A 60,948-nucleotide genomic window follows, 5' to 3' on the forward strand; every position below is an offset into this window, starting at 1 on the left:
TTATTCGAAGTGCCTACATATGATTTCAGTTAACTGCTTTCATAAATAAGAAAGTTGGCATTGCGCATGCGCAAAACAACATTTTGAAAACGTCGTTAATTTTACTTATATTCGTAGTGTTTACATACAAAGTTTCATTTAAATTCGCAAAACCAAAAAATATCAGTATGCACGGAAACCTTGGACTAACCCCTTTCAAATGAGCCCCATATGGCCCAAATCGGTTCAGTGGTGTAGAAGGAGTACGTGTGATGGACGGACGGATGACAAAGTGCAGCCAATAGCGATTTTTCATATTGAGGAAAATAAGCTAAAAACAGGAAATTTATAAAATGAATAGTCACACTCATAATGCATTAGTTATATTTAAGATCTGTGCCTTGGAGCTTAAGGGTGGTGTCATCCGTATTGCAAAACTGAACTTCAAATTATCACTCATGTAGGCCTTTCGTTCTTTTCTTCGAATGAGTACCTACCGCTGTAGTGATATGAATCACTGTCTGGAACAGATGTTTAAGGATAGTACCTTGCATTCCTTGGAATATACATGCTTTATGTTGTGCCTAGCTGCCTAGGTTGTAGAGAAGTTGTCAATTTCTCCTTGCACCTTAACAATTTTACATATGTTTCCGAGTATATTTCAATATTACATGTATTTTATGACGCAAGGTCTGAAGATGGCCTAGGGCCGAAATCGATTACCTAAAGAAAACATATTACAATTATAAGTATACAGCAACATTCAAGTTTTATTATTCAATTGAGGACTCTGTTCTTCTCTTTTGTTCGTCAACACCCAGTTGTTCTTTCAGGCAATGTATTACTGGTGGATGTATTACTGCGGTTCATGCTCATTTTGTTGCTTTAAAAGCTGACACGTCTCGTGAAACCATGCAGAGTAGCTTTAATTCATTGACTTACAGTGGGTTTATACAAATTACAATCATTATCATGATCATTACGAAATAGCCAATAGAAAGAAAAGTTTATTGTGCGTCGGTAACCAACGAAACCGTACGTTTTTTTCTATTGGTCATTTCTTAATCATGTACCAATAATGATAATGATTGTATATAGAAACCCACTATTTTATATCTCGGAGCAGATTACTCATTTTATTTATTATCATAAATGTTACAATAGATATAATTATCATCATAAAAAAAAGGAAACTTCGCTACTCCGAAACCATTAACCAAATTGCAGACAGTTTGGTGTGCTACACCGACCTCCGCCTCCAAATCAATGACCTGGTATAAATTAATGAAGTGTATCATAGATTTAAAGCATGCGCATGATCATAATCCAATTTTTTTCTAATTCACGTGACTCTCGTAATACCGATAATAATACCTATAGAAGAAGTTTCATAATTAACAACACTATAAACCTAAGGCATTAAAATGTAGATTAAAACTAATGGGACCAGTACAAAAAATTTTAACATCCATCAGTAAATGACTGTGACTGTATCGTGATCTGCACTGCTTGTGACGTCATTTGGCCTCCATTTTTTTAGACTCATTACAGTCGTTCCTTGTGCCATTTTCCTATTACGTCCACCACAATCAGCTACAACAGCCTTTGAAAGTTTGGACTTGTGCACGGGTGCATTGCCGTGGAGCAACAAGACACCTTGCATCAGTTTTCCGCGACTCTTCACTTTAATAGCATCTCTCTACCTTTATTTATATACTCAATAAACACCACAAAAGGATGAAAATAGCAAAATGCCAGAAAGGAACAGTGTGCTAACCGAACTAATAATAATGGAATGGGCGAGGTAGTCAGAAAAACACTGTAGGTACAATAGGTATAAAAATTTAACAAATATAGCAAGCGAGCTCCTGTGTATGACTATAACTTTACATTGCGTATTATATGACTAAAGCTATGCTCATTTTGAATTTCGTGCAATTCGGTTCATAATTAACATTGCCAAATTACACTGCAAACTTTCATCGTAATCGGTCCATTCGTTTTCAAGATATCGAGCTAACGGACAGACGGACAGTCACCGCAAAAGTATGAACTCGCTAGGAGTTAGTTAATAAGCTATAGAGTAAGCAGGATTCAAGACTTTGCCATATGCGACCACATCCTTACTATATCCGTACCCTAATTGAAAAAGCCACAGAATATACCTTAGGTAGAGAAAGCACTAAAATCTACGTTATCGCTCAAATAGTCAAAAGGACTGACATGCACAAGACACAACGAAACCTAAAAGGAACATCAGACAAGATGATGCAACGGGTTCTAAATAATTGTTTAATGTTGCTTTCGAAATTCGATGAAGTGTTCAAGAAATTAGATAGGAAAACAAAGGAATTAACATAAATGAATGAAGACTGAACCATTTGAGATACGCAGACGATGAAGTAATAATGTCGGATAAATATAGCAGCACAAATAATCTTTATCTCCAACAACACGAATCACAAAAAGTAGATCAACAACTAAACATAAATAACAGGTGTGCCGTAATGACGTCAATAAGGAAGGGGGTATTTTTAGTTAGGATTAAATGGTGGCTAGCGCTGAGCTGACCTGGATGTCCAAACACTCCAAATGGGGTAAACTGCATCGTTGGAGATGACATGCTAAAGGGTTGTACCTCATACCTAATTGAGAAAGGCTGAACCAATCCAAGACAAGGTCACCCCCTAGCTCTTTGTGTTAGCAATGAGGCCTTAGTATTTTCATATTGGGGCGACACCATGACCTATTCAAGCAAATAAGATCGTCCAACGGTTTAGTCATCGGGAACTTTTTTGTCTATTTATTCCTATTCCTAAGCTTGAATTGGCTGTTGAAGTAACACTTCGGAACGCATTATATGGCTTGCTTGGTACCTATCCAATCAAAATATGACCTCGTAAACGTTGAATATTTCTATTAAAATTTAGCAGTAGGTATTAGCTTGTTACACACCAAGCATTTAGTGCGAATGAACTTGTAATGCTCGTTTAAAATATCACGTTTTTAAATCTAATTAACTATTAATTTATTCCTTAGGAATGCTTTGCGATCTCTGGCATTCAAGTGATTTTGAATAATTATGTAATACTTATTTATGTCTTACTTTTTGTTGCTTAGTTAATATAGTCGCTGTTTGATGCATTCAATTTGTTTTTTTTTTTGTTATTCTCGTCATTTTGGTGAATGTTCAGAAAGGCAATGCAGCACCTCAGTGATAGTAACGTAATTTGACAAGTTTTTTAAGTCCATTCGAGTATCCTTTCAATATATTGCGCTAGAAATAGTCTCATCCCTAACCTACTTTTACAAAGTGGCACGTCTACATGAAAACTTACAAAAAATTGTGTCTCAACAAGGTTTACTTTGAAATAACCCAGAGGGCGCATATGCCGATACCAAAAGCTCTAGATCTTTGGTTCTTACATAATCTTTTTTTTTCAGTCAGCATAAGACACACAACATGTAGGTAGGTATACCGTTTTGAATTTGTAACTTTTTTTGCGAACAACCCCACGATAGGTAATACCTGGGGCGTATTTCATAAAGTAACTTTGGAACTTTTCGCTTGTCACTTTGCATTTGCATAATTTTGAAGTGCAAATATTACATTATCTGTTTCATAAAATTGTTTTGCCAACGCAGCATTCTTCTTGCATTATGTCGCGCATATTTTGAATGTGTGCCAGGTGTCTATCTATTTGTAAATTCGATTCTAAACAGATTCATTTTTTCCCTCAAAGCAATAGTTCACGAGATAATTGAAGTCAAATGCGAACAGAAACGACCTTTTGCCATTTTTTCTTCGTTTTTTTGGTTATAACAATATGTTCTAGGAGTTTCCGGCCAGAGGACTATGATTTTCGGATTCAGCGGACTTTTTTACCTAGAATAATAATTGGTTTCGTTGAGTGAAATGACAACATCCGACCCAAACCGTAATTTGACTGGACTATAGCTATGCGAACTATCTTTATCTTTACTAGAAGCACCTATCGTTAAAATTTCAAAGAAATGTTTCGTTAAATAAGAAAGTTGGCATTGCGCAGTCTGCACATGCGCATTTTCTTTTGCATTATGTTCGCCTTTACTAGAAACATCTGTGTTTAAAATTTTAACAAAATATATTAATAAATAAGGAAGTTGATATTGCGCAGCCCGCGTATGTGCACATTAATCCGCCAGATTTTTTTTGGTTCATGTGCCAGAGCTATAAGCTACCAAATTTAAAAGAACGAAGTAAATATATTGAAAACTGTAGTGGTTAAAACCTCGGATGTACGCACGGACGGACGAACGCAGAAAGTGGCCATTATAGTACCTTCAAACAGGAGTTGGAAAATGCGCTAGAAATCTACGGGAAAATCCCTAACTTCTATAAACCGATATAATAACGTGACAAAGAAAACAAAAATCTCTGAAGTGACGCCCACAAACTAGCTTTGCTTTATGTTACTTATATATCTCTTTTTGTGCTTGATTTCTGCTATTAGATTTGGTACCCATTCCTTCTGGAATTTCTAATTCATAGATTTCGAGATGAAAATCCACACACTGTTCTAGTTCTACTTACACTTTTTAGCCCATTCTTTAAAAATTAATTTTATCTTTCATGGTATTCTAATTAAAGGTCTCAACCAAAGGAACTATTTTCTGCCAAATACCGCCCTTCTTTCTGACTCCTTAATAAAAGAGGGGGGGGGGGGTATCCTGCATGATACTCTAATAAAAGGCGTCAACGAAAAGTCCTCCTCGACCTCTTATCGTTACCTATAAATAATTCCTTATATCTCAAGAACAGATTGTCTGAGGGCGAGTGGAATGTCTGGAAGAAAGATATCTATTGGTCTAATCTAACCTTAAGAGCGAATATCTCAAAAACGGTTTGTCGGAAACAAGTAAAAATGAATTGTCTGGACGAGACATCTATTGGTGAAGTCGAAGCGAATAACTTCAAAACGAAGTGAGTGTCGGTCGGAAAGAGGTACTCATAAAGCGCAAGTGAAACGTCAAGACGGGACATATCCATTGGAGATGTCAAAACTTTCACTGCAAATATCCGCAGAATGGAGTGTCGGAGGAGGATACACTCAAAAGGCACAACTACCAGAGATGTGAATTGTGAATATCTCGAAAAAGTTAGAGTAAGGTACCTACAAAGGGAAAATGCAATATTTCGGAGAATTTCTTTAGGGGGTTGTTTATTCTTCTTGCATTATATAGCGTAGATTTTGATGTTTGTCAGGCGATCTTTAAATGTCTATATGTAAAGAGCCCCCTCCTCATTAATCATCTACTAAGAAAGAAACCATAAATAAGTATGTATAGCATGCTTTCGTTGAAAGATAAAACCAATTCACCCCCCTCCCGCCCCCACGTCGCCCACTGATCTCCAAAGTGGACCGCGGAGGTTATTGTAGAAACCAAGTCCGTTCGATGAGATCGATTTCGGTTCTGACTCAGTTTTTAGCTCGGCACAATTTGATTACGTGGGACACCAAGCGGGGTATTTAGTTCACTCCAGTTACGAAATGTACAACAAATCTAAATTAGATAAATGTGCGGTTGCAATGTAAATATGCCTGAGGATTAGCTAAAGCATCTTACGTGAAAATAAAACTTTTACGAAATTATACTAAAAAAAGACCTTTGGAGTAACTCAGTTGGCCATTCAACTTCTAAAACACCATAACTCACCATAATTAAGCAAAAACCACCTCCTCTAATTAAATCAACATCGTTATCCCGACGATACTCGAAATTACATCTACGCGGCCAGAACTGATAACCACCTGCATCGCTTATCTCTCACGTGACATTGTCGAGAAACCAATCAATTCTTGCCCGATAAGAACTGTTTATCAACATCTGACCAGATAAAACTTTCTCACGTAAAAATTTCAAATAAAAGTTCCCTAAGTGTCTCGTTTTACATTTATGATACAAACCAAATAAGTACAAGAAATAGAAGTAAATGAACTCAACACTTACGACTAAATTTACAATAAGAAACTTGACTTTAAAATGACAATTAAACAAAATTTTCCAATTCTGTGTCCATTTAAAATTTAAAAAATCACCAGGTTCTTAGGTAATAACTAGAATTATGTTACATACAGGATGTCCCGACTAACATTTTCGATATTCAGATAAAACAACACTACAAGGTAGTTCGCTTCCACCTTTGGCAATTGTTTCAACCGAGGGAACCGACAGCCCCATGTAGTTTACGCAAAAATACGTATAGTCTATTGTCTTTGAAATAGTGTCATTATTTGCAAGTGTCTCGGAAAACAAGCTCCTATTGCAGTTTAAATTCAGATTCCAAATTAAATGCTGATCGGCAACTACAATAATTCGTTGCCGTGGTCAACTTAGGACGTAAGACTGAATTTGAGAAGATTCTACGTGCCTCGGAATGGAAAGTAGGCCTGCCCTGCTTCACATGGAACACCACTATAGACCAAACGTGGCGGCTTCGGAGATTCCCATAGAAAAATAGGAAGAGTGGAGCAGAGACAAACACAAAACGAAGAAAGAAAACAGAAGAGTACTGGAGTTGGAGGAAGAGTCAGACAGAGACAAAAAGAGAGGCACGGGGAGGACAACAATAACAAAGGGATAAACAGGAAGGAAGGAAACGATAACAAAGCAGGGAGGCATCGGATACTAATGGAACGTGCGGGGGAGGAGCCATCACCAAGAACCAAGTTCCCTCTAATGCAGATATTCCAGTGAGTCCAGTGACGAAGCTGCGGCCATACCTTTTCGGGTCGGACACCACCCAGTGAGCCGCCGTCCCCTGTTAGTTCCTACCAGGAGCACATCTCCACGACAGTCAGTTGGCCTGCGTAGCTTAGATGAGCTTACGTTAGTAACTCTAACTTTGGCTACAAGGGTCCTGGGTTCGAATCCCAAGTAAGGCATGGCTGTTTGTGATTGTGTAATGGGTTGAGTGGGAAGAGTAGCAAATTGCTAACACTCTGCCCACTATAAAATAAAGGCAATAAAAAAAATAATAAATAAATAAAAATTCTGGGAGAGGCCGCTTGAATGGACTTGGTGTCTAACAAAAGCGCGTTTAGTGCTGCATTGTTCAGTTTAGAGCTTTATTCTAAACAAGGTCGGTACTAACATGCCCGTTTCATGTTTAGTTCGAATAGTTGGTTTTAGAGCCTCATACAATGATAAACGTATCAAAAGTCATTTTATTTGTCAATTGAATTCCTCTTGTAATAAATTTACAATTTCATTGCGCATTTTCGAAATGAATATATTTATACATATACCTAATATAATATATAACTTATTATAATATATAGGTAATTTATTTATGAATATAATACATATCGCGTATATATGAACCAAACAGTTTCCGGATCTAATTGACGTATAAGACGGAACCATCAGTTACCTTGTGAAATAATCCATGGAGAGGATGTTGCAAACACGTTAGGGATTCCCAAATTCCTATGGAATGATAAAAAAGGCGACAAAAAATTACAAAGAAATAATTTATTCGTGTAGTGAACAAAGAAGACTACTAAAGAAAAGATTTTTTTCTAATACTGGAATTTGTATGAAGTAAATTAAACTTCTACAGCCTTTCAGGTCAGTGCCTGCAATGCTTGTATGTAAACGACCCCGGATCAATTTTTTAAGACTATCCGACTTTGGGGTGCAAAAATTAGCACAATACCTGACAATGTAAGAAAGCAAGTGCATTAAATTGCAACTGGAATACACCGCTATTATTCGATCAACATGCGCCATTGGATACCAGGATGCAATAGAAATTGTTTGAACGTATGCAGTTTAACCTCTCTGTGACGAGTACGCACGGATTATTAAATAATCAAGTAAGTGTTTGCTATCATTAAAGTTTTGACGTTAATTGTAAATTAATTTACTTACGTTACGCATGTACATTGTGGTTGTCCTTCAGTTGAACGGTTTCGTACGATCCCTAACCAAATTTTATATGGTCCTTCTGTTGCCCGACGCGCAACCAATGATTTGGTCAGTTTGGTGGAGGGTTCCTTAAAAATTGTAGTCAATTTTTATCAATTTTTATAAGATATTAAGACTATTAAACGTAATTCACTAATTGTTTACGTTCATTGAACTTGCGTAGTTCTTTAACGGGATCTTTACGATAATGGAACAGTTGCAGTTAGTTTTCTTACAAACTTGCGGTTGGTGGTAGACTGCGAACGTATACTTACTCTGGTGCAGCAGTGTCTTCAGTTGCAGTTGCATTATTAGCACGATGTTCTGAAGAATAACCTCGCTCGATAAAAAATTAGGAACTAAATGACTACGATCGTTTTTTAAAGTTTGGTAAAAATGGGTGGGAAAGCTTACACATCAGTAGAATTTTTAAAGATAATTTGTAATCAATTTTTTTCCGCCACATCTTGATTACTGAAAGAAATTATAAATACGTGATCTTCAACCTTACTTTTATATACCTACAGGGCCGGCCCAAAATAAGTCTTGAGCGAACCAAAATGTGCTCAACCCATTCGTTTGTGCTGATTTGTGCGCAACTCTTAAGTGTGGTAGGTTAGAATTAACAGTGGTACGGAATTTTTAATTATGGGGTTGAAATAATGTCAATAACGAAAGATTCCGAATGCATGCTGAATGTGCTCGTCTCATTTTACTCACAGCGGCGTTACGAGATTTAGGTAGGCGTAGGCATCGTTTAAATATAAATATTAACCATGGGCAACTGACCCTAGGAATTTTTGCAGCAGGCAAATGACCGTATACCGTCTGTGAAGTCTATTCAGAAAGGCGCTCACCTTGGGTAAAGGTGCCAATCTTACGATTTTTTCGTTGTCGGTCCAAGAGTCGTCGTTGGAAATTCCACACATTTATTATAGGGTTTCATTTTTAAATTAAGAGCCAATTGAATCATTATTTTAGCGGACATTGGGAGTAGTGGAAATTTGCGCAGAAAATTTATTAACAGGTAAAATGTTAACAAGTTAAAATAATAATCGTAAACGATGTACAAAAAGAGCATTTGCACATTAACAGTGTTTGTCAGAAAAAAACTAGTTACTCTTTGACACCTGATTTTAGTTTGCTTTTATAATAGTATCTTCCGCAGAAGTGAAACGAGAATTCGGTCACATCACAAATAAACAATGTATGTCTGTGGATGCGTAGGTAATAAATTGTATCGTGCCTTTTAGTCTGCGAATGCACAGTCTATTTGTTCAAAAAGTGTACATAATAAATGATGACAGCCGTAGGGACGGACAGATGGACGAACGGCACACAGACAGGCGCACAAAGTGTCCACAATTTAGAACATTTTTTATTTTTATGGAAATGCGTACACGCAATCCATTTTGTGACATTTTTTCAATTTTCTCTTATAAGAAGCACCTTTTGTTAAAATTTGAATTTATGCATGCGCAACCTAACGATTGATAATTAGAATTCACATAATTTTCATAGTTGCCCCCTTTTACTAATTATTACATTATTTTATAATCTTAATCTATTCCTCTGTACTTACATCCAAACGAGCATACAGACTACCTGTTTATTTATTTAGTTTAATTTGAGTTGATATATTTTATTTATACGTAAACTTAAAACGTTACGTTACGGTCAAACGTTAAAAAGAAGCTAGCTCAGCCATTTTTGGTCGATTAAAAATTCTTATCTCGCAGATGGTAATTGTGGGATAGCGAGCATTACAGTTCTCCAAACAGACAAATTCTTTTTCTAAATTTTTTAATTATTAATGAAATCTAAGAGCAACACTCGAGTACGAAAATTAAAATAGAGGCAATCCCCATTTAATAACTTTTGTCTAAATACCTACTAGATACCTACTAATTCTGTAATTGCAGATTCTAAGCTACCTCCTCTCCGTAACGATGAACACAACTATAACAACACGTTGTTTCTTCCCATGGAGGCAATGTACTTTATCGTATCTCCAACTATATTGCTGAATACTTGAAGGTATGCACAGTTTATTGTCCAAACGCGAAATATTTCGTTTTTTCTCTTGAGGAAAACTTTAATTAAGGCAGTTCGATCCAGTTGATGAGCACTTGCAGATGTGTTCCACACTGACTCCCTGTACTGCGCAAACGCAAGCGCGCTTAAATTTGAATTTGCTTTAACGCGCTCGAATTAGTAAAGCCTTCCGTCATCACTGTGAATTCCAGTTACATTATAGCCCCAACTTGAAAGCAACCGTCATGATCCTTTACAGCATAATATGGAATAAACAACAAGAATTGTAACGTTATTACGTATTTATTATAATCAAAACCCTTCTACCATCATGGTGTACGGAAAATAAATTAACATATTCTACCAGATAAGTCACTATAAACCAAGCTGTAAACTATTGTGCTCCATTTTTTCCTATCTCGCGTTAACTTCTTAAAGCGTAGATAGACTAGCAAGTTACTTGAATCTCGCGGGAGAAACTTCCACATATATTTAAACTGTGCGCAATAAGTGTCGGAGTGTGGCGATAAACTGTCGGGCAAGTTAGGTGAGCCATTGCTGTCGCAAGTTCTCACAAAACTGTTTACACTAGCAGGACTTTTAGCTTCCGAAAATGCTATCAGTTTATGCAATAATGTGAAGCACAAAAGAAGTGTTGGGTGAGAGAATGGATTTCTAGAAGAGAAAAGTATGGGGCCTACCATAAATTAATTGATGAGCTGAGAATCTGAGAATCAATCCCACCAATTTAAAAATTGTATTCGTATGTTAGTGGTACACCTTCAGGAACTGTTATTACAAAATTAAAAAGCAGGATACTCATTTATGTGCCACAATATAATAAAACTCGCACGTTTACTCGTCAAAATATCGAAACGAAATGGAAAGTTTGCGAGAACTTGGCGAGCTGCACGTTTGCCTGTTTAGACTGGCAAGAAAAGTGTCGCAAGAATTCTTTCGCGAGTTCTGTCAAATGGACTCGCAATGCTATTTACACTTAAGACAGTAGTGTCCGACAGTAAATCGCGCGAGTTTTCTTTCTAGTCTAAAGGCGCCTTTAGCCTCCTCCCATTCCATGCCTTGATCTCGAAGTATTCTTGCTACTTAGGTACATATCCTATGTTGTCTTTATGCTTCCCCTTTTCTTCCTATTTTGAATTCTGGTGTTCCATATGTGTGGATTTTTGTGATTCGTTCAGCACCCAACTGTTTCTCTTCCGTAAGTCAATATTGGTCTCCAATGTTATTGCTTTAAGTAGATTTCATTAACTATTTCTAATTAACTGTTACAGTACTTACAGAAATAGTTTCTTTCTATCGCCTTTGGCATATTCTAGGAATTCATACCTATGTAGGTACTTGAAATGTAGATGTCAACAAAATTCATCTTGATAACACGACATTAACATAACATGAGGCGGCTCCGTTAACTTAGCACCACCATTTCAAATTTTTGACTAAAGACAGATTGCGCTAGAATCTCTATGGCTAGCGCCAGCTAGCGCCACTTTGAGTTCAGCTAGCGCCATTATAGATTTTGCAGAAAAGCCCTTGACTTTCGGGGGGTGCTATGTTAACGCCAGCACCACCATTGCGTCCGATCATTTCCAAAAGCAAACGCTGTGTTCGTCAGACCTAGCGCCAGCTACCGCCACAAATTTTAGAGCTAGCGCCACCCCCCAATAGGGAGGGGAGAAATTTTTCCTAGCACCACCATTTTGTCTTTTCATGTAAAATTTTGACGTTTTGTGTTCTGCTGACCTAGCGCCAGCTAGCGCCACTTTGAGTGCAGCTAGCGCCATTATAGATTTTACAAAAAAGCCCTTGACTTTCGGGGGGTGCTATATTAACGCTAGCACCACCATTGCGTCCGATCATTTCCAAAAGCAAGCGCTGTGTTCGTCAGAGCTAGCGCCACAAATTTTAGAGCTAGCGCCACCCGCCAATAGTGCGGGGGGCATTTTTTCCTAGCACCACCATTTTGTTTTTTCGGGTAAAATTTTGACGTTTTGTGTTCTGCTGACCTAGCGCCAGCTAGCGCCACAAATTTTAGAGCTGCCATCGCCCTCCAATAGTGTGGGGGGAGGGGGCACCACCATTTTGTCTTTTCGGGTAAAAATTTGATGTTTTCTGTTCTGTAGACCTAGCGCTCAAGTTATCCTAGAGCAATTATAAATCCTAGCGAGTTTATAATTTTGCGGTGTCTGTCCGTCTGTCCGTTAGCACGATATCTTGATAACGATAACGAATTGACCGTTTACGATGAAATTCTGTAGATGGATTCTTTATCAAATTTGTAGATCGGAGTTCGTGAAATGGCAATGTAGACCAAAAGATAAAGTAGGCACTTTTGACATCTCTCTGAGTTATGAACCGAATTGTATGAAATTCAATATGTGTATAGCTTTAGCCATATAAACAAACCGGATTGAAAACTTTCTTATTTATGGAAGCATTTAAAAGAAATTTGATACATAGCCACTTGGAATAAAAGCAAATTTAACGCCAGTTTCAAAATTTGGTTTTGTGCATGATGTGTGGTGCCAATTTTCTTTATGGAAGCAATTAAATGAAATTTCATACATACACACTTTAAATAAAAGCAAAACTAACACCAAGTTCAAAATTTGGTTTTGCACATGCTGTAGCCATACCCAGGAGCTCGTTTTCTATATTTATTTACACGTCGATGCGAAAAGGGCACTGTGAATGTTGATAGATTAGGCTCAATTTTTGAAATTGCGTGTTATATAGCTTAAGCTATACGAATATTGAATTTCATACAATTCGGTTCAAAACTCACGCAGATGTCAAAAGGGCCTTACTTATTTTTTGGGATACATTACCAATTCACGAACTTCGATCTACAAATTAAATTTGATAAAGAATTCAACTACAACATTTCATCGTAATCGGTCCATTCGTTATCGAACTATTGTGCTAACGGACAGACACCCCATCTGGGATGGTCAAACTCTTTACCTTTTTTAAACCCGAATGTGCAAATCTGTCCCTCTTAGCGTCGGAAATAATAATCAAATTATTTCAATTTGAAATCCTTTACTTTTTGGATTGATCGTTCTGTTTAAAGTAAAAAGTTCCAATAAAAATACTAAAATTTGTATATAAAGTAGCAAAATTGTAACCCTTCATTTCGAAGTAAACTGACGGGGAGGTATGCAGGTACAAACTTACTTAAATCCTTTATGAATGCGCAAAAGTTGTAAATTATTTGTCACATCAAGGGTTTACAGGCGCGTCAATTGTGTGAATGTTGGTAAATCTGTATTGTTAAAAAAACACCTTTAGATAGTAGTCGACGTGACGTACATAGGTATATAATTTATCGAGAGTAAATACACAAGAGCTTGATTTTTAATCGCATAATTTTATTTTTACACGAAAGTTTTGTTGCAACGGAAAAAACTCGAAACCAAAAGTGTGATAAAATCGCGACAGTTTTAGCTGGAGCGATTTTATTAATATTATGCTTTTGATCGAGAGTTTTTTCCAGGAGGCAACAAAATTTGAGTGAATTAAAAATAAAATTATCCTGACCAAGGTCGAGTGTATTTTAGGGAGATTAATAAAAGACAGTAAATTTTACAACCACTACATATTTTACGTATTCCTACATGCATTTTTATCGCTGTAAAAAGCTACCTAGCATTTAATCAGATAAAAAATCATCTGATTGGTTAGAATTTGAAACAATCACCTAGCTGTTTGGTCGTATATTAATGGAGTGTATTAATCATATAAAATACATATGCCTTATTTGCACCATAAAGATTAGTTAGCTACGGAAATTACACATAAGTATATAAGAACTGCTTCTTTGTTTTTTAGCAGAATTAACAAATATGCTGAATTTTCAAATTTTGCATTTTGCGCTGTGTTCTAAACGATTTAGCTCGCAATACTGTGGTAGTGAAATTAATACTGTGACTTACAAAAAGAATTGTTTAGTCAGTAGAGCACAAAACAGAAAAATTTCACAAGAAACAGTACCTAATATGGAAATTTTAAAATTAAAAATTCATAATATAGTACGGTGCAATTAGTCGACAAAACGGCTTAACCTAAACATCAAAAGTAAAAGTTTCCCATTAACTGCAAATTGTTCTATACAGTCCACATATTGTTTGGTAAAAAGTTACACCAGTTGGTAAATTAGTAGTTTTTGGTGTTTTTCTGAAATATTTAGAAAACTATGGGGTTTGGCGAGAAAAGTACCATATCCAAAATAATCTACATTAAATTGTGAATAAAAATGGTCTTGTGTATAATCTTGCTCAAGTCAACGATTCCAGAGTTACGGAGGGTGTAAAAGTAGGCATTTTTCGTATTTTTTCGATTCTCTGGAAAAATGAAATCATGTTTGAAGTAAAGAACACTGAAGATCTGGCTTGTTTTCGTTACCAGTGTTACTTGCAAGCTATTTCAAAGCATCCTATACATTCACTGTTCAAGTTGGCTGCGCTTCTCCCCACTTCAGCAGCTACCAGGTAGAACATTCATTTAGAACTTACCATTAGAAGAAGAACCCGATGAAGTGGGAATGCAAGATTGTCGAACACCTGAGAGCAATAACAACACATCCTGCAACTCCCCAGGAATTACTGTCCCTCATAGTGGAAGTCTCTTGAAAAAATGGCCCCCCTTGAGAAGGTGGTAAGGTTATCGTTCCTTCAAGGACTTATCAGTAACATACCACCGGTCACTAAAGCGCAATTTTTTTTAACCGGTTTTAACAAAAAAAATAGTTTCCTTAGTGATAATCTCATATTTTTTCCAAAAGAATCTAAAAAAAAGATGAAAAATTTCTACTGTTACACCCTCCGTAACTCTGGAATGGTTCAATTTAGCAAGATTATATATGAGACCATTTTTGTTCGCAATTTACTGTAGATTATTTATTTTATTTCGCGCTAAATAGTATAGTTTTTTAAATATTTAAGAAAAACTTATCACAACTACTAATTTTCCAACATTTACTTTTATTCCAAGTGGTTATGTATCAAATTTCATTTAAATCCTGCATAAATAAAAAAGTTTGCAATTCGGTTTATAAATGGTCGAAATGCGAAAAGAGCATTGTGAATGTTGATCGATTAGGCTCAATTTTTGGAATTGCGTTTTATATGGCTAAAGCTATACGCATATTGAATTTCATGCAATTCGGTTCATAACTCACGGAGATGTCAAAAGGGCCTTCCTTATTTTTGGGTTACATTGCCAGTTCACGAACTCCGATCTACAAATTTGATAAAGAATCTCGTAAAGAATCCACCTACAAAATTTTATCGTAATCGCTCCATTCGTTATCGAGATATCGTGCTAACGGATGGACAGACGGACAGACACCGCAAAATTATAAACTCGCTAGGAGCTCGTTAATAAATGATAATTTTCTTCCATGGGGATCGTGGTCCCCATTACACTGACTGGCCGCGTTACCTGCACGTTGTATGGCAATACTTAAATTTGTCGTAGGTAAGTGGTAGCTCTGGGTTCCCCAGTAATATTGGTAATGCGTTTTCCCAGGTATTCCACAAAATTTTCGAGCTTCTCTACACCAAGGTCCCAATGTCTCTACTGCGAAAGGTATAAAAATATGGTTCTGTTCTATAATAATTGAACTGTATTTCCTTATTTTAATACTTGCCGCAGATTCAGCTACCACACCACTCGTTTTACTAGAAAATTAATCCAAAATATTTCAGTGGTGCCAAGTCATAAAGCTAGGAAAAACTGTCCATGACTACTTGGGTGTGGCGCCTACTCTTAAGATTTTGACTCTATCTGGGAGATGTCAGCAAAACACAAAATAGCAAAATTGTACACGAAAAAACAAACCGGTGGTATTATAAAAAAAGGACCCCCACAATGTTGGGGATTGGGCGCCAGCTCTGCGCTACGTTTAAAGAACACAGCGCAGCGCTTGCTTTTGGTAGTCATCGAACACAATGGTGGTGTTAGAGGCTAATAAACCACGCCCAAAAGTTAAAGGTTTTTTGCAAAATTTATAATTGCGCTAGGTTAACTTGAGCGCTAGGTCTACAGAAACAGAAAACATCAAATTTTACCCGAAAAGACAAAATGGTGGTGCCCCCTCCCCCCACACTATGGAGGGTGATGACAGCTCTAATATTTGTGGCACTAGCTGGCGCTAGGTCAGCAAAACACAAAACGTCAAAATTTTACCCGAAAAAACAAAATGGTGGTGCAAGGAAAAATTGCCCCCTGCACTATTGGGGGGGTGGCGCTAGCTCCAAAATTTGTGGCGCTAGTTGGCGCTAGGTCTGACAAACACAGCGCTTGCTTTTGGAAGTGATCGGACGCAATGGTGGTGCTAGCGTTAACATAGCACCCCCCGAAAGTCAAGGGCTTTTCTGCAAAATCTATAATGGCGCTAGCTGAACTCAAAGTGGCGCTAGCTGAACTCAAAGTGGCGCTAGCTGGCGCTAGCCAGAGAGATTCTAGCGCAATCTGTCTTTAGTCAAAAATTTGAAATGGTGGTGCTAAGTTAACGGAGCCTAGGTACTAGCTACTTACAATAGGTAAGCAGGTAAACTAAATTATCTTCAATTATAACGTTTGCAGGTTATGTGTATTATTTACCCAACTTGACAGTTGTTTGCAAATTCAAATTTAAGCGCGCTTGCGTTTGCGCAGTACAGGGAGTGAGTGTGGAACACATCTGCAAGTTTGATGAGCCCAAGGTAACCAGTATGTATATCGCGCGGTGTGAATAAACTTGAAATCCGAACCAATTCAAAGGCAAAGGATCCAATAAAGAGTTGTTCCATCCTAGAAACCAAAGAAGTACAAATCTACTATCTTAAAAAAACCGCGGATGTGGAACATGTCCCAGTGCTGAGATCTCAAACCCTTAGACGGACGGATGGACTTTACGGAGCTATTAGCTATGTTTTTCATTAAATATATCCATACGCGTCTAATTTTTTAACTATATCGTTCGAATAAAATCGAATAAAAAAATGTTACGCCATGATCAAGTAGTCTCTGAAATTTCCCCTCAGAATATTTGTTTATAAGAAAATCTTGCGTCTTTCTTACAATATTAGTCCTTGAGTAATCGTTATGGGAAATTCGTCGCCGAAATAATCACCTTCACGATTTCAGAATATTCGCTCCTAATAAAATTCACCCCCATTCGCTGTCGTAGTATTCCCCGCCGAAATATTCGACCCCTTAAACTGTAGCCTGTAGGTTAATCTGCACCTGCAGTATTCGCATTGAAATATTCGTCCCTTTATTTTAAAAAAAAACTGATCCTTAACTCAATTTATTCCCAGTGTGTTCACCCTAAAATATTAGTGTTATATAGGTACATTTAAGATGACCCAACCACGAATATTTACTTGGAAGAGTCCCCTCCGAAGATTTCCCTGTAACCCTCGGGAAAATCATATCCAGAGTGTTCACCATATGGGTTAATCATCCCTAAAAGTTCGGTATTGGAATGCTACACCAAAATCGTACCCTTAAATATTCGCTTCTTAGCAAACTCGCCTCGCCAAAATTTCACCCTCCGAATAATCGATTCTAATCGATCGACACAAAGTAAACTGACTCCGAGAGCATTTTCCATGAAATGTTAGTTCTGAAAAATTGGCCATTGAAATATTCACCGGAAAATTCAACCAAGACAAAATCCTCACCTCGAAAACACTTTTTCAAAAATTTCAAAAAATACCCCTAAATGTAGGTACCTCAGAAAATTCTCTCACTTCAGAATATGAGCTTGTAGGAAAACTTGACTCCAGATAAGTTAACCCCTGGAATATTTTTTGGTAGATATTCGCTTCCCAAAAATTGATCTAACGAATGTGCTTGTCTGAAATTTGCGAGTCGACACCGACACTGTATTGTAAATATTATGATATACAGAATGAGCCAGGGTAGAACACTTGTCCACGTCTCAATTCTTACTAAGCGGGCGCAATTTGAACACTGCAGCCGTAGGAGTCTATAAATAGCCAAAACTAAACGTAGCTTCATTTATTTATATCGCTCCATGATAATCGTATTGCGGTCGATTGACGGGATCGGGCGGGCCAGTTCTAATACAAAAGGTGCAAATAAACATGAGTGAATTTAAAAAGCAAAGAAGAAGGAAACTTTGTGAATAAACCATTTTCACTCCTTTTGCAAATTTATTTGTAAAAAGGTAGCTTCTAATTTGACTTTGGCCAGCTGGTTGGCTGGCTGACTGCAAATGCGGGCCAATAGAAGAATGTTTGTAGAAAGACAGGCCCATGCAATTAGCAACTTAAGAGACGGGGCTACATGATGTGGGATTGACGACATCTGGGCGCCATCCCGTAGCGTGTTATCCTACCCTGGAGATTTTTCAGTTTTTTCCAATCTTCTTCTACAGTTTTAGTCCGATTGTTTTCAAATTGGTGTCGTCGGAAAGATCTTGTAAACGCGCACACTGCGTGACGGAATTTTATTTTTTCATAGGGGCGAAATTAACTTCTCCTGCGAATTTTGTCACGCGGTTTAAAGTTTCCTAAAGCTGGAACCGCGATCTCTCTTTCTTGCGTCGTTGAGTTCCGAGTAAACGAGACGTCTGAAGTGGGTACCGACAAATGAATATGGTAACCCACGACGAGATCTTAATAATGGTGGAGTCAAAACTTTAAACGCGAATTGTGGGTGAACGGGACGTCGGAAGTGTGTAACCGACAAAGAGAGTGTGGCAGCCTTTGAAAAGATCTTATTGATGGTGGAGTCAAAACTGGCTAATAGAATACTGATCTGCCATAAAAAAACGCTGTCCCTTCGATCTCACATGAGGACTGAAGGGCATAAGTCCAGTGGGGGCCGAATATGTCAAAGGTAAATTTTCCGTAGATGAATTTTCTGAGTGAATACTCCAAGGGAAAATTTACTAAGCGCGAATTTCCAAGTTGTAGAGGTGAATTTTACTGCGTAGAATATTCTGAGTACCTAACCTACGACTTTTTCAGAGATTTCGGAGGAAAAAACAACGCGTTAAGCCGCCAATGGAGGAAGTCCCATGAGCTTTCAAGCGATACCTGCGTGATAAAAGAGAGATGTTTTGAATTTTGTTTTGGACAGTCAATTGCTTAAGTTTGTCGCGTGGATTAGTTCGTAAATGGATATATTAGGATTGGAAAAAAACATTCCTTAATTATTCATGCCTTATTTCACGATTTTGTCACACTCTCTTGCTTTCTCCCTCATTCTTCAAGGCCTCCTAGTCGCTCCTTTGTTCGTCTCTTTATTCTCCCCACCTGGCCTAAGTTCTCGTTACATTTTCCGTGCCCCTTTCTCCTCTTCAGGCACCTTTTAGCCTCATTGAGTTTATGCACTTTCAGGATTCTTTTGCGTCTATGTCGACCTTCTTTCCTTAACGTCTATTGTCCTTGAATACAATTCAGCACAAAAAACAAAGTCAGAAAAAATGCAGCGCTTTACACATGACAGCTTCTTCGACTGTATTGTTCCACGTTATTAAATTTTATTTTATCTAAATTACGAACACCAATTTTTAAAAATGGAAATGAAGAGATTTTGCATTTTAAAAAACGCCGCCTCGATGGCTTTGTTTACGTTTCCTGCAAAACGCCACTGCACGGAAGAGCGGCAGTGAAAAAAAAGGTAATAAACTGCGTTGTAAAGCGGAACTATAGCGCGTGCAATCCTCCAGATGCAGTATGGTGCTTATGGACATACAGTACATGCTTGCCAAACTTATGAGCAAACGTGAGATTAAACCCCAGTTGCACCAACAAAATTAAGCCTTGCTTAAAGTTAAGTCGAACTTAAAATTTATAGCAACGATTATTAAGACAATCGTTGCTATGGTATTTAACTTTAAGGGATGTTTAACTTTGACGGTGCAATTGGCCTTAAGTCGCATTTTAATACTGCAATTCAATCATATGTCAGTTTGGCATCATTGCAATGAGGAACAAGGATAGGGTTATGGAAAAATGACGCAAATTAGTAAGAGATGCATTTATTCCAAAAGGCCGCATACCCCATCTGAAAGCGCGAACGCAGTATAGAAAAACGGCTCGGTGGTGTAGCCCAAGGGGGTGATTGGACCTAACCCATTTCCAATACTGCTGTTGCCTGTGGCATTAGCTCAACTGTGCAATGTTTGAACCGAATCGATCTATGGGTTTACCAGTTATCGTGTTCACAGACAGGCAGACAGACAGACGCCATTGACTTCCCTCTGTCGCTTAATAACCAAACTGTTGCCGAGTTTTCTGCGTAGAATATTCCTAGTGAGACCTTTTTAGAGATGAACATTTCGGAAGAAATTTAATTCACTTGTGGTCTGCGAGTGCTGATTCGCGCGTCAACTCCCGCGTGTTATGGGTCAATATTAATTGAGTTGGAATTTTTCTCGGTTGAGTTAAATTTTACATGGTGAATTGCGCTTTTTCGGTCTTCTTTGATTAAGGTCTACAACTGCCCTTGAGTACAATTTAGTACAAAGAACACGATGGGGCAAAAAACGCAGCTTTTTACACATGACAGCTTTTTCGCAATTATTTCAGCACATTATGTATAATTTTATTGTAGGTATCTAAATTAGCAACACCAATATTTAAAAATGGAAATGAAGAGATTTTGATCTTAAAAAACGCCGTCTCGTTTGATGCTTTGTTTAAGGCCGATTTACGTTTCCTGCAAAACGCCACTGTACCGAAGAGCTGCAGTGAAAAAATTGTATGTTGAATATGAGAATATTTTCATACTATTCCTTCTATTTCTGTGCTTTAATTTAATTAAAAAGTAATTATCAAAAACCACAGGAAAATTGAGAAGTAATATATCTTAATAATAATAATAATAATAACTAAACCTGAGTTCTCACAAGAAACACCGACCATAATAATAATCTTTATTGTCCATACAGCAATAACACCAATATTGGACAACTTCAAAATGTTTAAAGAAACAGTAAAAACGTTGAAGTGCAATTAACCAAAAATAAAACTATAGAATTCAGTGACAACAAATATGTTGGCAACACCTTTTACATTGACAAATTTTAAGTTGCAGCGTAGATAAACACAACACTGACATTTGGAAACTTTAAATTCGTGGGATGTGTATCAATTTATAACGTCCATGTACTCTCTCTGCAAGACGGCAAGCCTCATAGGTTAAGTACCTGTACCCTTCCTAAGGTAACCTCTAAATTCTAAAATTACCCACTATAATAGTATATTATATACCGCGGGACTGAAGTAGTACTTTTAATCCCGAAGGTAAAGTTTATGGCCCGACCGAAGGGAGGGCCATAATTTACCTGAGGGATTAAGACCACTACTTCAGTCGCAAGGTATATACGATATTTTTCGTACTTCCGAAACTGAAACACTTAATATGTATGGAGTTAGAGAACGCGTTCTTTCAAAAAATCGCTGCTTAACAAGTTACCATAGGAACGTTGCGTTGGTACGATAATCCCTATGCTATGGTAACAAAAATAATTTGGAAATTGTCATTGCTAGTGTCATAATTTTGGTGGTGGGTGACAAAGATGTATTTGATATTGATAAAAAGCAGCCAAACTAGGTAAAGAAGTGATACCAGCGAAATCCAAAAAACTCTAAGAGCAGCAGTACGATGCGTTTAAGAAGTAGTGCCGCATACAAAATGTGGAACAACCTACTGAAATTGCCTTGTTATACTTCGTTCACCCAACAGAAATAGTTAAGCCCCTCCTCAACAATTACCGCCACATTTGAATACGACATTGTTATTGGTGTAATTTTTGAAGCCACAATCACACTTGTAAAGCGAATTGGCCGAATTGGGTAATCTGTCATCTTGCCTATTGCGTTTCTGCCGGTTTTTACGTTTTTACATCTTTACTTGTGTCAATTTGCCATTAATCTCCTTTATTCACACAAAATAGTCTTTATAAAGACTCGTCGGTGTATTCTAAAGATAGTCAGGTGAGTAATTATAAAATTTTATACACGATTTTTACATGCCTGTTTTTAGGGTTATATTATTCGCGATCAAGAAAAGTTGTACGCAAACATGAATGTCGCCGGTGCTGCTTTCCCTCCACCGAAAAAACGTTCTGCCAAGCACTTTTCAGTTGAAGACAAAACTGGCATTTTAAATATCTTCAAGGCATATTCGGAAGACAACCCGGAGGTATCTAAAACGGATAAAGTTGAGTTTACGGCTAAAGCAGCAGGTAATTTTCATCTTAGGCACATTCATCTTTACTTATTATTGTGTAATTTAGGTGTAAGCATTCCGAGTGTCTACAAGATTCTTCGGGAGTATACAGAGGTACACGAACTTCATTCACCTAAAAAATATTATCGACCACGAGCAATTTTAGACAATATTGATTCCGGAACTAAAAGTATTCTTCGACGTTTGCTTCATTCTTTCTTTGAAAGAAATGAACCACCTACCCTGAGTAAAGTTTTGGCAGTGTTACACGAAGACTTACCCCATTTGAAACGAACTACTTTATGGAAATTAATAAAAGAAATAGGTTTTCGGTCAGTAAACCTTTTTTCTTTACGTGTATGTATATTATGTACTTGTCATTGTAGATTCGAAAAGAGGTCACGCAATAGTGTTCTTAAGGAAAAGGACGAAATAATTACTTGGAAGCGTCGGTTCTTGCGTGAAATTAGAAAATATCGTGAAGAAGGTAGGAAGTTGTATTTCCTAGATGAAACTTGGGTGAATGCTGGGCATACTGTAAGCAAAGTATGGAAGGACACCACAATTCTCACTCCAAGACAGGCATTTATCAACGGGCTATCAACTGGATTGAAAGATGCATCGGGCAAAGGAAATTGTTCTCCATATAGGGTCCGAGGATGGCTTCGTCGAGGAAGGTTTGCTGTGTTTTGAATCGAAAAAAACAGGGGATTATCACGAAGAAATGACCAGTGAAGTTTTTGAAAAGTGGTTTATGGAAATCGTTACACATCTTGATGAACAATCTGTGATTATAATGGACAACGCTTCATATCATAGCAGGAAAAGTGAAAAAATACCAAACACCAGTACGAAAAAAGCTGATATACAAACTTGCTTAACAAGCAAATCGATACCTTACGAAGAAGATATGGTAAGAGCTGAACTTCTACAGCTTGTGAAACGGGCAGCTGTTACACCAAAATATGTAGTTGATGAAATTGCAAAGGAACACAATCGTATCGTGCTGCGATTGCCTCCATATCACTGCGAATTGAATCCAATTGAACTGATATGGGCGCAAATAAAAGGTGAAGTGGCCAGAAACAACACCACATTTAAAATGAAAGAACTTCATCCACTATTTCAACAAGCAGTGGAACATGTTACTGCTGAAAATTGGAAGAACGCAATTCGCCATGCTCAAAGTGAAGAGGAAAAAATGTGGCAAATTGACATTTTAATGGACATCGTAGTAGAGCCATTAGTAATTCATGTGGGAGATGACTCGACATCAACGGAGTCCGAATCCGAGTGAAGCGATACAGGATTTAAATTGTTATGTACCTTGGTTTATATTCAAGTGCACTTGTAATTTGTAATTTCAAAACTTTGTGCTGCTGTAATAATACTTTTTTGTACTTTTCTCAATATAAACAGTGTTTTTATGTTGCATATTTACATGTATTTAACAGTTTACAGGTTTTACTATTTTTGCCACGAGTTATGTTCAGAGAGATAGCGCCATAATTAGTCTTGAGCAAGTGACATTTCAATTTGATTTTTCAAATTTTCCGCTTTTTATAATTTTGTGGTTGTAAAACTGGTTGCTGCTTACATTGGCCCAAATTTTGTAGGAGTGGCTTAACTATTTCTGTTGGGTGAACGAAGTATAGTAATTTCATCCTTCCGGGATTTTCGTCCAAATTTAATCCCGGCGGGACAAAAAGTGACACTTCAGTCCTTGTCATAATGGAGTGAAGTTGTCACTTTAGTCTCGGAAGTACGAAAATAACAATTGTATTACTTTTGTTGTTAACTTATCTACACATGACACTGTGGCGATCCATGGGTGGATCTGGAACAGTTGAGTTTAGTTTAGATAGTGATGATCAGAAAATGTCAATCAATTATTAAACAAATGTTATTAGTGTTAATTAATTATATTATAAAATTAGTGTGAATATTATCCAGGTAACAACCGCTGGAATAGTGACCCCACCACATTGGTGACCCTCGATATACAACACACCATCATTAAGAAGCAAGCAAAATAACAGTTATTATCTACTGACAGGATCAGCACATGATATAAATAAAACAGTATCATGGGATCAGCATATCTCCATAAACGTCATATAAATCAGACAATAAAACGTTTTCATTTTTACGTTTAAAATGGCAAATAACAATGATGCATCCGAAACGAGTACTCCAATCTTACCGCCAAGTACATCGGCTTCTGTTACGAGCACAGCTATCGAGAAAATCACAGTCAAACCACCCGTATTTTGGGAGAAAGATCCAGCCTTGTGGTTCAAAGTGGTAGAAGCCCAGTTCGAGCTATCGCGCATAACTGCAGATATCACAAAATACTTTACAATCGTAGCTGCATTAAGTCAAAAAGCACTAAAACTGGTAAGCGACATTATCACATCACCACCAGAAAACCATAAATTTGATACACTTCGAAATGCACTTATATCCCGCCTCACGGAATCGGAAGATGCGAAGCTACAAAAACTGTTACGCGATCTTGACTTGGGCGATTGTAAACCAACTCAGTTACTCAGAGAAATGAAGACGCTATTCGGTACCAGTATCTCCAATGAGTTGCTAAAGAAACTGTGGCTACAGCGACTTCCCCAACAAGTACAAGTAGTTTTAACAATTAGCTCTGAATCATTAGACAATTTGGCCGTCATGGCCGATAAAATTGTTGAAACATATTCTAACTCAGTAGTAACAGAAGTCGCCACACGTGAAGTGCAATCAAATTCATCACTTAGATAGTGATGATCAGAAAATGTCAATCAATTATTAAACAAATGTTATTAGTGTTAATTAATTATATTATAAAATTAGTGTGAATATTATCCAGGTAACAACCGCTGGAATAGTGACCACACTACAACACGAATATCTACAAATCTTTCAAGAAAACACTGTTTAATTTCACAATGGAATTGAAAATTGTTAAGAGGTGAGGAGGTGAGAACGAGATGTAAAGACAACAAGCGATAAAAGCCTGAAAGCCGACCCCCCTCATTACAGACCTCTTTGCAGACATCTTGAGAACCGAAGAACATTAGTTTCAATGACTGCCGCGGACCTGGCGAGACTTGTTCTTGGAGAAAGATATCACTTGATAATGCTAACACTAGAATATGGACGAGTTATGCCCTGACGATACATAATCAAAAGTACCAAAGCGGTGTCATTACATTTGATATGGTACGAGCTATGCTCAGTTTGAATTTAATACAATTCGGTTCATAAATGACCGAGATGACACACATCATCAAAATCCTCCTGTGACATCGAAGGCTCGTTAAACGCATTTTTGTGTAGTAGATCAGTATTCTATCAGCCAGTCTGGACTGTACCATCAGTAAGATGTTGTCGGGCGCTATCATATTCCCTCGCGTTTAAATTTTGTACAAATAAATTTGCGAAAATGTGCTAAGAAGGCAATGTCAATGTAGAATCGATTAGGATCAGCTTTTGGCATTGCGTATTATATCGCTAAATCAAGCCCAGTTTGAATTTCATGCAATTCGGTTCACAACGAACGGAGAAGTCAAAAGAACCTTCCTTATTTCTTAACCTACATTGCCAATTCACGAACTTCGATTCACAAGTTTGATAAAGAATCTACCTGCAAAATTTCATCGCAATTCGTCCTTTTAAATCGATGGGCCTAAAACCATCGAGAGAGCGAGATAGCGACCGGGCCATTAGGAGAAGCATAATCGTCTCGATTAATAACTCGAGGCTAAAATCGGAAAGTAAGTAAGGTATGAAAAAGGCTTGAATGAAGAAAGTGAGAAGTAGGCATGCAGAGGAGAAATGTGAAGGAGGAAGATGTGAAATACGAAACGCGGTCAATCAAGGAATTTTTGCAAAGTTTGTGACAACGGAAATTAACAACAATTGCAGATGCACATTTAAAAAAATTCAGGAAGTGGCCCAGAACATTGTCCAACGGAAGATGAGACAAGTCTTAATCAGTTTTTATTTGATAACCAGGCCATCTAAATTTGATTTTATTTGCATTTCTGAACAGAGAATTTTATGACCTTTAAAATGATGTGCCACTCGATGGGGTGTGCGTATTCTAATTTTAAATTGGGGGTAACTAGGGGTTCGGGGACCATTTTCGTCGGACTATAATTTGAAAATTCCATATTTCTGTTCATTTTTCCACACAAAACGTGAAAGCGTACAAATCAGTTTCAAATATGTACAAATTACTGTGTTGCGGTCTTTTCGGTAATACGTATTCAGGGGGCGCGTCAAGTTTTCATTTATAAGATGGCAAAAACGGCGTAAATCTCAAAAAGTTCAAGGAAATTAAACTTTAAATATTACAATTAACCACACTGTTCGCGGTTTCCTAATTGCTATATGGAAGTGCAAATCGTAGTACCTACTCGTAATTTAAACTGTGCAATAGATACCATTGGCCAATGACCACTTAGTGCGCATCTCAAAATACGGATCGTAAAGGAATATTATCGCGTACGACATTCTTAGACCAAATAGCGCAACTACGTAATTGTCACGCAATAGTAATGGGTGTTATTTAAAAATAATTAACACTCGCTTTTAGGATATAATTAATTCCACTTTGAGGAATTACAAAAATTAATTTACCGCACTTTTTGGAAGTTACTTTTACTTTTTATCCGCGCGTAGTACATACATTGTTAATGTTACACAATAAACGTGACAATAGTCGCTTTTCTTGACTGTTTTTACCATTGTTATAATGTATATAACGATTATAGCCATTCCAAAAGGTTCTTGTCTCTATTCCCTTTCATTTGGGTCACAACAATTAACCACAAACTTAGGGCTTCAATCACAAATTCCTGGACAACTCTGGAATAATATCGACTCTATTTTGGACGAGTTAGGCTGTCATAGCAGATGACAATGCTAGTTTAAATAGGAGACTTTAATGATACGTTGTAACACGTTATAAGTAGTGTAAATTATAATAATTAAGAGAACTTGCAATAAAGTTTCCTTGCACACATCAAACATTGCGTATCCGGCTCATATACACGTCTGATCCCCTTCCATAATAGTGTGAAAAAATCCCCGATACCGCCAAGCAAAATAAGAATTCATATTGCCCCCCTCTTATTTAATATATAGTATCACTTTAGTTCGGATAAGACAGTTTTTCTTAAATTAACGTAAATCGCTCGTGGTGGGGATTTTAAACGATTTTGGTAGCGGTGCACCATAATTTTGCGAAGGTTCACTATTGATTGGGATCTGAACCAATTCAACCAACTATTGGTGACCGATACGTACCTTTAGTGACTGAAACCTGTGAAAGTGACTTTTAGTTATGTTTGTGTGTATTAGGTGATAATTGTTTAAAATATAGTACTCTTTCCTGCTGCCTTCAATAACGATATCCAGTCAAAATGAATAAAACGGTGAGTTTAGGCGTTAACCCAGTTTTTTTTCTCAATCACCAGAGGCGGTTAGTGTAAATGTAGGTTGGTAATAAAAGAAATCGAAAGCTGAACAAAACAAAATATGCGCATCCTTACATAATGGATGTCCAAAAAGTATAATTCGATAATGATTGAACTTAAACTTGGATTTTTTGTAGAATTTAACTTTCACGGTCGTCATATCCAATTAAATGTGAATTACGACCCCTGCCAATAAGTACGTTTACCTAATTTTATAATAATTTGAATTTTATGATCCAATAAGTACAGATAATCGAATTTACATAATTAAGCTAGTACTATTAGAGAAAAGGTTAGTTACGCACTACTATGTCACACAAAAGTGCATCAGCCGAAATTGAAAGTGCACCTTAATTGCAATTTGGGATTCCTTTCCGTACTTCCACTTTATAATGAAATTATGAAATACCCGCGGATTGATTGACCATGTCCGTTTTATTTCACTACAAACACTAGCAATTTCGGTGTTAATTTATGTAATGCATTTCTTAATATGTTTTATTATAAATGCAAATGGGTATAGCCCGGCGCGATCATTTAAATTACCTATGATTTAACAAAAAACAAACATGGGTAGTTGCCAAATAATCGTATGAAAAATAAATATTAGGGCACCTGTTTATGCATTAAGTCTTTGAAGTTGCGAAAGTGATTTATACTTTAAATAATCTCGTTACACTGTACCGGTTACAACTTGATGTATCTTTGAATTTGGGGTTAATGAAAGAATAGCCTCGGGGTAAATGTTGTAAAAATTACATTCCATTTTTTGGGTCATAGCAACATGCTAGCAAATGTTAAAAATTGCGTGGTGAATTTTGGCAATAATCTGTGCCCAAACATATATGCATACAATTTCGAAACGTCGAATTATTGATAAATACAGTGAATTTTTCCAATTTCTCGACTGTTACAAGAGAATAAAAATTGTGTCGTAAAACCTGACTTTTTCTAGTAACCCATCATACTTCACTCGGAAATTTATGCAAAGGCGGAGACGCGTTCATCAACCATTTATTAAGGTTCGAAACTACTGCTTCCCAGTTGTACTAAATGATCCTTGTTCTTTACTTTGCATGACATTTTTGAAATCGTTAGATAATGGTGTCCTTGATCGAAATATTTCTCATTTGCATAGGTGGAACCAAGCATCCTACAAGAAAAAACAACCGAGGCGCGTTTCTTGTCAGTAGCGGAAATTCCACAGAATCAATCACGTTCGGGGTCGGCGATTAGTTTTGCCAAATAATAATTTAAGGTCAACACCCAATTGTCCATAGGTTTCAATGCTTCTTGCGATGTAACATTCGTCTAGGTTTTAAAAGTCATGGCATTGAAAAAAGTAGAGAACGGTCTGGTTGTAATTATTTTGTCTACTGAACGGAACCGATAGTAATTATTTAAACCAGTGCTTTACCGGTAACTTATGAAAATATTTACATTTGTCTAACAAATATTTAAGCGTTCTCAGTTTCTTTCAGATTAACCACAGTGGGCTAGCACGAAAATGCCAATGAAATTATTTCTCAAAAATCGAAAGTAGTTCAACGATTCTTGTAACACTAATTATATTAGTTAAGTAATTTACGGCAGAAATTCAGATTGCCACACGTGATACTTTATCAATGCAAATAATTGGCAAACTGCATTATATAAAAGGCAATCTCCAAAATTAATTAACCCGCATTAGATTTTTAATTTTATTCGCTCACGAAACCATCGAAATCAGATCCCAAATGCATTTCAGGATTTAACTACAGAACACTCCGTATAAATGCGCCTGAATATTTTGTGTTCAGGGTCAACGGAATGCGGACGTTAAGAAGTTTTCTGCTTTGGTTACTTGTTAGCAGACGGGGGTGACTTTGAACAGGGATGGAAGTTTGAAATCAACAGACAGAACGAAAAATTTAACATTGACCGCCATATGGTTACTCCGAAATCCAATTTAGTTGGCAGAAAGATCAAACGTATACATATGAGTTTGATGATCAAGGACCAAAAATTACGCGTTTGCAGTGACTACCGATTTTGTTTGATTACATAAATTGACTTCATTTGTACAACCGTTGGCGACTGTTCTACGTGAATCCATTTGAATCTATTGTAACCTTTCTACTAATATACGCATAAAGTAAAAAAGGATTCAATCCAGTTTCAATATCTAAATCCATTTGTTCTACGTATTTCTCCCCCAAAAGTGTGACCAATGCAAACCGTAGGACCGCGATGTTGTAGTTCACCATTCTGATAATAATCGAAAACGTTTATTAACTTAAAATCGCCATTTTATCGAGTCTATCAAGTGTAGATCATCATCGAGAAATACGAAGTACCCTGTAGCTTCTATTACAAAAATTGGGTTTGTTTGAAGTATTATATTAATGGTAGGGTAGAGGTAATGAGGTTAGTATATTAGGTATAGATTGTGGGAAGGCTTAATCTTTTCAAAAAAACGTTCCCTTTAAGAAAACCCAAAAGAAAGAATTTTCATCTTGGATATACTAAAAAATAAAAAATATCAAAAGAAAATATTGGAATAGCGTTCCTAAAAGAGACCATTGTCTATAGGGAGTAATAGGACAACTTTAGAATTTTGAAACACTGCCATTTGCGAAGCAAAAAAGACAGATTACGAAGAAACACATTTGCTGCCTTATAAATTGGACGAGAAATTGGACATGTTCCTATCCTGCAAATGACCATGGCTTGAACACAAATCTTTGTTCTTTTCATAACATTTTCAATTACTTTTTCAAAGAGTTGGTTCCGTTAGTAGTATCGGCATTGTCCTGCAAATGACCATGGCTCTGAACACAAATCTTTGTTCTTTTAATAACATTTTCAAATACTTTTTCAAATAGTTGGTTTTCCGTTAGCAGTTTCGGCATTGTCATTTCTATATATTTTCAAAAACCTCCCTCAAAATCGACATTTGTTGCTCATGGATCACGTGCGGATTGTCTAAATCTCAAATATCACGATTCTCCCGATTTAACAACCCATTATTTCTTCTCGAAAAAATCACCATCTAATTCAATTCGCCCTTTCACCCATCGCACTAATTGTAAGGCATTGTGCATAGTCTGCTGGCTGCATTGCTTGGGTGTTTTTACAATGATTACACGTCATTCCTTTGTGAAACGAATGTATAATCGGAAGTATCGTACGCGATCGCTCTCAAATACAGAAATATACAGAAAAAATGATACGCCCTTACTGAGACACACGTTATTACCTATGAAATAAGGTGTCAGGAGAAATTTTTTATCGCACACAGAAATCTAGATCACCAAACTTATCATTCTACGGGTTGAAAATTAAATGCTCGATTTAAAAATTGAAAACCAACGAAAATTCGAAATATTTGTGTAGCTTGTATAGTCCCGCACTGACAAAATTCAAATTCGATAAAGAAATTAAAAATCGAAATCCCTAACGAAAAAACGAAGCTTTGACCTCAGAACATCAACTGTTTTTAAAATTCAATATCCGACAAAAATTTTAAAATCAAAACCAAAATCATCATCGAACACACATTATATGTAACTTAAATCACGTGTAAAATCAATATTTTGTTAATAAATGCCTATTTTGATCGGCTCAAAATTGTCGATCGAGAATTCAGTCTATTTTGGTGGAATTTTTGGCTTTTATTTTTATGTTTTTTATTATTATTCAACTTAGACCGTTTGCGACATTATTTTAAAGAAAAATTTTCCATCTTTTCGTATTATAATGGTCACAGGTTGTTAACATTCGTCCATTGTCTGAATTTTGCAATTTTCATCCAAATTTCAATGTCTGATCTGACAAATTTTAATTTTTCTCAATTTGTACATATCTAATTTAGTCAAAATTTTGATATAAAAATGAAAATTTGTTGAATGAAATCGATCTGCGCAGTTCTTCAAAGTCTTCAATTACCATTAAGTTTTAAGGGTAACGGATTCATTGCATGTTTCTTGTTTACGTGTGCCACTATCAAAACCCGTGTATATTAATAGTGAAATATTTACTTTGCGTGTTTATAAACATTATATATTCAATGGATCATATGCGTAATGGCGCATGCCATTGCATAACAGGGCAAATAACGCTTCGTTGCAAAGGTCTTCCTTCCCAAAGAATGTGAGCATATTTTAGTTTAAGTTTCATCTTTTAATTTCCACTATGGAGTTGTGAGCATGTCATTTGACAAGATGAATGTTATGTAATATTAGTGGCCTCTAAATCATCATAAGGACTAAAAACAACTCTAATGCGGTCGGATATCTTATTTTATCACCCAAACCAACGAGACGTGTCAAATCCAAAAAAAATTGTAGGGCAGAAGTATTTCTGAAAATACTCACTCAATGTGCCACCCTGTCCAGTTAGCGCGCTACTTTCACAACAAAACTTTCGATTTGATGGTGAAGTGACACAGAACCTTTATTTTTGCCAACGCAGCCAATTAGCATTTTTGGATTTTTAATAGAGAATTTCTTCTGATGAAAGTGGGTATACCTACAGGCTGTTTCAAATTTGAGGGCCGCCATGGGTATCTCGGAAACTGTAAAAGATAGGTGGGTAGTTTTAATTTGGCAAAGTTGCGTATTTTGATGCTTAACAAAATGCCGTTGGTTAAATAACTTCGGGAAAAAATAACGATTATTCAAAATTTCGATTTTTTCCAGATGTCTCCAAAAGTAGTCGGAATTTTTTCAATTTCAAAACGGCATTTTGTTAAGCATCAAAATACGCAACTTTGCCAAATTTAAACTACCTACTTATCTCTTACAGTTTCCGAGATCCCCATGGTGGCCCTCGAATTTGAATCAGCCTGTATATCGAAAACACTTCTTATAGCAATATTTATTAATCGCACGATACTGAAACGTATATCAATTTACTAATCAAATATTATCTTTAGCAACAAAAAGTGACGGTTTATCTTCTTCTTCTTCTCTAATCTTTACGCCCTTTCAGGCGTCGGATGTGGGTTTCTTGTTCTGTATCCAGTTCCTCTATGCTTTCCTGTCTTTTACTAGAATTTTCATTTCCTCTACCGTCTTCACTCTTTCCATCCACCTTCTTCTTGGTCTTCTCCTTTGCTTCTTTCTTGGTTTTCCCATCTCTATAATATTTTTCTTATTAGTCTGTCTGCTTCCACCCTTACAATATACGCGAACCAGTTCAGTTGTTTCTTTTTAATTTACAAGAGTACAGGGCTCAAAAGAAAAGCAGTTAAATGTCAAAAATGTTAAAGAATCTTGAATAAGTTGAAAACTGTTGATGGTGGGTATAGGGAAATGTGGTATCAAATGACATAGATTTGCATCTAGATTTAAAACATGCAATAAAATACAGGGTGTTCTATTTAAAATAACCACATCTGGTAAAACCGGAAGTGAAACGATCATGATAATATTTTCGCTTTCGCTTCTTTACAGATTTCCATATCCGTTCTATTCCTTTTCCTCCAGCCATTTAATCATCTCCGATGCAATGCTTTCCCAACTTTGATTTTTTGTGTTGCCTCTTCGTCTCGTTCTACCTTAATTGCTTGTTTGCATCAGCACTGTTAAAAATAAGTTCACTTCAAGTAAATAAACTACATGAAAGAAAGCAGATTTTAATAATCTTGAATATCGCCCCGAAATTTGAGTCACCACATGTGGAAGTGGGCCTATGTACACGAAGACTCATTAGAGCTTTTATAGAGGAAGTTTCGTTTTCATGACAATATTAATTAAAGAAGATACATATTAATTATTTAAATTCTGCTGCTAATTTACATCGTTCTAACGCAACTTTTTGCGTACCGCAAAGTTAGAATGATCTTCGGCAGTAGTTCAAGGTATACACACTCTGATTATTTATATACCGGATGTCCCTACACCTTGTTGCGGTTATAATATGCCTTTGGGTTTTACTAAAATGGATTTTCAATTTACATTTAACATTGAAAATCTTTTGAGAAGCTATTAAATTTATGTGCCGACCATACAAAAATGTCAAATGCGAATTAATACCATGAGCCTTGAATAACATTTTCTATTAGACCTAAACTTACTCACGGAATGGGGGAGGCTACAGCCACAAGTGATAGCAAAGATTCATTTTCACCACCGTGAAAGTCTTACTAGAACTTGAACCATTGAACAAGAGTTCTGATTTTTATTCACTGCCTTGCATTACACATCTGACCGATTCGGTTGCAATTTAAGGATGCGTTTTAAAGTGGCACAATGCTCTTTACTGCATAACTAGCGTGCAGTGAATTAGAGCACACTAGTCACCATTGTTGCAAGGTTAATATTAATCGTCTCGTCTTTAAGACTTTAAGATGTAGATTTCTGATCTGTGTTCATATGGTAGCCACAGTGCAGGTGGTAATGAAAAAACAAACGGAGTAGACCTCAGTGTCAAAAAAGTTAGAAGTCTCTCGAAAGACGAGATTACAACAGGGTGCAACCGTTGTTGTGGCCTAAGAAAATTCGAGTGAACCACAATCAAAATCTTTCCCCCTGAAGTACAGATGTTTAAAATTGTATACTAACGTTCTGTCTCCTATCAGTCCTATCTTATTAAATTCGTTGTGTAAACTAAATCGTAAGTGTTGTTCTAGTTTTTTCGAAAATATACCCAACCAGGAAATAAAGACGTAAACATTTGTATTTTCTATGAATATTTATTATGTAGCAAAAAATGTACAATCAATTGCTAACAATTCGAGTGAGATTTCAATAAAAAAAATTTCATTCCATTTAATAGTTAAGGTTACCAATACGTTCAAATATTGTAATTAATAATAATGACTAATTGACGTCATTGTAATATTTTACGAATCGTTTAATACAACACGGTTTTTCATTAATTGGAAATGGATAAACACTTTCGTATAGCTTGCGTTATGGTTTAAATTACACATTTTGTACAATGTGAAACGTCAAACACTACTATGCTATTCTAAAACTGCAATACAGTCAACACAGTGCAAATGGTCGTCAGTTGCTAAAAATGATGCATTTTTAAGATATCTGCATGATTAAAACGGTGTCACGGTAATATCATCGTTTCTCCTTCAAGGATCGCCGCCTAGGCTTAAAAAACAGCAATTTTATTATTTGGTCAAATAAGGTCGTTCGTATGTAAAATTTTGCTCGTAGGTGAGATGTCATTATCAGGATACTCAAAAATTGGAATCAATTCGTCCTATGCAGATTTTCATTTTCATTATTGTACTTGGTGATTGAAGAGCTGCGGAGATAGATTTACCAAGTGGGCATGAAAATAAGAAAATTGAAGAAAATCGGCAATTTTACACATGTGATTTTTAGAGCAACCTTTTAGGGTTTTTGGTGAATAAAGAGGGGTCAGAATTTAAAAATTAAAAAACAATCAATATTTAGCATGCGTGTTTACGTTTTTTTAAGATTTCCGAATCCGACATCCAAGTGGTCGCGATAAATCTGTCATAGCACCGTCGTAGATTAGAATATTAAACTAGTTCTCAAAGTGTTTGAATACTTTACAAAGTATTTGAAAACTTGGTGAAGTATTCGAATACTTTGCAAACTATTCGAATACTAAATATGTGAAAGTATTTGAGTTAAAACACAAATACTGCTTCCGCATATGTATTTAATTACAAAGTATTTGAATACTTTAAAGTAATTGAATACTAAATAACTATTACAACATTGAATACTGTCCAGTTCTGGACCTCAAAAATGAGGCCAAATAACATTGACGGCGGGATTTACTGACATATGAAAAGCAACTTTTTTTTATTAAGTTGGCAGTATAATTAAAGAGATTTTTAATTCTTTTCGAAGGATGCTAGGTAATCTGCATGACTAAAGACAACCATGAGAATTGATTATTAAATGATTATTAAATTAATTAAACGTCTTAATTAAATGGTAACAATAATTGAGTTTACTGGAATTCTTTAATCGAGTGTGTTATATTTTACACCATTGAAATGATGACTAAAAAACCATGTTGACCATGTAAAAATCGTGTATGGCTACCATTTAATTAAAAAAACGTTACTTCATATGCTAAAAACTTTCAAATTAAACTGTGCTATAGTAGCTTTTAGTATTCCGAAAGTCTAATTTTTTGGAAATCGACGTTTAACAGTTTTTTAAACTTATAACCAAGCTGATATTTTGGAATTTTATAAACGTAATTTAACCTAATTTGCACCAATATGTTACCCATGCAAGCTCCCTGAAGCACCCTGTATTTTCCCTATATGTGAGCAATATTAAAACGTTGGAGGTCTAGTTGTAGAAAAGCATATTTTAATTGTTTTGCAACGTTACCTAAGCACTACAATATCCATGAACGAGGATGGAGAAGAGAAGGAACTTGGTGCCCTTGAGGTCTTTTTGCAAGGTTACTTTCTCTCCCCCTCTTGTTTGAAATTTGTACTTTGATATTTTAGTTGCTAGCGATTAAAAATCTGCGGAGTTAGAATCTCCAAAGAGAAGTTATAACAAACTAGTCCATAAAGAATTTCTCAAGAACATAAAACCATGTACCTAAACAAGCCGTCGCTCAAGCGTATTTTTCAGACGTACTTACGGAACCGATAAACTCATAAATCAGAATGTTAGTTCTGCACATGCGCAAATCCATAGTATGTTTACTAGATTCGCCGTTGTGAGAAGCGTCTGTGATTAAAATTTCGTTGACGTAACTTGGTAAATGACAAAGATGGGAAAGATGGAAACGGAAACTTATTCGATACTAGTTTTTTTTGCCCACCCTACGTGCGTCGAACCGTTTTTCATTACTACGCTTTAGTGGAGAGTGCTATTGACCTAAAATTTTGGTAAATATCTCCCTTTACTCGCTTCTTGATTTGTTTAAGTCTGCAGGTAGTTTTGAGCGGAAAATGCAAAGGCATTATTTATATTAAAAATCATGTCCCGTAGTACATGTAATTAAACATTAAATAAAATACGTATTGTCTCTTTCATATAAAACATATAGTCCGGTTAGTTACACCATTACTCTGATACTACTTTGATCTTGTTGAATTTGTCTGTGCCCCGAGTTATTGCAATAGTTCAGGAAATGAAGGTTTTGACTTGGAAATTTTATCAAAATGAAATTTTGACAGTCGGTGGGGAATACCCCAAGGTATAAAATCTATATGATGCCAAAGGGCGCTTTTGCCCTGGGGGTTGGAAAATTTTTATTATAATTTGACTCGCAGGAATAGATAAAAAAAATTAATCCTAAGCAAAAAGCGTTCTATCCATTTTTTTTAAGTTAGTACTTTTCCAGTTATTCGCAGCCGAAAGTATCAGTTTTTCTTAAAAACGACAAAGAAAATGGTTTTTAATGATTTGCTGCATAACCAATACGACCCGAGCTCTTGCTTGTTAAAGGTCAGCTCTTGTTCGTCAAAGCTATTTAGAGTTTCAAAGTCAATTAACGGCAAAACTATGCATTTTCTGAGAAAAGCTTGTAGAATCTTTCTTAAGTATTTAAAAAAAACCTATTCTTCTTTTCTAAGAAGAAAGTATAGCATACAATTTGAACGACTAATGATGAAAATGAGCTATATATGTATATATAAGAACTTCCTTTTATAAAAAATAAAGGAAACAGTACAACCGGCACCAGAATTTCGGGTGAGAGGGCATGGGTATGAATGTTTTGTGTCAAAAAATCGACAGGCAGATTTGTTTCCGAGATGATGGTTACGTTTGTGATTGCAAATGTTAAATTCGTATTGAAATCCGAACGTTTTTTTCCTGTAATTTTAGATGATTTGGCTTAGTGTACTCACTAGAGCCGTTGAGTAAAGGAATCGCCTTCACTCAACGCTAGAACCTAGTTTACGCACGCTTAAAACCCGGACAATGGACATACGTTTTAAGAGGGAAATTGGGGTAAAATCTTGACGATGCGCTACAAATTACAGTAGATCGAATACCATAAGAGCAAAAAATTGTGTGACATGGAAAAATGAAGCACTAAATGGTTATTTGGATGTTGGTGCTGCAATTTCAGGGACCTCAAACGAAAGCTGAGTATCATATTGAACGTTTCTAAATTTAACCAGAAAATCTGATGAGAATGATCTGACTGGCTTAAGTTCAGTCATAACATGATTGGCAATTTGGTCTGACTGTTGTCATAAATTTTGAGGAATACATTTTTTAAAAATTCACTCATCTTTTGCGTAATTCTTTTAGCTAGTTTCTTCATCTGTGTCGTATGTGACCCAAAACATTTGTCTAGGTTAATTACAACACGGAATCTGAACTGTTACAGATTTTGAATTAATCTGAGTGAAGTAGTGTCAATTCAATCAAATCTAACTTTCCAATGGGCCAAGGCTGTTGAAACTTATAAGAAGGTTTTAATGAAGGATGGAGAGTAAAAACCCTATTACAATATAATTAAGGCTGCATCACCTGTTTAACTGCAATACTACAGGTACAAACGCAACGGTAAAAAAAAAGGTTGTGGAAAACATTATGGGCTATAACTCATTAGTGTGAATCATAACGAGTCGTACTAATGACCCACGTGATTGTCATAAAATTAATCGTGCAGTTTGATGACCATTCCGATCATGCAGTTGGCTCATAATGTGTTGACGCAGTGCAAGATCAAATGAAGTTGCTAAAGGATAAAATTGAATTTATTAATTATTTTCGAAGTATTTATGACTCATACATAGCATTTCGAGTCCAATCTTTGCTATTGGAAAGGATATAATTACGAAAGAAGAGTGAAAGCGTTAAAATCGCGAGGGTCGTTTATGATCGAAAAGTCAACTTGGCTTATTAGAACCTTTCATTTGTTCCTACAAGCAAAATCTTGGTGGATATACCGTACGACAAGCAAATTGGCGACTTCCAATTGAAACCCTCTGAATCCATTTTATAGGCCATTTTTTATTCGCCCCTATTCGCCCATTGAGCAACTTCTTTAATTATGTACGATCATATTATATAAATAATTTTGTAAATGTAAAACTGACGTCAAATCGCAACACGCTTCATTGGAGCGAATCGAACTTCTTAAAAAAGCAATGAAAAGGTGATTATAAGTTTCGCACATTACAATAGTGAATAGATGTACAAAAACAATCCGTAAGTTTTTATTGCAATTCTCAGCGTAAGGTAACATTACTCATCACAGTATGGGTTCATTGATATGCCAACTCCAAGGGAATAATGGTTGCCGATAGATTAATGCGTAAGAAAGAAAAAAAACTGGTAAGCTTGATTGACGATTGGCGGAATAATTGCCTATAACGCATTAATTTGATGTGACGAATTTTGGTTATTGTTGCGAACAGCTTTCATAATATGCTTAACGAAACTGTAACACCTACCAAAGCGTACGGTGAGTCTTTTCATTCTGAAGAAATGTTAGAAGACTCTTACGCCATATGTTGCAATTAGCAATAGGTATAAGTATGTAAATGCTTCCTTTTCTACAACTGTCTTAGTGTCATATAAAGTGTTATTTGTCATCAAAGCGTGTCAATCGCCTCGGGAGGATGCACGCTCTTGGGAAGCTCTCCCTGGAAGAACTTGCTCGCGAACCATTCGTTCTCAGAATATACTCCCCTGAAAAGTTCGTCTTTAACCACACGTTCTCAAGAAAAACGACCTCGGATTCTCCCTATAAAAATTTGCCGGCAGTATGCTCGCTCCCAAGAAAAATTCGCTCCCAGGAATATCACCTTAACGTCGTACACTTCCAAAAAGTAACGTCATTACCATCTATTCCATGTAACCTATAATAATATAATATCAGTACGCTTAACGAATATTACATATTTGATCGCTGATGTCTAATATTCAGTGATGAAATTCTGGAAAGTGAACAGTCGTAATAGCCCATCACGTATGTAAGCGAGGTGAGGCGGTGCAACCGTCTAAATCCAGCTAATGTTCTATCAAAAGAATTGGTTATATGTAATAAACTTTTTATACGGATTTTTCGCATGTATCTTTTACTTCATCGGTCGAATCTTGATAGTTTTAATTTATTGGATTATGCTGACCTGAATCAACTTTTTTGTCCCGTTCTGAAAGTTTGTGGTTGGATTTCGGTCCATACCTTTTTTCTATTGGTTCATTCTTAACGAGATCGATTTTTAAATTTCCCATAGATATATTTATCTGACAATTCTTTTCTCACACGGTCTTCATATACATATTTATTCTATCATTCCAGTTCTGAGGTTTTTCAATCGATTAGATCAAACTAAAATCTTTTTCTTTAAAAACTTTTCGTTTAGGTATATCTTCCTTTTATCGGCTCAGTCTTGACTATTTATTACACTTTTTTCGATTGCGATTACTACAGTTTTGCTTTTATTTAGATTGATTTTTGGTCTATACCTCTTTTTTATGGGTTCATTTCTGATGATTTCGAATTTTCGGATACCAAAATCTATCAGGTAATGTCTTTTCCCCAATAATATTGGAGAACTTTTTTTTGTTAGATTTTAGAGGCCTTTTTATACCGGTTATTTGAACAGACAAAAAAATAAAATCACTTTTTCATTGCCACTTTTTGAGCTCTACAATACAGAGTTGTATTTGTAATAAACTTAAGTAATTATGTACTTTTTTACTATCCATATAAAAAAATAAAGTTGATGATCATTTTTTCGAAACGAAACGTCGTATTGAACATTTTGCAATGCTATTTTGTAGAGAAACAGTGGTAATAAGAAATTGTCTTTATTTTTTTAATTTATTCAAATAACATCAGAAAAAAATATAAACGAAATCGGCAAATTTCGGTTTTTTTCGCATATCTTCCGAAATAATCGGAATTTTCTGTTTTTTTTTAAAGTATGATAATAACTCTTTAATTGCGCATCTTCCCCATAATTTGACAATCGTCATACCTTCTATGTCCTATATGGTTTCGTAGATCCCCATGATAGACATCCTTATCTTGGGCACAGTGTATATGCAGGTGCATATGCCCGCATACTATGACGAAATCCTACTAGTACTGTACCTACAAAATAAGGTGCTTATTTTAAGTGGAAAACCCCATATATTATTTTATTTCTAGATTCTACCTAAAATGCTATATACACTCATGATACTGTAGTATCATGATATAAGTACACTTATGCACTTAAATTTAACCTTTTAAATAAAACCCCCTATTTTTATAACTATGTGTTATATACCAAAAACGACAAAATTTGGGTATAAGACCTTATAGATAAAATGTACGAGTCTCAAAATGAAATAATATATTGAGTGTTCCATTTAAAACCCGCAAATTGGTACAGTACAGTACAGTACTATAGGGTTTGTCAGTTTATCGTCTACATATTTTTTCTTTCGGTTCACTCTTCATTTCTATTTTTTGGGTTCTGTTGCATAAAATTTGGAGGAAAAGGTCTTTTTAACGAACGTTTTTGTTCGTTTTAAAAAATTATACGATACAGTTGTCTCTTCAAGACAATTCTCGAACACTCGCTTAAAGCGATGAAGGATATTATGGACTCCGTAAGACCCTTAATTCAACTAAAGGCTCTCTAACCCTCTGGAAGTCTCTTGAAATCTTTTGAAGAAGAAAAAGAAGACTTTGATAAACTCTTGGAGTCCTAAAATGTCTTCCATCGCGGGTATCAATGACATTCGGAACCCACGTTTTTCTACACCTCGTGCGCTTCATTTATATGTAAAGCCGTCGCCTATAAAATAAATCGGAAGTTGGTCTCCACGCAATTGCCTTTACAAGTTTTCATGCATAATTTGCATTTGGAAATTTTGTTTTGTCGTTGTTATTTTCCGGAGGCCACACCAAAAAAGTTTTGTAATTGCAAAGGAATCTGCAACGTAATTTCATTCTCAAGATTTCAATCACCTTGCTCCTATCCCTTTCAATTTGGTAATTAGATTGGAATAATAGAATCACCTTTCACGTAAGTGTCGAAGTACCTATAGGTACACATTCAAAAACCTTATAGATGGAATCTCAGATTAATTTATTTGCCGGTTATACGTAAATCATTCAAAGGACTAAAGAAAACCCAAATGAGACACAAGGTGAATACCTACCTATACGCCATGGTAAATTTATACCGGATATTACCTTGGGTTACAATGGCGATACATATATATCCGCACTTACCAACATTTGTCGCTTCTTTTCAGTTTTAGAAGTGGCACCCCCCATCCTTGTACAATGAATCAATCAGTGAATTTAGATCCCTTACTCAGTGAATGAATACAAAGCAGACAGAACGCAATTGTTAATCTAGTCACGTCATATGAGCGTATCCGATGGTTTTCGACAGTAATTACATTTCTATTGGCTTTCTCAATATAGAATTTAGCCAATTGCATTCGTTACGGACATACTCATGTAAAACTAACAAAAACCAAGTTGCAACCAGTGAAATCGATGAGATTCGTTGCCTAATCAAGAAATTTGTAAATCATACATCTGAAAGTAGGTAATAATATGAAACTCAATGTTTTTGTATTAATTTATTTTAACATACAGCATACAGCAAACAATGTGTGCTTGTTGTTACTCAACAATACTATCTGTAGGTCCTACCGTCCTTAATTCGTAACAAATAAAAGTTATGTTTGTTTACATTTGAATATTCAAAATAATGTAAACATTTGCCGAAACATATAATGAATGCGCGATGTACTAATAATAAGTTTAAAAATCCTTGGGACGTTTCACAATCAGGCGCGCTTAGTCATCGGATCTGAAGACTGAATTCGGTCCCGCCAAGGTTGCAACTAATTTTCAAAAATTACCCACTGCGCTGCTAGCATTGAACTACAGTTATAAATTCAATGCTGCTAGGACGCTTCCGTATATCCCTTTGCATTTTCCTTTATACCTGTTTGTATGCACAGTGGCGGAACTGAGTTTCACTCAGTAATTTTCGGAATTTTCAAGAGTCATGGAATCCGTAAGTATTATGGTTTAAAAAATTCGCCCTTATGAAAATAGTATAAGTATAGGTACCTACTTTTTGATTTATGTGCATTAAATCAATACAACCGCCCGCCCTAAGACGTCGGTGACCTTACCAGACTGATGATGGCCTTAGGCCTAATGTTTATCATAACCTTGTTATGAAGTAATTGCGCCCTTTGGTCGTTGTGTGAATCGTTGCCGGTAGACCAGATCAAACCAGCGTTAGGAAGTGGAAGATTCCGTAACGAATTAGATATAAACGATTTCTTCATTGTCACTGACCTACTATTTTTCACAAGTGTTAATTTTTTAAATAATCATTTCGAAACCCACATCTGATGAGTATTTCCCCATAGTTCTTTGTAAATCTGTCTATCATCACTGTTTAATCGTCCAATATTATAGCTTCAATTTCTGTTTCTTTCCGTTATTTTTAGGTACCATCTTTGGCCTTCATTTTTGGAGTTGCTACTTTAGTACTCGCTACTCCCTTTTCTGCCACCATCTTTCTTCCATTCGTCATTTTGGTTACTAACACCGTCCACCGTGTTGTTTTTTTGTTCATGTCTTAAAACTAGGGATTTTTTTTTCATTTGTGTGGATTGGTTTCTTTCTGGTGTTCTACTTTGATGTATTATCTAGGGTTACTATTCAAATTTCGGTAGTCGTGTTCAGATGCACTCGAACAAAGTTGTGGCAATTACTTTTAAAATGTACTAGTACCTAATTCAATTATATTTACCAGGTTTAACAATTACAATTACAAATTGCAAAGGTTGTTGTAATGAGGTTCCAATTACACGAGTATAATGATTTCAAATGATTGATATTGTGATTACAATGTAAGAATTAATGTGTTTCATTTCTGGAAATAATAATTCAATTAATTCTTAATCTAATTAAGTATATATCTCAATTAGTTGAAAGTAGGTAAATAACCACTACGTCTTCATTTCATTCAAGGAGAATCCCCCCCCCCCCCCACAGTCCTGCAAGGAACTATAAGACAAACACAACTCGTAAGTAAATATGTTTTCATGATTCTCTTAATGAGATACACAACAAGTGTCGTTGAACATAATTATAGTGGATAGAGTGGATTGATATAATACAGAATTTTGCTTCTGGAATATTTTTCTCCCTACCCCATAGGTATTTTCCTCCAGAATATTTGCCCTTGGTATATCCGCTCTTCGTTCTACAATATAATGCATGCAGTGTTGAACAATTGTAACCGATAACGATAAGGGATCGGGAACGAGGCCAGTAGTTGGGAAACTTTTCATTACAGTCCCCCCAATCCATCCCTCACTCCTTTTTTAATTTGGCTACTAGCAACGATAGGACCACTTACATATTACTGGGAACAAAAACGAGTTTTCTTGAAGTCAAATCTTCGGGCCAATAATCTTGAAGCGAATTGCGGGTGAATTTTCCGGCGGTGAATCTTCCAGAAGCGATTGTTGTGGTGTCGAATTATCGGAGAGCAAATTTTCAGAGGGCATGTTTCCTTGGGGGCGAATCTACATTAAACGCTCGTTTGGCATGAGTTTTAGTTCCATAGAATCCGAATGCCTTTTAGTGAATCTGCTCGTAAGTAACTGTTCGAAAGACGGGAACCAAAATAATATGAATTACAGTACCTTTTGTTCCTTTCTGCAGACGATGTTCACGTAGGTGAAAATTTGCCTCGTGAAGCTACTACTGGTGACGCTTCACAGCGTGTTTCTTAGTTCAAACCCGTTAACGTTTGGTTCATTTATTTAAAACTAGCAGTCCCAGTGACCTTTGTGCCGCGTTTTTTGCCCTACCCTGCTCCCGTAGGTACTTCGGAAAGTTCTTTCAGACTACAGCTTAAAACGTCTTCAAAGAAACCCACGATCTAAATGTCAAGTCTTTTCTCAACTGTTAAACATAAAAACTTGTTTTTTTCTTGTTCCCGTTCCCTTGGGAATTTCGGAAAGTGTTATACTAACTTACAAACGTTCGTGGGCCAACCATTCCCCAAAGTTTCATCGCAATCGGATGAGCGGTTTAGACAGTCATAAGAGACAGACAGACAAACATTAATTTAAAGTCTGCGGGAGCTGGTTCCGTGGTGCAATAATAGGATCAATTCATAGAATACGAATAATGAGTGTTGCGTGATCTTCTTATGCATTTGATATACAGTAGTTCGTTGTATAATTACCACACTCTACACATTGTAAATCCTTTGAAAACTTGTGTCTTAAGAGATGTCATTTCAGAATATGTTGAAGATTTGTTGCAAAATTGCAGTGTGCACACTTTAAATCTTTTGAAGTGATGCGAATATTTAAGAGGCAAGCTTTTTATTACTCACTACGTCATTTACAGTTGGTAAGAATTAAAACATTTGATTTGACGGTGGTTGCCACTAGCTCTCTCATCTTTTTCATTTTCTTTATATTCTTTTCGTGATTTTATCGATATTTCAATAGTTATTCTGCTATTTTGGTCGGAGATACTATCCTCCCTTGGAAAAAGTAGCTTCAACTCAGCCATATGAAAACAGATCGCTTAGTGACGGGCTGGGAATATCAATTTCTTGTTGAATGGAAATTTTAGTACAAAGTTGTCGGTATTAATTGGCAAACTTGCATCAGATTCTCGAAAGCATGGATAAAGATCTTGTGTGGCATTCTGTTAGTCTTTGATTTTGTTTTACTCCCATCAAAACAGTCAATATTTCTTCTTTCCTTTAGTCTCACCTCACGTCTTCAATTAAGTGGGTTCGCCCACTTTAAATTTCAACTTCATTCCCCGACAAATCTGACTCAAAGGTTTAAGGCAATATCTGTCTGAAAGTTCAAAGAAAATGACGTGGTCTAAATTATATTTTTACCTTCTCATGCATTATACCTGCTTATGGGCCTCGTGTTTCTGTCTCATTCTTTTAAAATCACAAATAAAGTTCTGGTACTATAGCAGCAATTTAAAGAAAACCTGATTTCCCTAAGGGCCTCGTCTTCCATTCAACATCAACTTAATTGGTAACAAAATATAAATTTTGTCACAACTGCGAGGTTTCTATTTCAGAACTACCCTTTCCAAAATATTTAGAACTCATAAAATCTGCGTAGTTAAAGCTCCCAATGCAGTGCAGGTGGGGCAGGACAATTCTCACCAAACCTCATACAACCTGCTCATGATAGACGCAGACTTCCATCACAGAGGAATGTTCAATGAATTTGAAAAAGGATAATGACAGTGACGAACATGAAAAAGTTTACTGACACTGACGCTAATAAACACATTATCTCACATTAAATAATGGAACTTCAAATGACTTCTACCAAGAGGAATTCCAGAAGGTAAAATGCACAGAAATTTGGTAACGGTCTGGTTTTCACTCAAACGTTCGTTAAACGCTCTCGCTCTTAGTAGTATAAAAAGTTTTTCTCGTTGCATAAAGCACTTAGATATAAAAAAGAGGGCAACTGATGTCGTTAACGAGTGCAAGAATCCAACACAGAACACTTGTACAGAAATGGGCATAGAAAAATGCCGCATTATATACGTTCTTTATTTACCATTCCTTAAATTCTGTTGCTTTGCTTGTTGTCGAACTGCCGAGCTAGCAGTTATTGTTAAAATGTTTGTATGCGTTGATACACTTCTCAAGGACCACTTTTCAGAAATCAGATGCAAAGTGATTCATTTGATTAATACATAATTTATATAAATTAATAAATTTTTTGCAACTGATCTATGTGTCCGGCAATTTTGCCATGACGTAAAATCAACATTTGTAAAACCCTAATAAACATACCTACCTAATACTAGTACTGCCACGCGAGAAGGCGAAAGATGACGCAACTCCACTCATATTCAATAATTACGCCACCTGGTGTGCCCCAAAGCCCTTCCCCAGTAGATATTCCGCTCTGGCCTCCTATTAGTTGGGTGGCCATAGTTAATAAATCGCAAGTCTAACGGCATTTAATGAGCCATTTTGGAAACGTGCGTTTATAAGGGTAAAAATGTCTGCTGAACCCGAATTCGGATGTTGCCAAGCTGATTTTTGGCTAATTTCAAAATGGCGGCCAAATATATAAATTTTTATGCCAGACGCATTTTACATAGTTTTTCGGATTGAGGTGTTAAAAAACATACAGGAGGCACAGAAAATTGCAAAACATATATTGGGTACATTACACAGACAACACGGTAACAATATAGAGATAATTCTGACGGCAAATGTATTACCTATATTTCGTTTAAAAATTTTAACGGAACTTAAATTTCTTCATCATTCTGCTCATTTTTTTTACGATTGAAGCAGTCGCCAAGACTCTTGTAGATATTTGTGCACTTTTAGTTCATAGCTATATTTATTTAAAGCCAAGTTTTTGGGAGGACTAGTCTGACCATTCGATTTTTCAGTGTCCCTTATCGCATTTGCGAGACAATACGTATGGTACAAAATGTCCCCGGCATCATGAGAAGATGCAACTCTACGCCCTTCTGTACCCTGTTTTTGAAAAATAAAATTTAATATTAATAATATATAAATTTTATATTTTATAAATTTAGACCTTTATCTACAAAATGTTCGGACTATTTTTTAAAAAAGTTTATAGCAACTGAATACCGGCTGTTTAAAGATTAGATATTTTGCACCGATTATTGCGCTAACCTGTTTTATTGCTTTACTCTCGATCAAGACGATTTATGGAAAAAGTAAACCGACAGTTTTCTAGATAAGTTACTTCTGAACATTACCCCAAAAAATGAAATCATATTTTTTGTAAATAAAGTCTGTATCTTGGCGGGCGGTAAATAAACAATTTGAGTGTAGCAAGTGGCGCCGCTGCACTGTGTCGGCGAGAACCGAGGGGTAAACCACCTAGTTAATTCGGTGTGCAAATAGTAGTTAATAATTAAATTAACTTTTAATGTAGTTAATATGTTCTGTAAATGCAGTTAATTTCAAGTTAATTCAGTTAATGTAATTTAATGTGGTTAATGCTAAGTTAATGTAATTAATTTACATTTAATGCCATTTAATACTACTCGAGATACTACTATAGGTAGTGGCTATAGCATGTGAAAAACCAAATTTTGAACCTGGTGTTAGATTTGCTTTTATTCCAAGTGCTTATGTATCAAATTTTATTTAAATACTTTCATAAATAAAAAAGTTTGCAACTCAAAAAGGGCACTGTGAATGTAGAATTGATTAGGCCCAACTTTTGCCATTGCGTATTATATGGCTAAAACTATGCCCTCGCCTATGCCCATATTGAATTTCATGCAATTCGGTTTATAACTAACGGAGATGTCAAAAGGGTCTTCTTTATTATCCAAATGCAAAATTTCATCATAATCGGCGGTCCATTCGTTTTCGAGGTATCGTGCTAATGAACCGATCTCGGAACAGATGGACAGGCACCGCAAAATTATAAACTCTCTATGTCCTAAGCGATCGTCAATAATTTGAAAATGTTGGTTATTTAAAATATTTTTGCTATAGTGTTTTATAAAGAATTTAATAACCTGTCATATTATGTAATAATACACAAGGTGTTCCATATCAAAGTCACATTTTTTTTATCATCTGAAAAATGCGATGTAGTTTTGTTTTTTTAATTGCAGATTTGAATTCATTGGAAAAAATACGCAATTTTTATATATATATATTTATATATATAGTTGGAAAAAACCTAAATACTTATTATTAAAAAGCACAAAATTTAATAACAAACAAAATTTGTGGAGGAAAATGTAAAACGCTAATTTAATTAATTCACAGCTTTTTTGGGACACCCTATACCTATATCACCACATGATATATTTTCCTACATTTTCCGAACTAGCTATGAAGTTAATTAACCAACTCTTACGTATATATTAAGTAATAAATTATGGAAAACAATTTAATACTAAATAGTACACAATACAATAGATAGTGGCGCCATCGTGCTGTATTTGTGAACTAGTGCAAAATTCGGCCTGGCAACATCCAGAATCGGGTTCAGCATATTTTTTTACATCTAAAAAACCATGTGGCCAAAATGGCTCATAAAATGCCGTTAGAACTAAGAAACAGAGTCGTTTTTCGATTTGACCACTTAACTATACAGGGTGTTTTTTTGGGAGCTTTAGTTAAAAGTTTCTGGGAAAGTAAAATAGGTAGGATTTTGAAAATTTGTACTTAGGAGTTACTCTGAAGGCCGAATCGATGTAAAATATTTTCAAAATGGCCGCACTTCCGGAAACACCGGAAGTAGATAGTAACTTCGTTATTTTAAATGGCAACCCCTATTTTTTATTGCATTTTTGGATTCTACGTGAAATTTCAGTTCTTTTGATACACATATGTCATATCTGCCATTTATGGTTTTTAAGTTATTTTGACTTTAAGAAAAAAAAATGGCGGATGCAGATGGTACCTTGATAATTGATTACTTGAAAAAGGTTATAGTCATGGCAACCCATTTTTATCATTGCATAGAGAATGAATATGGCTTTCTTTTACTGTACTTAAAACAAAGTTAAGTTGCGTACAACCGCACCTATGGAGATCCAAATTTAAGAAACTTCAAAGTCTATAAACTCAGTTTTTTTAAATGGAATGACCCTGTTCTTAATATTGCATGAGATAGAGAATCGAAATTGGCATATTTTGATATTACATGTTCCTATAGCTATCTTTAACAGTTTCTGATTTATTTCCATTTCATTGGATTGATCTCGGAATTGATGCCATTTTTTTTCGCATTTTCTTTTTAGTAGTTGGCCATGATTTTATAACAATCGAATTTTAAACAAATCAAGGAATGGATTCTTTAATACCACTGATTCTAGTTCTAGTCTAAATAATTCATTAATAAATAACTCATTTAATAGGATATAGGACAGAAAATTTTTGAAAAATCTAAACAGAGTCGTTCAACTGAATTTCTTAAACAACGTATAAGTCTGGAAATTAAGAGAGGTAATGCGATATCTGTTCTAGCAACAATTCCATACCAAAAATGTTTCAACAAAGTTTTTTATATTTTGCATTGAATTTATTTTGTTAATCTTGCATTTGCAATTCAATTCACTTTGTTAAATATTCTCTTGTAGAGCTTTGTATCACTTCTGCTTCAACGGTTTGTAGTGCATTAGGATTCTGCCCATTTCACCATAAATAACAATTAAATTCCAAAATAGGTGAAACCACTGCGAGTCATTTTTCGATTTTTGAAAAACTTATGTTAACCTATAACAGTGGGTGATGGATTAGTGTCACTAGATTTGTTTAAAATTCAATTGTTATAGAATCATGGCCGACTACTAAAAAGAAAATCCTAAAAAAATAGTGTCAATTCAATAAAATGGGAATAAGTCAGAAACTGTTAAAGATAGCTATAGGAACATGTATTGTCAAAATATGCCCATTTCGATTCTCTATCTCATGGAATAGTAAGAACATGGTCATTCCATTAAAAAAAAACTGAGTTTTTAGTCTTTGAAGTTTCATAAATTTGGATATCCATAGGGGCGGTCGTACGCAACTTAACTTTTTTTTAAGTGCACTAAAAGAAAGCCCTATTCATTCTCTATGCACTGATAAAAATAGGTTGCCATGACTACAACCGTTTTCAAGTAATCAATTATCAAGGTACCATCTGCATCCGCCATTTTTTTTCTTAAAGTCAAAATAACTTAAAAACCATAAATGGTAGATACGACATATGGGTATCAAAAGAAGTGAAATTTCACGTAGAATCCAAAAATGCAATAAAAAATAGGGGTTGCCATTTAAAATAACGAAGTTACTATCTACTTCCGGTGTTTCCGGAAGTGCGGCCATTTCAAATATATTTTACATCGATTCGGCCTTCAGAGTAACTCCTAAGTACAAATTTTCAAAAACCTACCTATTTTACTTTCCCAGAAACTTTTAACTAAAGCTCCCAAAAAAACACCCTGTATGTACCGGTACCAGTTCATAAGATTAACATGTTTGACGGTTCAATAACGCTCTTCGTTGAAAATGTCCCAAAGAATTTGTACAAATTTCTTGTTTCTTGTTTCACCAACAGATTGATACCAATAGATTCTTTTTTTCACTACTAGCGTCTGATGACATGATTATTAACCTTTTTTCCACTTGTAAAGTAGGCTTTCTCGGCATTTGTTCAAAGTGGTTAATAATTTTTTATTATTAACTAGTAGTCAATAATGAGAACTGTCACGCTGTCACTTTTAGAAAACACAACCCGAAATTTCGCTCAATGAACGTTTAGACAAGTTCTCTAAAACGAATAATTGCCACCATTCGCAATTTCCAGAGAAATTACATACCTAAAATTATCACATTTTGAAAAAATTCGAACGAAATTACTCTTTGAAAAATCTCAATGACAGAACAAAATACGGCCTGTTTGACTTGTACTTCCACGTACTTGATTGACATGTTAAATTAAGAAACAAACAATTCTGTCCAACCGTTAACTCTCTTATCAATATAATATGTTAATTTAGAGGATTTCAAGTGCTAGTAGTGAAAAAAATAGTATATATACCACGGTAGAGAAGTCTATTATTGCCTTCGCACCTTACACCCCTCGGCGCAAGCGCCTCGAGATGTAATCTTGGTGCTCAGGCAATAATAGTGGACTTCTCTACCTTGATATATAATGTACTATTATCGTGAGCTTTAAAATTTGAACTGAGAAGGGCTACAATTAGTAATGGTGTACGTATTTGTATATTGTTGCTATTACTGTCGACATGTCTGATCACATTAACCATGAGCGGATGAGAGGTATCGTCGGTATTATGTTTAAGATGTCATCACGATTGCGTCCTCAGTGCAAGGTATGAAAGGGCGCTCTGTAAATGTCAATTGTACCGACGGCTAGCTCAAAAATCCAAGGCATCCACCTCCACCAATTATTCCAACAGGGCTTCCTGCTGATAAGAAACAAAAAAACAACAAACCTGCGATGTTTCAAATCTGGTAAACCTACCTCCTTTACATAAGTTGCAACGGCGGATTGATTAGTGGACGTTTACTGCATCCAACGTCTCTCTACAGTGGAAATATTCTTTCCCCGCCCCCACACAGGGTTCAACAAATAAAAAGAAAAGATAAACTTCCAGATTTAACTTTTTTTAAATGTGTACGCTAAGTCAACGACCGTTACTTCCTGTTTACTCTTCTAGCTTACTACAGCGTGTATTATCCTACAAGAGAGAATTACTCACCAGCTTTTGACTGTTGAGATCCTGTATTTTACAACTTACTTTTCACGTGAAACAAACAGTAGCTCGTCACATCAGTTGCTCATTTGATTGGTTACTTTAACTGACATCAACACAAAATGTAACTTATAAACATACGAACTAAATAAAAACAATGACATAAAAGTAAACAAAATCGGTATAAAATTTGCATACACGTCACAGTATCAGGTAGGTATGCAAAAAAGTACACTGACTTATGGTGTGGAACAATCTGCCGGAATTTACTTTTAGTATTAATAGTTTGCATTTGACGTGCTGTTGATTTGTTTGTTTATTTCATTACTATAAAGTATAAACAAAAGGTCAGACCTTGTAATCTTTTGGCGTAAAAACAAATGCAGGCTTTGAGCAATATAAAACAAGTTAAACAAGCTACGTGTCTTGCATATTGCGGCACCGCTTTGCTGCGTTTCCCCGAAATTTGACCAAGACGGGAGGAGCACATAAGTTAGTCATTGTGCACCATGGCAATGCGTTTTACCGTTTCCAATACGAAATCATTAATGCAGATTTTGCTCTACCAAATTAACCAAAAAGGGAGTATGACAGGAAGAGTATAAAATCTAATTCCTGTGCATCAAGTCAATGTGTTTTTCCATTTTACTAACGAAATTGGTGCTAATCTGAAACATTTTGCCAAAATTTGGGTAACATTTCACGTGCGGGATCACGGGGGTCTATAAAACGAGACATCAACGACTTTCCGGTACCGAGATCTTGTTCCTCACACGAATGAACAAACGGAAGTATACATTGCTTAGAAGTTTTACCTAAATTATGCAACCCAGATCCATTTCATTAGAAAAGAGTGTTGCCATTTTATACAGAGTGGTGCATTAAAAACGAAACAACGCTATTTTTGGGTTGTTGATTTTCGAATAAAGCGCATCTTTTGAGATATTACGCAGCCACTAATATTTGTGCTTAATTAAAATATTAAATGGCGGGCGAAACCCTTTATTTGCTACGTTTTTAAAGTCGATTATTTAATCTAATCTAATTTACTACAATATAATACGAAAAACGTATTTGTTGACCAAATAGTTTTCACAATACATCTTTTGAGTTTTGAGAGGTCATTTTTCAAGAAAATAACAACGAAAAACAGTGTTGAGAAAACAATTGAAAAATTGAAATATTTAAACATTAAAGTAAAACAAATAATAATATATTAATAAAACAAGTTTATAATCATGTCTTAAAGCACTTGCAACGTTGCGCGTTTGTTATAGGATTTTTTATTACGCCTGCAATATCATTTAAAAATAAGGGTAATAAAAGCAGACTGACGTTATACTCGAATTAATTTTTGATTAAGTGGGCTGGTTATTCGTAATTCCATGGAATTGTCACTTGAGGTTTGCTTATAAGAATCGCCGTTTTCGTAAATAAAAGGACTTCGGTTGAAAAAGACCGTACATTCAATGGCTTGTTGCAGAAGCACAAGAAAATATGTTACCTGCCAAATCCAAACGCAAAAGCCTATTATAAAGAGTATGAAAACTTATTGGCGTGGATGAGTAGGTAACATTTTTCACACAAACTGCGTCGATAATACTGGCAATATATAAAGGAAATGTCAAAATTATTTAAATTTTCTACTCATTGGTGAATTAATACAAAACTGTTTTAAACGGCGATTCTGATGCGGGTATAATTAGCAATAATTTTTACGGTTAAGTTCTAGAATTGCTTTTACTATCTTGAAAATGTTCAGTTAAACTTGGTCGGTTTCTCCGCAAGCAACTTCTGTAGCAGGTTCCTTCATATCTTCTGTGAGCTCCCCCAACATCTCGACATCCCGCATTGCCGCCTTGAGAGTAGGAACCTTCTTTAAATTAGGCGTCGCCCACTCTGCATACTCTGCAGTGTGAAGGCTAAAAATTACTTCAATTTTTCCTTGCATGATATGTTGATATAGTTAGCCGTTAGTCACTAAACCCAAAAAAAGGTTAAATAATGTATTTCCAGATTTAACTTTGCTTTATTTGGAATATTAAATACGACATAGTAAGCAGTTATGAATGAATTTGTGGCAACTGAGTGTTTAGTCTTCGAATGATGATTTTTTTTGTCAAACTCAATATAATACATCTCTGTTATCTCTGTTACTTTTTACATTCGGGTCCATCTTTTGGCAGTACTTATAATCAGCAAAACGTAATAGTTGGGCACTACCCTATACAAATTAGGAATAGCATAAGACCAAATGGATCCTTGCGGTGCACCATTTATCAGCAAAAGTGAGAAAGATTGGCTGATTGTGAACTATTTTTCATATCTTAACGAAAGACCAAAATTGAGCTGGTATAAAAAGGGGCTGGCATTTTTTTGCGGTCACAGGTATTTTGTGATGTAGTAATCGTAGAATGAATTTCACACGCTATCGTTTAAAATGGCGATCACATACTGAAAATTGCACATTCTGCTCTCCAAATAATTGGATGCTATTTAAAATAATAAGCTGAGTAACTATCTAACTATGTCATCTTAATATTTTGTGGGCGGCTATGCAATAAAGTAAAAGTTACTACATTTTAAAACACGCATAATTTTAATTGGCATGCAACACTATTAAGAATCTCTATGTCTTCTTAAATGTTTTATGGAAATTTTTATGTTCTAAAATATGAATAAGAAGGACCAGGTGTCAACAGGTGAGCAGTATAATACTGCGCTCTTGCATCTTTTCTTCGACATTTTTTACATTCCAGATTCGTGTTTCATCTTTCTAATGGCTATAACAGAATGAACTTAAAATTCATTGTAGAAGTTATTTTGGAAACCATCGAACCTAAATATCGCACCTGAACCAATCGGAAATTGTCTCGGAAATTGTTTAAATCGTTTTCGAAACATACACACAGTGAGAATGAATAAGTCCAATTCTAATGGCCAGGTAACGAAGACCCGAAAATAAGCATGTTGCCCTTATATTATTAGGACTTTGGTAGCCTAAACAAAACGACCGTATTAGAAAACTCATTGCCGCAATAAAAGAAATGTACCACGTGGGTAAATTTAACATAATTAAATAGTGACCAAATGCCCCTAAATAAGGGAGGCGCCGATCTTTGGTAATTGCTTCTATAAAATTCGTAAATGAAATATCTAGAAAATGTTGTTTTTATCGCCCTGTATTTTGTGCGAATGGGATAACAAAAATCTTGAATGATCATTATATTTCAATCAATATAAAGATGTTCAAAATGTTGCCATTAGATACATGGTGAGCAATTTTTTTCCTGTAACATAGGCACGGTTTCGGCGGCTGCACCGCCTCACCTCCCTCAAATACGTGATGGGCCGTTACGCCTGCTCGTCTTCTATCCTTTTCCTAACGATATTAGATACATATTTGCAATCAAATGTGTGACATTCGTTAAGCTTGCCGTGAAGTTAGGGATGTTAGAGGACAATTTTTTTATATAACCTCCGCTCAAACCCATCTAGATCTGCATATTGTGGGAACCCTGTGCTCCTGTGCAAAATTCGCATCAAAGGCTTGAACCTCTACATTGCAACATTTTTACATTTTCTCTACTGCGAGTACTGGTTACATTTTAGCGACTTAATTTATTACCAAGCAGCTTGTGGTCTACAGAATCGAATGCATTCTTCAAGTCAAGTTCCACACTTTCAAAACCAAAAGATTGTATGAGGTCAACTAACAAAGATGGACCCATTATGAAACGCTGCTAATTTAGCTGCCCTTATTGCGACAGAAAGCGCGTGGGCCTATTGGTTTTAGTGGAGATTGAATAAATGAAAGAAAAAGCAGAAATTTTACTTACATATATTCTGTATACGGTTATTAAAACACTACTCTGATAACAACGGTTTTTACAATTAGATCTGTTATTCTAGGAAACATTGCCATAACTATCATTGTTCCGCAAAGGTGCAGTTGCAGATTACCTAAACATTTCCGATGTAATTAAGATCGCGGTACGTCCATGAAAATAGATTTTGAAGCCCATCTTCAATTTCTTAATTTTTTGTAACGGTTACCTTTCTTAGAGCTGTCCTAATAAACACAGAGTAGGTAAAAGTGGAACGTAACTAGTGCAGTATGCAACTATTATATCCGTTGCTGATGTTATTGGAACACAATTTGTCTAAATGCAACACTTGAAAGACTCATGTTGCTGAAACTGGTCCATCCAAGCATCAATGTTAACAAAATTTTTCTTTGCTGTTTCAGGAAATGGCCAGTTTGGTACGCCTAGCGTTAGATAGCTACGTAGGAATAGTCGATAGAATTAGTGGTAAGTATATTCAACAATAATTTTTAAATAAACAATCATTGCATAACAGAAAAATACATAATTTTTATTTTCTCTTTTTTTACTCGAAAAACTAATTACGGAGGTTAGTGTATAATAATTCGATGGAATGGATCATATGGATCCTATTATTTCATAATTTTGCATGTGCTGGTAGTTTGAACAAAGTGAGAGGGGTTAAACGAAATTATTCTGTGTATAAAAATTTGGGTCATAAGTACCAATGCGGCGCATTATATGTTTTCGCTTTTGATATTTTAGCAACAACATAACAACCTTGCCGAGAGGACAGTTACCAAATGTGAAGCAGTTTGAATAAATTAAATCTTTGCGTTCATAATTACCATACTACAACAATAATCTTGCTACACTGCTTAGTCCATTGAAAAGTTACATTTGGGGTTGCGTTTGTCAGAGGACGCAATTTTATTTTTTAGATATCAACGGGGGGTTAGTCTAAAGTTAAATCCAAGTTTGTGGGGTTGCAGCCCTTGTCCCGCGGCCGCCATCTTGAAAAAAGGGGTGCAAATGGTTTTTATGGTTTATCTGACAAACTATAGGTCTCACAAAAAATTTGTTCAGACATTTTTGAATGAGAATAAAATTGTCTACAACTTTGGTCCAGTCGTATAACCAAAAGTAACAAAGTTAAACGAAAATTGATGAACTTTTGTAAAAAAAATTCAATTGGGCGTTATAACTTTTTTTATGGTCATTTTACAAAAAAATAACCTCAGATCATTTTTTTAGAGGGGTTTTCAAGGAATATTTTTTATTACAAACTTTTTCAATTTTATTCATTAATTAAGTTTTTACAGCGCTACGAAACGAATACAATAAATTCTCTAGATTCATGAAATCAGAGTGTTCATTTTCGATAATACTGTGCAGGGATAAAAGATAGTAACCGTGTGGGGATAAAAGAACATCTACGTATTAGTGTTGTCTTTACGAGACGGCTACTCAGAAGACCCCGATGTCTTGGTTGCGTTTGCGTCGCACGAAGAAACATCAGTCGACAGAAACAGAAGTACAATTCGATAAGAACACCGTACCGACGTTATCACATGAGAAATTTCTTGGCAATGAGAAGAACAAGGCTAATTTCATTGTACTTCTCAAAAATTCATTCTCAGAGGTGGGTTTCACTGTCGACCAAGTACAATCAGATGCAGACACCCTCATCGTTCGTTCTGCTTTTGCTGCATCCCAATCGTTTGCCTCAGTTACTATTGTAGCTGAAGATATCGACATACTTGTGTTGCTCACGGCTTTTGGAACAAAGAAATATGTTTTTTAAACCGTGAAAAGGACGTACAGCAATTGTATTCTCCGTCAGGTTTTATGCACAAAAACGTCATTGCGGATAATTTGCTGTTTCTTCATGCTTTTTCAGGACGTAACACATCAGCAGCTTACAACATTGGCAAACTAAAATTTCTCATAACCCTGGAGAAACATCCAGAGTTAGCAAGTGGAATAGCGTTGTTCCTCAGTAAGAGAATCGATCTTGCTCTGCTCACTGTCATTGGTGAACATTTTTTCCTTTTATATGGTGGCAATAAAGATGATGATTTTTTTAACAGCGATACAAACGATTCGCTAAATCAGCGACAACGAGTAGGTACATTTATCTCGTCTTCAATTCCAACGCAGCCTGGTCCATCAAAAAGGCTAAGGAAACAGTAATTATGTCATTTAGAACATTAGAAAGGTACGTTAAAATCATTAATATTTATGTATAGTTTAACACTGAAGCGCTATAAAATCTTAATGAATGAATAAAATCGAAAAAGTTTGTAATGAAAATTATTCCTTGAAAACTCCTCTATAAAAATGGCCTGATGTCATTTTTTTGTAAAATGACCAGAAAAAAAGTTATAACGACCAATTGAAAATTTTTTACAAAATGTTCATCAATTTTCGTCTAGATTTTCGTTTATAACTTTGGTACTTTTGGTTATACGACTAAAATTTACTGAACCAAAGTTGTAGAGAATTATTTTTATTCAAAAATGTCTGAACAAATTTTTTGTGAGACCAATAGTTTGTCAGATAAACCATAAAAACCATTTGCACCCATTTTGTCAAGATGGCGGCCGCGGGACAAGGGCTACAACCCCACAAACTTGGATTTAACTATAGACTAACCCCTCCTTGATATCTAAAAAATAAAATTGCGTCTTCTGACAAACGCACACTAAGCCCAAAAAAATGTAACATTTCAATGGACTAGCTAGCTAATTTACCACTTTGTTCTCTCTGTCAATTAATTATGTATTGTTTTACTTACAGACCCCCGCACAACAGATTGGCCCTTAATGCACAGTCCAGTACCAACACTTTTAATGGTGGTGACATACTTGTACGCAGTCATAATACTAGGGCCAAGAATCATGAGGGATCGGAAACCTTTTAAATTAAGAGAAATTTTAATAGTTTACAACGGATTTCAAGTATTATTTAGTATATTCATGTTATACGAGGTAAGTTTACTGAACCAATCTTTCATTTGCAATCTTTCATTTGTAACCTTGATCATGGAACGTAAAGTTGCACAACGTTCATATAATAGGTATCGCGTTTGTAACACATGCCGTTAATGGTATAACCGGTACCATTTCTTCCGGGTACGCTTTCACCTCAAGGACGTTCATTGAATTGCACATAGACCTTGCTAGTTGCTTGAGTTCAAGGATAGGTGGTTGGTTAACCATGTTTTTTTGCAGCATTTGATGAGCGGGTGGTTTTTCGACTACAGTTACAAATGCGAGCCTGTCGATTACTCCTACGGGCAAAAGGCGATAAGAGTAAGTTAAAGTGACAGTAATCGTTGATCTCTAAAGATTCCGTTGCAGATGGCCAATTTGTGCTGGTGGTACTACATTTCGAAGTTGACAGAATTTGCGGATACCATTTTCTTTGTAATGCGAAAGAAGGAGAGCCAAGTCACACTCTTACATGTATATCATCACAGCTTGACGCCTTTAGAAACTTGGATTTTAGTTAAATTTATAGCAGGTGAGAATTAATTACCTTGTCATAGGCAAGAATGCGTCGTAAACCACTCAGCGATATATCTTTCCTTATTTGAGTTTTCCATTATTAAAGCATTAGCACAAAGTGACTAAGATATTTCCTTCAGCGCGCAAACTGCCATCCGTTAAAGAGACATAGTTTACTAGTAGTCCTACCTTAAATCATTGCTCAACGTCACACGTACTTAATATTTAGGTTAATATTGTACCTACACTGTGAACTGGTTAGAAAGTAAAATTGCATTATATTAACCGTCTCCAAATTGAAAAACTGTGTTATAGTAAAACTGTTCTGCAATATTAGATTTTTTACAGGTGGTCACGGAACCTTCTCTAACTTAATCAACAATTTGGTACACGTCGTCATGTACTTTTATTACATGGTATCGGCAATGGGCCCCGAGTACCAGAAGTACCTGTGGTGGAAAAAGCACCTCACCAGCTTACAACTGGTAATAATCATGCTCTAATAGCATACGATCTTAACGCTAAACGTTTTAGGTACAATTCACGATGGTATTTGTGCATTCGGCGCAATTATTCTGGGTCGATTGCGGGTACCCAACAATAATTGGCGTTTTACTTCTGCTACACTCGACCATGTTCATTCTGCTATTTTCAAATTTCTACTACCAAACGTACCTCGCGTCCCAACAAAGAAGAATCAAACGGGAATAATTTATTTATTTAAAATCGTATTTTATTGTAAAGACTATTTTATAACCTAGTCATAATCCATAAATGTTTACATTAATAAGTAGGATAAGAACAATTGAATTGTTCTATGAAATAAGTGTCTTGCTCAATGTAGTCGTTTTTTATACTGTTGTGAATATAATTAATTTATAAACTTTTTGTACATGAGTTAATATTTAAGCCACTCAAATCAGGTGGTTCTAGTTGATATTTAGCATTTTATTGAAATAAAATACTCGCACTCCGTTTTGAAAGATCTTTTCGTAATAATGTCCTCGACCTCCTTTGGAAATTTCGACAATTTGTGTGAGGAGCCGTTTGTAGCAACCTTCATGAATATTGAAGTGCAATTACGTTGTCAAAACATCGCAAAGGGTGAACACTGAGGATAAGCTAATAAAACTGTCATAAACGGCAAACTGTCGAAAGGTTAAGTTAATTCATTGTCAATAGAATAAAAACAATTATTTTATGTAAACAATAATTTTATTTCCATTACATGCGATGTACCGTGTACACTTTCATTATTACATTATCATTATTATACCTGTTTCCGGGATAATGCCATTAAAGTGTTGCAATGCTTGATTTAAGCTTATACCATAGACCAATGCTTATACCAAACCTGACCCAGATCGCAGTAATAGAAAATAATTAATGTTAGGAAAGTATGCTTAGGTCAGTACCTACTGTAATAGCAGCAGTTTTAAACTCATCTTTAATCCTTTAATTTCAATTATTTTCGTCTATCTGTCATTATTCAAATTTCCTCTCTATTTCCCTTTCTTTAAGGCGCGACTATACAACATATCAGAATGGTTTTACACATTTTGCAACCGCACAGGGACCAACCCAAAGTTGCAATCGTGGATTTAAACCTGATCTCGATGAAACCGGTATGTGTAGATTTTTCAAGACGAAAATAACGAACACAAGGCTAATTTTAGACAATTAAAAAATTGCTTGTCTGGGCTGAATTTTTCATACCAATAACACCTTTTGATGGAAGTTGGTTAAGAAATGATATCTTGTACATGTGTATGCTTGGAGAAAAAATAGTTTTAAAAC

The 60,948-nt window shown here is 35.7% G+C and overlaps 2 protein-coding genes and 2 long non-coding RNA genes across 5 annotated transcripts; 3 read left to right on the forward strand and 1 right to left on the reverse strand.

The window, feature by feature from the left end:
• Positions 1-21,677: 21,677 nt before the first annotated feature.
• On the forward strand, positions 21,678-22,446 carry LOC116176303. Its single transcript, XR_004146421.1, has 3 exons — positions 21,678-21,941; positions 21,991-22,192; positions 22,244-22,446. It is a non-coding gene; the product is annotated as an uncharacterized LOC116176303 (long non-coding RNA).
• On the forward strand, positions 22,446-23,499 carry LOC116176298. The gene is made up of 2 exons (XM_031494792.1): positions 22,446-22,508; positions 22,563-23,499. The coding sequence occupies exon 2, from the start codon at positions 22,793-22,795 to the stop codon at positions 23,471-23,473; it is 681 nt and encodes a 226-aa protein (XP_031350652.1). The 5' UTR covers positions 22,446-22,508; positions 22,563-22,792; the 3' UTR covers positions 23,474-23,499.
• Positions 23,500-27,327: 3,828 nt separating this feature from the next.
• LOC116176297 (elongation of very long chain fatty acids protein AAEL008004) lies at positions 27,328-60,126 on the forward strand. Its single transcript, XM_031494790.1, has 7 exons — positions 27,328-27,608; positions 56,065-56,128; positions 58,442-58,632; positions 58,876-58,956; positions 59,005-59,167; positions 59,500-59,636; positions 59,686-60,126. The coding sequence occupies exons 1-7, from the start codon at positions 27,597-27,599 to the stop codon at positions 59,860-59,862; spliced, it is 825 nt and encodes a 274-aa protein (XP_031350650.1). The 5' UTR covers positions 27,328-27,596; the 3' UTR covers positions 59,863-60,126.
• LOC116176306 lies at positions 51,245-52,020 on the reverse strand. 2 transcript variants are annotated; one of them, XR_004146425.1, is made up of 3 exons: positions 51,861-52,020; positions 51,584-51,800; positions 51,245-51,524 (listed from the first exon to the last, which is right to left on the reverse strand). It is a non-coding gene; the product is annotated as an uncharacterized LOC116176306 (long non-coding RNA). The 2 variants fall into 2 exon arrangements; XR_004146424.1 differs by having other exon boundaries at positions 51,245-51,527.
• Positions 60,127-60,948: the final 822 nt, after the last annotated feature.

Source organism: Photinus pyralis, unplaced genomic scaffold, assembly GCF_008802855.1.
Source record: "Photinus pyralis isolate 1611_PpyrPB1 unplaced genomic scaffold, Ppyr1.3 Ppyr1.4_LG7, whole genome shotgun sequence".
In the NCBI taxonomy this organism is placed as follows: Eukaryota; Metazoa; Arthropoda; class Insecta; order Coleoptera; family Lampyridae; genus Photinus; species Photinus pyralis.

What these genes read in the sequence shown, in the direction of transcription:
- LOC116176298 (XM_031494792.1), top strand. Translation starts at nt 22,793, where the DNA reads ATGCATCGGGCAAAGGAAATTGTTCTCCATATAGGGTCCGAGGATGGC.
- LOC116176297 (XM_031494790.1), top strand. An exon ending in GTATATTCATGTTATACGAG is followed by an intron (nt 58,633 to 58,875) that starts GTAAGTTTACTG and finishes GTTTTTTTGCAG; the next exon opens with CATTTGATGAGCGGGTGGTT. An exon ending in ACCTCACCAGCTTACAACTG is followed by an intron (nt 59,637 to 59,685) that starts GTAATAATCATG and finishes TAAACGTTTTAG; the next exon opens with GTACAATTCACGATGGTATT.